Source organism: Phragmites australis, chromosome 16 (genome assembly GCF_958298935.1).
Source record: "Phragmites australis chromosome 16, lpPhrAust1.1, whole genome shotgun sequence".
Lineage (NCBI taxonomy): Eukaryota > Viridiplantae > Streptophyta > Magnoliopsida > Poales > Poaceae > Phragmites > Phragmites australis.
In genome coordinates this window covers 25903451-25973629 of record NC_084936.1, presented here as the reverse complement: position 1 = coordinate 25973629, position 70179 = coordinate 25903451, and the positions used below count along the sequence as shown (strand labels likewise).

Below are 70179 nucleotides of genomic sequence, written 5' to 3'. Positions count from 1 at the left end.
ATACACCAATTCAATACAGTAAATAAATGCACATTATGTAACTAGGTACTCGCAAACAGCGCAACAATATAGCATCATGAATGATACAGCCAGAATAGAGCAAACAAGGGATGAAACGAGGTGAGAAGGAGAGGTCACCTCGTTGATGGCAAATGTCAAGGATCTGGCGGTTGCTCTTCTTCACCTTCTTTAGCTTGCGGAGGAAGTACCTGCACATAACGAAACAAGCTAAACCAGTCCATGTAATGAGGTAAGCGACGCCTTGACAATTAAGGCATCATCTGAGTCGACACCACCAAATGCAAACGGAGCCGTACCTAATCCAATGGAGGGTTGGGAATGGCGGCCCGCCACCAGCAGAGCCGTAGATCTAGCACTGCGCCACCGACCGAGTCGAGTCCACTATGGAATTAGAAGCGTTGGCCGCCTTCCCATCTAGAGGACCGCCTCACCCCTCCAGCCCCAGGAATGACGGTGATGGTTGGATTCAGCAGATGGATTCTGGTGCACTGGTGCGGATTGCTCAGATGAGGGGATTTATTTAGGGTTTGGGATTTGGGGAGGAAGCGGCTGGCGCCTGCTACGCCCCGGAGAGGAGAGAGGCGAGGAGCGGAGGAGGCACAGCCGTGTAGGGACGAGAGGAATGGGAGGCGCAGCCACACAGGAGAGGCAGGAGCGGAGGCAGCTTCTGTGCCCGGAGGCCAAAGCGGAGGAGGTGCAGGGACTGAAAGGAATGCCATGGTGCGATTGCTACGCCTGGGCCTTGGGGGAGTCGGGGGGTTGGCCTGTTGGATTTGGAGATCCGGATAGTTATCGGATACTCATCGGATATATCTGATAAAAATATCGGATATCCGGTATCAAACGGATACCGGCCTTCCTATATTTAGATCCGATATTCGATACTGCTATTTGAATCAGTATCCGATATCCAAATTCTTTATCGGATATCCGAGTTCTTCGGATCGAATACTGTCTGAGCCCCTTCAGATGATGGTTGATTGGGAAATATCCGTCATATTTGTACCCCTACACAGAACTACAGAAACCAAACCGCATGCCCGTACCCAAAGCTCTGTCTGTACCCGCAGAACGATCACCGACACCGGAATCTGTCACAGCGCATCGTCCGCCCATCTCCCTTTGCGAACGGCGTGACGCAGCCGGCAGGCCACTCCAAGCGTTAACTGTGGCGGAACCCGACAAGGCATCTCGCCTTGCGGATGCACGAGCCGCAAGGGAAGAAGGGAAAGGAAGCGGTGCGCCCGCCCGGCGTACGTGAGCGCGACCCGGGTAGTGATGCTCACGCCGTGCACGAGAAGCGCTACCTGATACTGCTACTTGCCTGTAGTGCACTCCTCTCCTCTCCTTTAAGGCAGCACCGGGCGGTTCGTCGGAGCAGCACGGCGATGACTTCCAACAGCGAGGTGAAGGACATCCACAGCAAAGACAGAGCCAAGACCCTCCTCAAGAACGAAGCCGTCTACGAGGTACGCGCGCGCAGCTCCCTGTCAAGATCTTCTCTTGCTTGTACGATGTTGTTTGTGAATTGTGATCGATTTCAGTACATGCTGAACACGATGGTGTACCCGCGGGAGCACGAGTGCATGCGCGAGCTCCGGCTCATCACCCAGCAGCACACCTAGTACGCACGCTCGCTTGCATGATTAGCTTCTCTCTCTCTTTCTTTTGATCTCACGTGATTAGTTTGTGCATGGATTTGGGGTTGTTCTGAATTAGTGGGTTCATGGCATCGCCGCCGGACGAGGCGCTGCTGCTGTCGATGCTGCTCAAGGTGATGGGCGCCAGGAACACAATCGAGGTCGGCGTCTTCACCGGCTGCTCTGTCCTCGCCACCGCGCTCGCCCTCCCAGACGACGGCAGGGTCGTGGCGATCGACGTCAGCCGGGAGTACTTCGACCTCGGCCTGCCCGTCATCCAGAAAGCCGGCGTCGCGCACAAGGTCGACTTCCGCGAAGGCCCCGCGATGCCCATCCTCGGCAAGCTGCTCGCCGACGTACGCAACAACCTCCGAATCTTTTGATTCTTGATCCAATTAATGGCGCCGGCCGTTGGCCTTACTCGCTCATCGATCTTCGTGCAGGAGGGGAACGAGGGGAAGTTCGACTTCGCGTTCGTGGACGCGGACAAGGGGAGCTACGGCATCTACCACGAGCAGCTGCTGCGGCTGGTACGCGTCGGCGGCGTGCTCGCCTACGACAACACGCTTTTTGGAGGCTCCGTGGCGATGCCGGACGACACGCCGCTCACGGAGGGCGACCGGGAGGTCAGGGGCTTCATGAGGGCGTTCAACGCCAAGATCGCCGCCGACCCGCGCATCGAGGGAGTGCAGCTCCCCGTCGCCGACGGCATCACGCTGTGCCGCCGCGTCGTCTGAGCTGCCGTCTGTCGCCTTGGCGCGCGGGGCGGGATCGAGTGTATGTTTCGTTGAATGAAGTGTGAAGGAATAAACGGTAAACAACTGTACATGACTGTGTGTATTGCTCAGTCTAGATTTGACTCTTCGAGTCCCGTAAAATAAATCAACTCGCCAGAAAATACTTCCAGTACTATCTTGGGAGATCAGATCCGTTGGAATACCACGTTGCCAGCGGTCAGAACATTTCTCTCTCCGTTTCTCACGATTTAACACAGTAGATATAAACACAAGAATACATGTAAACACAGATGTAAGGAGAGGCCATCTTTCTTATTATTTTTGTATATTAGATCTGTACAAAATTCTCTCATCTTCTTTCGTATATGTAGTCCTGCATGGAAGGAGTCTACTAAGAGTCATGTTTCAGTATGAGCTCACCTAACTGGACTTGCAAGTCGAGCCGAACCTTTTTCGGAAATTGGCTTTATAACCTCCCTTTGGACGAATACCATAAGATGCATATGTTTCATTAAAAACCTATAAGAAAACCTAGTGAAAAAAACTATTTTTGGAAAAAAGAGTACATATCATACGCAAGTTGAATTGCACATGTTGCCTCGTTAAAAATCTCATATGAGAAATCTTTAGGTAAACTCGCTATGGGAAAAGAATACAACACATAGCTTTCTTGTTCGTATAGTATTTGAGGTATTCTATTCTTCATGGATAGTTATCAATCTTTAAGATTGTGCAATAATGATCTACTTGATCATAATACTTAAGTGGTATATCATCAAGGTTGATTCAATTATCGACCATCAAGTTGATTCCTTCTAGGTAAACAATATAAATATTTTAAATCTAAAATATGAAGATCAAAATTCAACATGTATGCTCCCCCCTCACAACATCCTTTGAATTTCATTGTTCGAAATGTTTTAATCACATTTTTTTCATAAATGTGCATAACCAATGACAATAGCCGAGATAACCCGATTAGGGTCAGTTAGACTAGCAATGGAGGATGGTCAAGTACTCAATAACTCTGAGAATATTGATCGGATCTGTAAGTTCTATGTGTAAGTTTGGTCAGTTTGTAAGGCTGATCAGTTTCATTTTATAATTTTTCTAGATTAATTCAGCTGACATGGTTGTCTGGAATCTTTGCGTCATTGAATATTTCTTTTTTCTTGATAACCATTTTGTGAAACTCAAAGTCAAGATAATTTCTAACTTGCTAGATCTTCACCGAGTAAAGGAAAAATACCAAGCATATACTGCTCGATGTTCTTTAAATCTTATTCTTAGTGAACACGAGTACGAGTTGGGTGAAGTTGTTCTTTAAGCAATGATTGTGAGTAAGATAATCATATCTAATTTCTCAGTATACCAGTTTAAAAAAAGAAAGAAACTTTTTTGTTACCTGAATAGTGGAATAAACACTTCCTTGACTTTGACTGCCCACTTAGAATTATTTCTTCCTGATCGAACAGTTAGGGGCTACCGAAGGAAGGACATTCTTGAGTAATACTTAAGACATTTTAATCTTCTCGTTTATAATTGTCTTTGGTCTATCAAGGAGGGATTTGGCAAGGAGTCTGTAAGCGTTTGACAATGGGTTAGGTTCTAATATACTCGAGTACACACGAACCAACATGTCCATTTCTTGGTTAGATGAGTCGAGGATTTTCTTCCTACAAGTAGTAACTCAAGGACTAGCAGTTAAGTATGTTATCCTTTCACTCTAACTTAATTGTTCCAGCTTAAGCATTTTTCAAGAAGGAGTCTAATCAAGACAGGATCCAAGAGCACTCAACTCAGGATAATAAGAGACAATAAAAGTACATACCAAAGATAAGTTATTTAATTGTCATCAGATACATCATCATACTGGGATCTATCTACAATGGATTTATCTATCAGAGCACACTTGGCAATTATGTGTTGCAACTCTGGTTCATCACAGTTGAAGCCCTCATTAATCATCATCAAGTCGAGAGTGGGGTAGTAGCTCTTGAGGCAAGCTAATATAGTGGACCCGCACTCATGAGCTATGAAGGGTACGCTCACCACCTCATGCAGCTAGGATCTCTGTGTGCTCCTCCTCGATACGTGCAGTTTTTGTTTTCTCTTCCACCAGCTCGAGTTGGAGTTGTTGTACTTCACTGGTAAAGGAAAGAGAGACCGTAACCTCAAGCTCAGCATACCGGTTGTACAACATTTTGAAATATGCCACACAGTCAAGAGCGGTCTGCCTAGTAAAGAAGATGATTAGGATAAAAGAAAAACTTTTGAAAAAAAAATATAAGTAAAAGAAACTTACTTGAATGATGGTCGAAGCACTATCATCTTGAAGAGCTTGTAGGCGAGTCGAGCTAGAACTTCCAAAGATCTTCAATCATCTCAGCAACAACTGGCCTCCTAGTGGGCCAACGTTGAGTTCGCCATCGGGAGGGATTTCAGCCGTAGTCATGGCCACACCCTTCTCAAAGATGACTATCATGACCTCTTCTGTCGTTCTCAGGAGGACTTCATTTGGCTCAAACACTACAATGGTTAGAATAGTGGCAATCATTGTTGCAAATGTAGTGACGAGCTCTGGTGCCTTCAAGGAACTTTGGAGGACATCCCTCGAGCTCAGAGCCACGTGGTTATGAAGAAAACATCGATAAGGTGTATTGAAAAGGAAAAAGACTCGAGTTAGTAATGAAGAATGCATATTACCTCAGGGGCCTGATCTTTAGTTTCAAGGAAGGATCCACCTTCACCCCGAGGGAAGGAAACCCTAAACTAGCATGTCATACGCCAGACTCGGGAGCTATGATCGCCAGGATGGCACTCTCCTCCTCAGATCTCTCTTCTGGCAACTCCTATGTTGGAGGTGTTGATGTTAGGGTTGGAGCATCCTCTGCCTCACTTGGTGCTTCCACCAGAGGCACACTCAAGTCTTTCTAAATTTGTTCCTTGAAATAGGACCACTAGAGTCACAAAAAGTTTCTTCACACGACGAGGATGAACTTCAAAAGCATGAGATTTAAGATTGAGGATTACCTCAGGCAGAATTCCCCTGTTAGGAGAGGGGAAGATAAGGACTGCGACATCCTCATGCTTTAACTCCCAGTCATCTGTCACAATTCGATATTTCTTTTTAGCTTGGTTCAGGGTCGGACTCCCTTGGTCTGGGAAAGACCTTATACTCTTTCTCCCCCAACCCACAGCTTCCCTGGTCAGAGGGCCTTATCAAATCAGCTTCTGAGAGTGAACCAGTCCAAGGAAGAATTTTTAAGGACTAATAAAAATTAAGACTTGAAAGATAATATGAGAGACATAAAAAGGTAAGAAATTACCTTGATTTCCACTGCCATTGCCTCGGGCGGCAGGTCACATAAGGCTTTCAGGTTGTCATTCCAATTTCTTGCTAGAACCTTGTCGAGGAGATACTTGACTCTTCCCTTTGCAGTCATTGAGGAAAGCTCTACAAGAAGATAAATACGCTTAGATCTTACAAGTGTATAGTTAGAGATAACAAGAATATGACAGGCTTACATGCAGCATTATCCCTTTTTGGGTCATGGAACCCCGTGTACATCAACGCTGGATGTACTCAATACATCAATGAACTAATGTGATGTTGGGTGAAATCCAACGCCACGTCCCTAGCCGTTAGACAGTGAGTATTGAGGCCATTGATGCGATCGACGAGTATATGAAGTTGTTCGCTCACCTCGAGAGGATCTTGCCAGCAAGAACTTGGCTTCACCCAAATGCATTTGTACACGAGTTCGCTCATAGTAGAACCACTATTTGTACCATCTCGACCACGATGACCTAGTGTTGATGTCGATGTATTCGTTGGCAAGGCCTTCGTGAATATGGAAGTCGGAAAATCCCTCCACTCATGTAGCTAAAAATTATTTTAGTTAGTAGAACTAGCAGAAGAGGAGCACGAGTGGCCCCACCCTCACGAAAGCTTCGCAGAGGTGAGAAAAAAATGCTCAGCATAGTGATGGAGCTGGGGTTGAGGTTGACGAGCTCCATGCCATAAAGGGAGATGATTTGTTTGAATAAATCCAAAGTGAGGAGGTGAAAACCGCAATGAAAGAAAGCCTCGAATATCATGATCTCTATGATGTTTAGACTCAAAATCTCCTCCTCCTCCTCCGCTTGAAGAGATCAAACTCATGGGGGTGATCATTTCCTCCTTCTCTAACTTTTGGATGCGAGCACCCACATCTTCGAGGTCATCAACTCGCCATTGGAAACTTGGGAGCTGGAGGTTGAAGAGAGGAGAAAACTTTTCACTCAAAGGTGGAGGATTTGAGAATGCGAGAGCAAGGATGAAGATAACGTAAAGATCCTTTCCTATTTGTAAGGGATAGAGGTTTGACAACTATTCCATAATAGATGCCAGCGTTACCGCTTTCATTAGCATCATCCTTAACATTTCGAATATCAAAACACAATTTCCAAATGTCATGATTATTTTAACTCCCCTCAGAAGTCGTGCATTTAATGCAATATTCCCCAGGACGTAAAAAAGGTGATCCTTGGGCTTCTACAATCAAAATTAATTCCATACTAGATAGTTCTCTACAAATAGAATGTCTCCCCGACCTAACTATATAAGGAGGGGAGATGGTACATTCAAGAGGGAGTAAGATAAGCTGGAAGCTGGACAAACAATACAGAGCAAATATAGTCGGATAGAAGCAGAAACAATCTATTAAAATCCACAACAGATTCGAGCCATGATTAAATCCATCCGATAAGGACTTCGTGACTTAGAACATGAGAGAACTTGTTGGTATCCTTGGAACTAGATCTAGATATACCCCATTATAATTACCTTCATGAGATTAATCAAGACAGAGCATGGTGTAAGTATATTATTCTAAAGGGGCATGAACCTATATAAAATCTCATGTTTTAGTCTTCTATATGTATAATTGATGATCATATATTTCTACTTTAAACTAGCAAGCATGCACGTGGAATCCACGTGTCTATAGCCAAAGAGAAATACTAAATAATTCAATATATTAAGCATACTAATGTGTTAAGTTGCAACTATTTCTATTATGCATTTAAGGAATACACATAATTAATGATAAGATATTCCTACTTCAAATAAATAGTTGTATAATTGACTTTACTTATCGTTGATATAGAGCATTAGGAGAAGAAAGTAAAGGGATGGGAAGGGGAAGCATGGCAGCGCCCCCTCGCTGGCCTCCAGTCGCCAGGCAGCGATGGCCTTCGTGGCAGGAAGGCGGATCCGGGCAGATCTGAGTGAGTGAGTGAGAGAGAGAAGGGGGGAGGGGAGGGGAAAACATGGGTCCCCTTGCCGGCCTTTGGTCGTTGGGGGAAAAAAATACAAATTTAAACAATATACCTGAGCATTGAAATAGATAATATATTGGTGTATTTATGAATCTAGCATTCGTATTCGGCACACGGTGTGCCAAAAATCTATTTTTGGTACACGGTGTACCGAAAAAGGCATTTTCGGCACACGGTGTGCCGAAATACCTATTTTCTGATTATTTTTTTTTTGTTGTTATTTTATGTAATTGCCAAATATGGTCGTGACCGATTGTGGTTCGCTTCTGTCATCTGATATCGGCATGTTGTTATTTCATGTAATTGGCAACTTTCAACTAAATTTGAAACAATTTGCTAATTTAACTGTCATTTTATGCCAGTAAGTTGGCACTTCATGTTATTGGCAAATTTCAACAAAATTTAAAATTATGTACCGGTGTGTTGTCATTTCATGTAATTACTAAATTTCAACAAAATTTGAAATTATTTGCTAATATAACTGTACATTTCAAATTGCATGAGAAAAAAAAGCATGTAGTCTCTAAGGCGGTGACAGTCTTAACACTTAGGTATGTTTGAACATGCACAATATTAACCCTTGTATCAAGATGGCGGTGGAAAGTGACGACGTAAATTAGTGAAAAATGCCAGTTGTGCCAATCAAGGCTATCAGGGTAAGATGGTTGTCGTCTCCGAGGTGGTGGTTGGAAGTTGTGAGGACGGGTACAAGGAAATCCAACATCATCTTCACGGTCATCACGGTCCTCCGAAGATGGAGGCCTCGGAGGGAGGGGTCGAGGTGGCATGAAATTGTCGTCGTCGTCATCTTGAGCTATCACGATAGGAGCATGTCCTATTTTGTTGTTGGTTGGACACCATGTCGATGTGGTGTGTGAATGTCCTCTTGTAGTGTTCGTTGAACCTTCTCCTGTATGGCTGGTAGAATGTCGAGGCATTGGTGGCATGAAATCATCGTCCGCATCGGCCTCGTCATTTTTAGGTAGAATAGTAGAGAGTGCTCTTGTACCCCTTAGGTTCACTGATCTTCGTCGTCTTGTACGCAAACCATGTATCACACCCCCCGCCGAAGAGCATATGCATCACCAAGAAGTGTGGGATTTCTTTGTTGATCAACTTTGCGTCTTCTGGGAATGCCTAACGTAGAAGAGGAGCATTCGAATCAATAACTATAAGATAAGTAGGGTGACCAAATAGAAAATGACGAACCTGTATGTGGGATGCATACTGATTGGGCAACATCGTCATCCTTCTTTGCCTCATACAGAAACCTAGCACAAAAGAATGGTCGGCTAGTTCGCACACCCTGAGGTATATTTGGCGGTGCTCGTGCAAGAGGGCCCTAAAGTCGTCGGTTGTTACATGTAGGAGCGGAACGGTCAACGCAGAATAGGGTGGTCTTGGATGCAATTTGGACACAACTTGAATTAGGTTGCTCTCATTGAAGGGATCATCCTTCCCTCCATACACAACCTGCAAGGAGGCATTTAATGCTATATCGATCGTTGTAGGTGTCCATGAATAGCCTATACTAGAATATCCTGCCATATATGTATTGGTCTTTGACTGCAACATTTTTGCTCTGCACCAAAGCACGAATCGTTGGTTATTTAATAAACATTAAATAGGTATGAAATATCGTAATTGATATATACAAATGCTTAATAAGTAACTCATAAATAAGTTATGTGTCCTAATTATTTGACAAAAATTATGTAAATTAAATGTAATTACTTTAACACTGCAGTGCATAAGGTATAGTACAGATGAGTACAGAATATAGTGAATAACACATATGTTAGTAACAAGTGCAAGTGCATGGAACTACTGCACTGGCTCTTTAACGACGATGACGCCGCACGCAATCCCCAGGAGTGTAAGCGTCGGGTGGGTGTGTGGCCCTCATCCCAGCGACTTGCGCTGGCCCCTTCCACGTGTTCCCTTGCTCGTCATCTTCATCGCCGTGTGGTGTTGCACCTCCACCGAACGTGTATCCAGAACCGCTAACTCGGCCCTGCATGTACCAGGGTATAGGATCCTCATGTGGGAGTGTGGATGCCAGTAGTACGTGCTCCGATGGAGTCTGGAATGCCAAAGTCTCATCATGTTGGTACCACTGTGAACTCCCAGGTGCATCGGGATATTAGAGGTACTGGCCGCTGAGTAGCTCGGTGAAGTTGTCTGCCTGCAATGCAGCAGCCCAGTCAAAATCTTGTGTGCCACTCCAGGTTGGCATCTGTTGCATGCAGTCAATGATGTCCTCATGATGAGTTGATACTACTGGTGGAGGTGTCTGTGTAGTCTGAGGAGGTTGTGTCCACTAAGAGGGTTGAGAACCCAGTGTACACTGCTTGGGAGCAGGAGCCTTCGTGAACTCCTCAGCTTCAGCACATGAATGTGTCACATGATGGGTCGCAGACAAAGGTGCCTCTCATGATTGTGCCTCACGAGCACTGGACGAGCGCCTGCTGTGGGAGGCATGAGACGGGTCCATGGTTGGTACGTCGTACCCCCTCGAACGCGGGGCACAACCACCTAGACCACGTAACGTGGACAACAAGTGAGACCCTCTCATCCTCATGTAGTCTTGGAGAGGGTTCCGATCCCTCCGCGTTGATGACCCACTTGCTTCCCTACATGCTTGCTCCGCCTGCGTATGCATTTCATACCCCGCTTCGGTCTGTATTTGTTGAGGGTCATGTCAGTAATACAGATGTATAACTAATGAAAATCGTTAGAAGTACATCATCACTTACCATCACATGAAGAAGACAGGCATAATCCTCGGGGAAGGGTCTGGGGGCTGGCGGTACATTTCCGCTGAGTAAGGTGGCATGCGTGCGGGAACGGTACCACAAAATGTACTCCCAGTACATGCCGTCGTCGTACTGTCCCGCAGGCATGACGACATCCACTGCGCCTGACTCCATCCACCTGTTTATGTGCTTCACATTAATCTCAGACCAGTCGTGCTTGCATGTGTTCCCTTGTGCACTCCTCTTGTACGTGACATAAATAGTTATAATTTCATAACATGGATCACCTAACGTAATAATGGTACGTACAATAACACACTTACTTGTACACCCGACCAGCGTCTCGTGGGGGAGGTACTGGCACCAATTATCGGTGACTGAACTGCCTCTGTACACACTCAGGAGAATACACTTCCACATTGTTCATGTACAGCAAGAAGCATCTGGTCATCCATAAGTCCGAGTCACGAAAACATCACGAAAACAAGAGGATGCGATGAGGCCTCCGGACGCAATTTCGGCCACTCGTTCCATACGCCATGGATTTCAATCCACGAGATCGGCGCTGAGGACATCCAGGTCACTTATCACCTGGGAGTAGTTACCATGGTCTTGCTGGTGAGTCCATCTCAGCTTGGCATGAATCCACCGATACCCCATCGTAGGTCTCATGTCTTCGGCAACGCCATCGGAGATGGGGACTGGATAATAGGTCTTGCTCACCCACGGTCGATAAACTAGGAGGTACTCCCAGCTCCAGAGCTGTAGAAGGTGTAGGCAGCTAGAATTGAGCCCATCTTCTTTGATCGCTGGGTTGCGGCACACAATCCTTTGTATGTAGTAGCCAACACAGCATATCCCCAACTGTAAGATGTCGGCTCGTAGGGACGTAACGCGAGCTGACCCGGTAACCATACAATATGAGGAAGTACATAATCATCTGTCGTGTTGCAGAACATGATGCCTCCCAGCAAAATGTACAAGTACACCTCGTAATACTGTATAATTGTAGCCCCGTCCGCATTTGGTGAGCAAGAACCAAACTGTGGTAGCCCATGAATCCATGACATGGAGAGCCCAACATCCTTCATGTCATATTGCACAGCAAACCTACAAGATCTAGAGACTCAATGAAGTACGAACAACACTAGAACATATGAAGTGCTTTACGTAACCAATAATTACCTATCCTGAGTATAATTCTTCCACTACTCCTTTGCTGGTCATGAAAGTACTAACGGGGTGCCCCTGATTGGCAGCACAGTCAGCATGACCATGTCCCGTAAAGTTACGGTCATCTCTCTACGAGGAAAATGAAACATGTGCATCTCAGGATGCCAGCGGTTGATGGGGCCTGTGAGCAGTGACACCTCAAGTAGAGGGAGGGAGTCCTGCCACCGCCCTCCATGGAAGCTCCGGCCATCATGAGAGCGAACAGTAGTAGTCCTGCCTGTGCGAGTGGCTTATGGAATTGAGGGTCTAACTCCTTAAGCTTGCGCACACTCCTAGAACGCAACGGGACCAACTGCAAAGGTATGCAATACATTTATTGAGTAAGTACCAAGTTATCAGGGCAATTGAAAATCATGTATTATCGTTGTACCTGTTGCCCTGCGAAAATTATCCTTCCCCTGTGGTTCTCGTTGTACCATAACTGAAGAAGCTCGGGAAGGTGAACGTGAGCCATGCCAATAATTTCAAGCCTCACCGTTCAATAAAAAAACAACGTAAGACAACAGCTATTACAAAATAGGTACAACAACTAATAGGTGCATAACAAATTACAATACAAACCATGTCTGCAATTAACTTTATAAAACAAACTTTTGCAACAAATCAAATACATTCCAGTTCTATCATAGCCTGATAGTTTACCGTCGAGTCGGACAAGTCCTCCTGTCACGGTCAGATTGTTTGCATATTTTGCATCTACGTAGTCCATCAACATCATCTGCTGCATCCATGTCACCTTGCAGCCTCGTGGCTCTAGGTCTTCCAGGATCTATGCGTCGTGCTCTGGGATAAGGTACCCACTTAGACCCCTCGATTGCTTTGTAGCTACTTCCGATGTTGAAGGAACACATCTTTGGAAGCCATGTGCTCCTCAATGCATCGATCGTGAAGTAGGGTGATACGTATTGTGATCCGTCGTTGCCGCCCATGTTCCTGCAAGCGGCGAAGACATGGGAGCACGGGATATGATGCAATTTTGGCTTATTGCATGTGCACTTCACCTCGTGAGGACCGATTTGACATTGTTGCACGGTGTCCCCCGTGCTGTACCCTAAAGTGTACCGGCAGTGACACATTACCTCGAATTCATTGTTGGCCCGGTCGTAGATCCTAGTCCGATGAAAGTGTGTCTTATTCCTCCTTCTGGATATGATTTCCTCCACCTTAGGTGCAAACCGCATGCTGCACTCCATTGCAGCTATACCACGGTCTCAAAAGTAGTCAGTCGTTCTATATAATATGAGCTCAATGATAACACACAACGGGAGGCCGCGTACACCTTTTAGGACATTGTTGAACGCCTCTGTTATGTTCATTGTCATGATCGTATACCAAATATGAGAGACAACAATTTTAGATGGGATATTTGCATAGCCAAAAGTAAAATACGATCATTGAAACACTATATTCTAACCTGGCACCGTGAGTGTCATGGATTAGGGCCCAAAGCTCCGCTGACTTTTCCGCTATCCACTGTCTAAACGTAGCACGTGAACGGCTAATGATGGTTTGGCCCCCCACCATTTACGTCCGCAGATGATCCTCCTGTGCTTCCTGCTCTGCCATCATCTTGCAAATGGTCTTATTTAACTCTCGTCATATCTCATTGAACTTCACCTGCTGGTTCTGAAGACACGACCCTTTGAACGTCTTTACAAGACCCTTGTTGTGGTACCTTGAGTACAAGTTCGCACCCAAGTATCACATAGACCACCTTCTCTCCACATCAGACCATGAAATGGAGTAGTTTGTGCTGTCATGCAGCACGTCCAACGCATGCAAGAGGTCCTTGTTGCGGCCTGAGATGATGCAAACTCGTTCTCTATTGCCAACGACACATGTCCTCACCAAGGTGAGGAATCACAGCCAACTATCATTGTTCTCACTCTCAACCATTGTATACGCGAGAGGAATGATCTGATTATTTGCATCCGCCGTCATCGCGTTATAAGGTTACCATGGTACTTGCTGCTAAGAAATGTGGCATCCACACATACAACCGGTTTGCAATGTCTGAAAGCTTCGATGCATTGGACAAAGACCAAGAAAAACCTAATGAGGTATCGGTCAGTGCTGCTGTATGACACATCCTCCAGCTTAATCGGCTCATCCGCCATGGCCCACCGGGTCCCTAGATTCGTCATGGCAATCTTTTGCAGCAGCATCGGGGCATAGTTGTAAGACACTTCAAAACTTCCAAACAACATCTTCAACGCCTTCTGCTTTGCTCGCCACGCGGTGTGGTAATTGATCAGCATACTCGTCTTAGTCTGCACCTCCTCCATAATGGATTTTGGCGACAAACATATGTTCGTGGATCACATTCCTAACACCCTCTTCGCTGCATGTATGTGGGGTGTGTCTACTCAGCACAAAATAGTTCTCGTATTTTGGCTTATGTACTCGTATAAAGTAAGGACAATTCGGGTGCTTGATACACCTGACCTCATACTCAGTAGGGTTAGACGAGCGCACTTGTGGTCCCTTCTTGTGATTACAGCATAGTTGCTGATAAAGTGGATGACCACCTCCCTGTTCTGAAACTGTTGTCCCACCTGGATGTCGCTATCCTAATATCCCTAGTTAGATAGGGTGTTATACTCAATGATAATACAATTTAGCAGCCCAGCACCATGAAAGTACTGGATCGTCGGCACCGGGTCATCGGTTGTCAGCACCTTCTTCATCCCCGTTACCACCGGCTTCATCATCCATGCATCCTGCATCTACCTCACCATGGTCCACTTCAGGTCCCTATGTACCGGAAGTGCCCTCTCCGACATGCCCTCCCTCCTTATCATGCATCACATAATGGTCTGATCCTTCCACGCTAGGCACCGCTTCACCTTGCACCAGTCGTGATACTATGTTTATGTATACCCCTATTTCAAAGTTCTCCTCTAATACCTTGTGTGAGTACAAAGCTCATGCATTGTTCCTTCTCAAATCGAACAACGTATGGACAATGACCGAGCTGTTTGGGATAAGCCGTGGCCGCACACCCTCTAGGACAACATTGTAGGACTGCTGGTTCACACGCAAAATGCTCATAACATGTGATTTTAAGTCTTCTAGATCAATAAGTAGCTCAACCATACTCTCTACGTGCTAACAATTCTGAATTGATACAAGTCTCCTATGCAAAACAGCGAGACATTCTTCATAATAAATATGTATAGTCATAGTGTCTCTACTAAACAAACGTAAATGGTCAAATAATTACTTAGATGTATGTACTATAAACAGCTAATTACGCCCCATACATTATCATAACTCCGGTTATCATGCTTATCGCGGGATCAAAATTATGGTTACACTATGGTAGATTCTGTTACGAGATCATGATTATTATTACGAGATCATAAATTATGCAAATATTATACCTACTGTAATTTATCAACTTAATACCATTTAACCAATGTATTCGAACGGAATAAATACTCTACTTACTCGAATTATATTTTCTAATCTGAATATTAAGTACATACATAATCTACGTACTTACTATTACGGAAGGCAGTCCTCTCCTCGCGCTGCTGCTCTACTCCTGCTCACGCTCGACTGCTGCTGCACTACACCTGCTCGCGCTCGACTGCTGCTCTGCTCACGCTCGAGTGCTGCTCTGCTCGCGCTCGAATGCATCTGCCTGTATGCGCTACGAACCAATTTATAGCTTCCCTCACCGAATCTTGCATGCAGAAGTGCAGCCGACCGAACGAATAAAGGGCAAAGCGAAAGCGAAAAAGTAAAGCGTGACATGACGTGATGTAACGGCACACGGTGTACGAAAAAGTGTATTTCGGCACACCGTGTGCCAAATACACACTACTACCTGTATTCGGCACACGGTGTGCCAAATACAGGTGATTTTCAGCACACCGTGTGCTGAATACAGCCAACAGTGCCGTATTCGGCACACGGTATGCCGTGTACCGAAAATGAATTTTTAGCACACCGTGTGTCGAATACGGATGTTAGATTCATAAATACACTAATATATTATCTATTTAAATAAATACGCTCAGATATATTATTTAAATTTGTATTTTTACCGTCGTTGTGCGGCGATGGCCTCTCCGGCAGGCAGGCAGATTTGGATTTTGGACAGATTTGATAGGGAGGTAGGGGGAGAGACCGAGAGAGCGAGAGCGACAAGGAACTAGGGAACAAACTTTTCTCTTTTTTATAATCGGAGGAGGAATCAAACAGGTATCGTTTAGTGGTGATGGGGCCAGAAAGGGACATGTGAGAGGCAACCGTGGTGTGCGAGCGAGCGCGCCAGCGTGCATTCGCGAACGAGAAGTTTGGCCTTCAATCTCACCTTGTGTGCTAACGTGGACTAGTGGGAGGTTTAGATAGTGGCTCACGTACGAACGTTGGAATTTTTCTTGTGAAAACGTTATTAAAATTTTCGTTTATGTGGATTTCCTTTTTCCTCGGAAATTAATTGGGAAACAAAATAGACATTGGCTGTACGTCACGTGGAGAGGGAAGGGGATCGTGGAATTGATCCTCTCCACGATCGAGCTAGAGACGCGGTCGCCGTCCGGCTTCCACGCCCGTGACGCTCGAGAAGGGGAGCTCCTCATGCTGATCGAGAAAAGAACGGTTCCCATCGTAGAAGCTCCATCTCGCAGTTGAGCGCTGCTCCAGCGTCTCGTGGCGGTACAGGTTGGGCCTGACTGGTGCTTCTACTTGAGGCGTGTGCGCTTGCCGGCGCGCATGTTTTCCCTTGGTGTTGTTGTGCTGCAGCTCCCAGGCCTCAAGCTCGTCGGGCGGCTTGCCACCGACGGCGACAACGGTAGGGGCATAAGACCATCTTTAAGAATTCTTATTAGGGATTGAATTTTTTTTTTCGAAAGTATTTTCGTTTCTTTCGACGCTCTGACAATTTTACTTCACGATTTACGTTACGTAGTAATTTTTAAAATTATTTTTTAAAATAAAATTCTCTTCTTTCTTTTTACGAATCCTTTAAAAAAATTATTAAAGATAAAAAAAAATAAAAAAATAAAAATAAATAGAAAAATCAATAAGTGAACGAAATCAAGAAAATATAGTTGAAAATAATATAATTTGTTCGGGATAGCGACTCCGTCCTTCGCCACCACCCGGCGACGTCCAGTGTCGTCGCACCGTGAGACTAATCTCCTTTATTTCCTATTTACAGCTGGCGTTCTGTTTTACCGAGAATACTAGTTTGCAGCAGTACTCGGTGGCTGTTTTCTGATCCTGCTAGTTTCGGAGCTTGTTAATCTAGATAAGTTGTCGTTTACTCTCTGAAATCAGTCAGCTGCTATTTTGTGTCTATCTAGATTATAGCACTCGGAGTTGTAGAACCTGTTTTTATGCTTGGTTAGTGGTAACTTAGTAATTCGTGTAATATTTTCTATTGGTAATTATCTTATTTGTTTCAATTACTAGCACCTGAGGAATATATTTTGTTTTAGAACAGTCTATTCAAATGGCTGTGACTATCGATTGCGAGTGTTTCATTTATATGCATGTCTTTATCCTTGCTGCCTTATATATGAATTTGTGAATTAATCTCGTATTTAAATCAAACCAACTATTTTAGATAATGAAAAAAGTTTCTAGCATCTGTACCATAGTTCGGTACACACAGTCTAATATATTATTACATGTTACAACGTTAAGCTGGAATATCGAATAGATAAATGAATTAACAAACTACTTAATCATAATGTTGAAATATCATCCTCTGCATAGTTTGTTACGAAATCTATCAATTCTTGGTGAAGACTTTCATAGCCACAAATTATAATGTTTGCCATGCCTTGTGCGCTGCTTCCCATGTTACTAAGTAAGCCAACTAGTACGTTGCTTACAAGAATGAATCAGGTGGATGAGAAAAATATGCACGGGAAGACGTCAATGGTGAAATATACCACATAACGTATTTTGTAAGACTCAAAACTGTTCATCAAAGTAATGGAAATGGGTTTCCCGTTGTTGAAAAAAAACATATTTTGTAATACATACGTGTTTATGCGCGACAAAGTAGGTTGCAGCAGGTGATGTTGTGCGAATATATGAACACCCAAACACCTCCGTTTATCCTGTTATTCGTTTTCTGTAAACGCCACATTTAGTCGGTCTAAAATCGAAGGAAGTGTAGTCTTCTCGAAAAAAAGAATAACTAAAGTGCAAGCACCATTAACATTTTTTAGGGATAAATCATTGTTATTATCTATGTACAGGCGGATGGGTTTGTAGCCCAGTGACAATACTCCATGGGTGGAGGTAGCCGGTGGGAATTTGATTCTCATTCCATAAAAAAAAAGTCTATAAAATAGACCGCACAGTGAAAAGATGTTTGTAAAGTAGTAGAGAGAGCCGACGGGAGTATATATACAGTGGAGAGAGCCGACGGTAGTCGACTCTCATTCCGTGCTCTAAAGATCTTCAAAGTAGACTGCACAGTAGAAAGACACATGTAATATATATATATATATATATATATATATATATATATATAGTATTAGTAGTAGCTTTATCTAATAGGCCGAATAGCATGGGTGGATGGGCTTTGGTGGGTTGCTAATCACGTTTCTTTCACATGGATCCCAATCTCGATCCCGATTGGCTTTGTGCCTCACACGATCGATCGCCGCCGCTTGCTAATCGTTAATTTGTCACCTGATGGCCGCACGGGCAGCGCACGGGGCAAGTTGCCAAGGCCACACGCGGCACGCCGGTCGTTCCGTCGCTGCACCGCACGCGACGACGAGCAAGCGAACGAACCAAGCCATCGCCGAGCAAGTCAAGTCCGTGCCTTCGACCTCCGTGAAGATACGATCGTCACCCCCTCCTTTCCCTATCTTTTATTCCTTCTCTTGTTGTTTATTATGGACTGGATTTGTATTCTAGTTAATTTTGTTCTTTTGTGTACATATTCATTTGTGTTCTAAGTCATGTCTTCTAGAAATCGGATTAGAAAATACAATTCTGGTCATGAAAAACGTAGAAGGAAAAAACGACCAGAGGATCAAACTCATCTCAGAATCGAAAGGAGCTATGTACAGGTTTATTATAAAAAAATTATAAGTTCCTTCCGATCAGACTCTTCATGCTAATGATGGCGAGACACAAACATTGTTGAGGAAGTTCATGTTGATAGCACAAATGTTCATATGGCTAACCATGGTGCTAACATTGACGACACTAGTGTTGATGTTAACTCGGACAATTCACCTGTTGAAAGTAATAGTGACGTGGATATAGCTGCAGATGTTGATACTTCTTTTTAGCATGATATATTTGATCCAAGATATTGGGATGCTCCTGATCCTAAACATATTGATATTTTAGCATAAATGGTCCTAAAAGAGACTTATCAATTCAGAAATGTCCTAAAGATAAATTTTCTAGAAGGTTTTACGTAGTATTATACACTAGAGTTCTATCAAATAGAGAAAAGTGCAATAGTGTATTCCAAAGAACTCAATAGAGTAATTTGCTTTTGTTGCAAATTATTTGCAAAAGGGTATAAAAAAAATTGATGATGAAAGTATCATTGAAGATTTCATTTCAAAGACCGATATAAGAACAATGTTTTTCAATTGAATATTATGCAGTGGTTAAGAGTTTAAAAGACATATGTTCGAGCAACAGGTATAATCATTAGTCTATCTCAAGTGTTATGTAATACATCGTAGTATAAATTATTATTATTTTATTTTAACACTTAAGTTTAGAGGCTAATTTAGAATTTAGCACGGGGCTGGAATTTTCCGGGACGGCCCTCTCTATCTATAGAGGACTAGCGTGCCAGCTCATAAATTAGACATCAGTGGGTGAGCTGCGAGCACTACCAGCACCTGCTAGAGCGCGCAAATAGAGTAAGCAGGGAGAGGCGACGATCGAGCCATGGCGACCGGCGGCGACAGCGTGCCCAACGTCCACAGCAACACCGACAGCAGCAACAAGACGCTGCTCAAGAGCCAAGCCCTGTACAAGGTAACACGACAAAACCCGTTGAAGCTCGCTGATTTTTCTTTGCCGATCAATGATCATGGTAACACGACGGTCGTCGGCACCGGTCGATCGCCGTGCAGTATGTCCTGGACACGACGGTGCTGCCAAACGAGCCGGAGTGCATGCGCGAGCTGCGCCTCGTCACCGACAAGCACGAGCGGTACGCATGGACTTACGCCGCGCGCATATATCTCGCGATTGCAGTAGCTGTTTTTTCGAGGTTTGCTTAGTAGCCGTGCGCGTGCAGGTGGTACATGGCGTCGCCCCCGGACGAGGCACAGCTGCTGCGGATGCTGATCAAGCTGACTGGCGCCAAGAACACCATAGAGGTGGGAGTGTTCACCGGCTACTCGCTTCTCGCCACGGCCCTCGCCCTGCCCGACGACGGCAAGGTGGTGGCGATCGACACGAGCAGGGGGTTCTACGAGGTTGGCCGGCCGTTCATCGAGAAGGCCGGCGTGGAGCACAAGGTGGACTTCCGCGAGGGCCCAGGGCTGGAGCGGGTCGACGAGCTGCTCGCCGACGAGCGCAACCTGGGGCGGTTCGATTTCGCGTTCGTGGACGCGGACAAGCCCAACTACGTGCGGTACCTCGAGCAGCTGCTGCGGTTGGTGCGCGTGGGCGGCATCATCGTGTACGACAACACGCTGTGGCAGGGCACGGTGGCGCTGCCGCCGGACGCGCCCCTGTCGGACCACGACCGGCGGATCTCGGCCGCTATCCGGGACCTCAACATCAGGATCGCCGCCGACGAGCGCGTCGAGGTGTGCCAGCTCACCATCGCCGACGGCGTCACCATCTGCCGCCGCCTCGTGTGACCGGCTCAGCGACGACGCGCGGTCGCTTTATTCGTTGCGTCTTACTGTTCCAGCGTCTCTACTGTTTGAATAAGGTTTCGGTCATGCGAATTGAGAGCGTCAGAAGTGGTCGTTGTAGTTGTGCTGCCCGAATTGGAATAACTGCGGCGCCTTGATCATGATTTCCAGTCCATCTAAAGAGCTAGCCGACTGTCATGCGAGTGATAATTGCTCAGTTGCAACTCTAAAGAAGTGACAATTACTGCTGAGGATAGCATACGAGCTGCACTCAGTCTATACATGTGAGATAAGATGACAAATGAACCATTGTCACTTTCTCATAGTGATAAAAAAGAAGAAGAATATCCTATCATGCTATGACAAGCTTGCGCATGATTGCAGGGGCTTCTGTATGGCGAGTGACTGTTACTACCGGTAGCAACGTGCGACCACCGGACGAGGAGGCAAGCACGATCCCGGACTGTGCCCCTCCTTCCCTTTTCTCCTCAACCAAAATCATAGTCCATGCTACCAAACTCATCAAAATTCCAAGTTGATTTGAAAATTATTCCAAATTAGAAACTTTAAACTAATTCGATCAAAACTTTCAAGTTCATTCCAGATAACTTGTAAAAAACTTTCGAACTGAATAAGAAAAACTTCCAAAATGACTTATAAGAACTTTCAAATCGATTGGAAACAATTTCAATTCAGAACTTCCAAATCGATGTAGCAGATATTTAAAATTAATTTGCAGAAACTTTTAAATTGATTCCAAAAACTTTTTAGGGTTAGGAGTACCCACCTGGCGCGCGGTGGAAAGGCGCGATGGTGCAGTGGTCTCCTCCGGCGGCGAAGTCCTCCAGTGGCGCGGCTGCGGCCTACAACAGTTTCGTCCGTGATCTCCTTCAGCACCGATGATGTCCTCAAGCGGCGTGGCCATGGCCTTCGAGTACAAACTTTTCAAATATAAACGTTCACGGTGCAAACTTTGCCAAATCACACCCCGCGCTACCATTCATAGATCAGTTGATTTTGTCGGGTTCACAAGGAACAGCAACCAAAAATAAGACGTGGCACATAGTTTCAGTGATTTGAATTAAAATTTTACCCAAAAAGATGTACAGATAGTGAACCAGAATAGTTTATTGTTTCACCCTGACTGTTTCACGGTAAGGTTGTTAAATTGCACCGGTTTTTATAAACCAGAAGAAGTTTCAAAGCAACAATGGTAAGGCCAGGGAGTGGCGACCATCCGTTCGTACCGGTTCTCGTTTTGGATATCACCAATCGTGACAGAAATAAACACACGCATGGTTGCAGCGCCCTACAATAGTACACGCGAGAGATCTCCAGATGGATATGGTCCTCGCGCCACCTGCCCGTTCCGGTCAGGCGGCGGCGACTTTCCACATTCCCTCTCACCCAGCCTCAGCCACAGCCCGAGAAATGGTTCTACTTCCGTGTCCAGCACCTTAACCCAACCTCAGTCACGCCCATTTGAGGATCGATGGGCCTGTTTGGTGACGTCGACGTCCTCAGATAGGATTGGTGACGTCGGTCATCTCTTATCACGGTAGCGGTCATATGAGTCATAAAGAAAAATTTATAAAATCTTGTTTAGAAAGATTTTTTAAAATTTTATTTATACTATCTATCACGTGATTTAACAGTTAGATTAAAGAAGAAGAAAAATAAATAAAGCTATATCATCGTAATAGAAAGAAATTTTTATAAGAAAGTTATATAAAATTTACTTGCATCAGTGACCAATGCTAAATGGACCACATCCGCAATCCGTTCGGCGTGTGCGTACAAATGGAGGCGTCAACCTGATAGTTCCGTGTAATGCAGCACATGCTTGCAGAGACTTCACACCAACCGGTCGAGGAGATGAAAAAAAAAGTATTCAGACAGTCATCACCCACCTCGCCGTGGTAGCGAAATCGTGCCCGTTGAAGCTTTCCGGTCGTTCGTGAAAGGGTCGCATCCAACACACAACAAGGGCGCGGCACTTGGCCATTTGTTTATCTTATCCGCGACAAGAGTTGATAGGTTTCGGTGCGGCAAGTGGCGGTGGTAGGAATTTTCAATTCGATCGTGCATGCGTAGACCGCCGGAAAAAGAGAAAACGGATGACTTTGGGGATGGCTGATTAATTAAAGATCGATGTTATATTTTAGACACTTTTTTAATGAAGATATTTCGGACACCTACTTTTTTTTTCCAGCCGATGTCCTCTTAACGGTTCGATAACACCGTATTCTTCCTCCCACATCTCTGCTCATCGTATCCGATAACACCGTATTCTTCTTTAACCTATGCTCCCTGGCTCGTCTCCTCTCAATGTGTCGGTCTCCCTTCCCCCTCTTTATGTGCTCGCCCCTACCTCCCGTTCTCCACCCGTCTTCAGCGATGGAAGAGTTGGATTTACCAACGTTGCCTGCCGTCGTATTAATCCGGTTCCGCTTACCCCTACCTTGTCACCGTCTATTCGGTTATTCTCCGCCGTCCGTAGATGGCAGCGCTTATCTCTTCCACCAAATCAGCCTAACTTTTCTCTAAACCTAGTAACAGACAAATCTCTACTAAGAAGCTGTCTCTGCCAACCCCAAAGTCCTTATCACGACGACCGTATCAAGTTGTTCAATTTTTAAAAATGTTTCTCGCTAGGTTTGATGGGTCAAAGATTAGAGGGACTGAGATCGCTTCTGAGAAGAGGGTGAGTGTCAAGTAAATCAGTTGCTTTATAAAGGGAGAGGCTGGTCGCGGATACAGCTATCAAGCAACACCATTACACCAACCCTCGTGGCGTTTTAAGCTGATAAAATATCGTTGGGAGGACGTGTAGGGGGTGAGCTGTGAGGAGCTAGCACTACCCTGCACCGGCTAGCTAGAGCGCGCGAGGAAAGCAGAGGAGATAGGCAGCGAGAGCAAGGGAGCCATGGCGGCCGGCGGCGACACGGTGCCCAACGTCCACAGCGACATCGATAGCAACAACAAGACGCTGCTCAAGAGCGAAGCCCTGTACCAGGTAATCAACGCGCCGGCCACGTTTGTGCCAAGAATTGAAGCATCGAGCGTTCATTGATCTTCTTGTCTTTTTATATCTTGTTGACGATAAATTGCTAATTTTGTTGTCGTTGCGGATACGTGCAGTATGTCCTGGACACGACGGTGCTGCCACACGAGCCGGACTGCATGCGCGACCTGCGACTCGTCACGGACAAGCACGAGTGGTACGTGCCGCGCGCCCATCTCGCAGTCGTAGTCAAGCTGTAGAAGTTTGCTTAATTACTCGCCGTGATGCATGCAGGGGGTTCATGCAGTCGTCCCCGGACGAGGCGCCGCTGCTGCGGATGCTGATCAAGCTGACCGGCGCCAAGAACACCCTCGAGGTGGGCGTGTTCACCGGCTACTCGCTCCTCGCCACCGCGCTGGCCCTCCCCGACGACGGCAAGGTCATCGCCATCGACGTCGACCGCGACTGCTACGAGGTGGGCCGGCCGTTCATCGAGAAGGCCGGCGTGGCGCACAAGGTGGACTTCCGCGAGGGCCCCGGGCTGGAGCGCCTCGACGAGCTGCTCGCCGACGAGCGCAACCTGGGGCGGTTCGACTTCGCGTTCGTGGACGCGGACAAGCCCAACTACGTGCGGTACCACGAGCAGTTGCTGCGCCTGGTGCGCGTGGGCGGCACCATCGTGTACGACAACACGCTGTGGGGCGGCACTGTGGCGCTGCCCCCCGACACGCCGCTGTCGGACCTGGACCGCCGGTTCTCCGTCGCCATACGGGACCTCAACGCCAGGCTCTCCGCCGACGAGCGCGTCGAGGTGTGCCAGCTCACCATCGCCGATGGCGTCACCATCTGCCGCCGCGTCGTGTGAGCGCGAGGCAACCGTCACGTGTGGTGTGGCGGCTTGATTCCTTCCTTTTCGCTGTTCCAGAGTCTACGATGGTTTCCATGATAATTTCTTTTCCCCTTTTTTTTGCATGTTGAAAGCCTCAGATTGTGTGGTTATTGTACTTGTGCTTCCTGAACTGGAATAACTACAGCGCATTAAATTGTCAGTCCCCAAGATTACGATCGATTTCCTTTAAATAAGCTACCACACTCAGCTTGTTAACATGTGCAAGCTACATATGGATACGTAACGTACGTTTCGACAATGCAGGAAGCGACTCGGGTACAGGTCGCAACCGCAGACGGTCAGGAAGAGCAAAATAGCAAATCCGGTACACATGCGCTACTCGAGCTGGTGCGTACGCCAGCACGGCCGTTGGCCGTTTGGGGTTGCGATGGCCATAAGGCCAACGCGACGCCACGACGAGCACGTACCGTGTTGGGAATCCCAACCTGGGATGGGACGGCGGCATGGGGGGCCTTCGTCGAGATAAGCCTTGGGAAGGGGCAACTGAGAGAGTATGCGAAAATCCTTATTCACGGCGTCCGATCAGCGCATCAAAGCATGGCTCATCTAAGAGTAGCTCAAGTCATGGTCTATAAAAAAAAATTCAAGATAATTTTTTTATTAAACCTTTTCTGACAACTTTTCTCAAATTTACTTTGGTAACTTTTAAGCTAGAAAAGTTTTTCAAGAAAACTTTCCAAAAGAAGGAAAGTTATAGAGGAAAATACTTTTCAACAAAGGTAAGTTTCTGGGGTATCAGAGGAGGGCAGCGCATGGATTAGCACAGTCCAAACGCGAAAATCATGTTTCACGCGTGACCGCACGCGATAAGTCACGGATGACTGTAGCGTGGGCCCACACAATTTTTTCTGAATTTTTTTTAAAAACTTTTAAGCAAAAGTTTTCTTTTTCATAAAACTTTTTAGCAAAACTTTTCTTGTGCAAACTTTTTACTTAAAACTTTTTAAATCAAATTTTTCTCGTGCAAACTTTTTCAAAAACACAAAGATGCTGGAGGAATTTTTTTTTTCAAAAATGGAAAGAGTGAAGGCTGTCAGGGTGGTGTGCTCGTACGCTTGCGCACAGGTGCCTGCGAATTAGCCACATACAAGAGCATGGGCATCGCGCCAATGCTAGGCATGGTTCTGTCAATTATCCCTATTGCCCCACATGCGCTCGCAACGTCGCGTGCGTCGTGCGATTGATGATATGACCGTGTGTCGGCACTCTAGGTAGGGGTGGCAGTGGACCGGGTCGGGTAGGGTCTCGTGGGTTTCAGACCCGACAGGGTCGGGTTCAGGTGTAGAATCCATCCCGCGAGGCTATCAGGTTCGGATCCAAATCTAATATTACACTCGTGAGCTCCGAAAACCTAAGACCTTCACCTTTAAGTTCGTCATCTCGGCGTCTCCTATCTCCAGTCTGTCACAACCCACATGCCACGATTGGATTTAGATGCACCGACCACCGGATGATATGATCGCCCGCTACATCGCCCCAAGCCGCGTTTGGCCGCTCCGAGTCGACCCTCCCTTTGCCGATTTGCCCGCACATCGCCAAATCCTCGCCACCCTCGCCTCCATCTTGGGATTCACGCAAAGGCGATGAGCGAGGCTAAGGCGAGTGGGCTACGCCAGAGGTCGAGGTGGAGCCAGTGTTGCCGTGAAAGATCTGGGTTGTGAAAAAGTTGGGTTTTGAGTTTCTCCATCGGGTCTTAGTTCCCAGCGGGTCGGGGGCAAGGTTGATTTTACACCTGATTATAATTTTAGAGCTAGATTAAGTTTAAAAATTCAGGTTTCAGATCGGATTGCGTTATGGCTGCATCAACCCGTTGCCGCCCCTGACTCTAGGGAGCGAGGCCGCCGGCTCCGCTTGGGTGGAGTGGAGTCCGGTCGTGGTCTCGTGGCGACTCCCCGGCCTACTGGACTGGGAGGCAACTCTCGCGGGCCAGGCCGACGTGGTGGGCTAGGCCGCTTGCCACCGCCGTCCTCTCTTCTTGTTGTAGCCCAGCCCCCACGCCATCCGTGGAAATTAACACCCAGCCAGTGAAGCGGTCCGCCGCGCCCGCGAAGCACGGACGAGCACATGAAAGCTCCACCTCCTGTAGGCTCTGGCAGCCATGCACAGCAGCAACGGTCACGTTCGAGGGCACCTGAGCCCACCTGTCCGCCCACACCCCCATCCGGTTGCTACGTGTCGGTGTCCCCGACAGCATGTGCCCACTGCGGCGTGGGCCTGGGACACTATTCTATTGCATCTGACAGTACAGTACTGCCGGAAGGGACACCCCGGACTGGGGATGGGTGTTGGCAGGGCCCTTCTAAAACGCACGCCCGCAGGAGCTCAATTGATAACTTTTTCGTTTTTTGTTTTTGAAAATTTTCCTCCCGATCTTTTTATCTTTGGAAAAATTCGAATAAATTATCCAAACAAGTTTTCTGAACAAAGTTAGCGAAAAAAATTTGCTCAGAAAAATTTTGAGAAAAAAAATTCAAAAAAAAAATCTAAAAATGAAAAGTGGGCCTGAGAGGCGGTGTGAGTAAGGCAGCGCATGTGAAAAAGAATTTCTGCTGTTCCCAGCAGTATGTTTATGTGTTCCTATCATCCTGTCCATGTGATCGACTGCAAGGCTGCAATGACATGATTTAAAGTTTTCCAAAAAACCAAATAAATTTTTGATGGGAACATGCTTCAGCCTGCGCAAGTGTTCTTCTTAATCAAGGAAGAAATATAGCTCTACGAAGATTGGTGCATGGCACGCCAGAGGTCGCGTAGTTTCCTTTTTGTTATAGAGGCGTCTCAGTTTTTATGTAATACGCCCTATGTAATTGTTTTGAACTTGCTTCCTCTTATTTAAAATTACTAACTTTTGAATGAAAATTTCACTCCTAGAATAACAGACTAGCTTTCACAATCAGTGGAGCCGCTCTCAACGCCCTCAACCAAATGAGAATTTATTATTTAATAAGCATAAAATGAGTACCTGACAGAAGTGAGAAATTTAATCTTTTTACCGCAAATAAAATACCTTCTCGATCGTAGTCCCTAGAAGCAAACTCCCCGGCATAAAAAGAGTACAATTGATAAGCGTCTATTTTTTTTAAAAAAAACATACATTTCTACTATTTTTAAAAATAAAACAAAGAGTCTATTCTGCGTCTGGATGTGTGGTAATTTACTATTATGCCACCCGTATTTATAACTAAAAAACTATCAGTTATAATCCGCTAGATAGATCAGTTACAATCGTGCATCTAGAAATATATAATTGTAATATAAAAAAACTAACAAATTACATTTTAGATTGTATTATGATTATAATCGTGTTACTTAGATAGCACATCATTAAATAAAAAATTCGTTAGTAGTTATATTCATCCATAATGTAATTGTAACTTAATTTTTTTTATATCTGATTGGAACTCCTATTTTATAGATTGTAATTTTACTATTTTTTAATTATAATTAAGGATAGCGTAATAGTAACTAAAATTGGGCATATATAGGTTCGCCAAAATATGTCCTATAATACCAGGAAGAAAGATCTTATATATAACTGTATTATGATGTGACCGTTGACATAGTAACCAGCTCTAAGTGGATTGACGTGTGAATGGAACGTCACTCCGATAATGTAACCTAGGCATCCCGTCACCGCTCTGTCCAACACCGTGTGCAATTCTGTTGGAAAATTGGAAAAAGGCGGAAAAAAATCCTCCTCTTTTTCCTTTTCCCTTTTCCTTTTCCTCTGTTTCTCCTCGTCCTGCTCTTGCAGTTCCGCTCCTCGGATCTTCCACCCACGACCACGAGTTGGGAGAAATTCCGAGCCCACGAGGCAAGAACCACCCCTGACCTAGCCATGACCTCCGGTCCAAAGAGCTCGTGCCACCCGCCCCGCGTCGCTGTTAGTTTGCTCCTCTGATGCCGAGCATGGACAGCATGGCCAACGGCGGCGTCGAGTCGTCCGCCGAGTCTCCGGCGCCGGCGCCGGAGGAGGAGGATGAGGTTGTTATGAAGAGCTCTCCTGCGGCGGCGACCAAGGGCCGCGGGCTCCGTCGGTGGCGCCGTATCCGGCGGGACCAGCTCGGGGAAGGTTACGCCGCCGGTGGTTCCGCCCACGGAGATGAGGACTCGGAGCAGCTCCACAAGCGTCGTCTCCCCCTTGCCGCCGACGCATTGAAGGGAAAGCACGAACCGGCGCTCGTCGAGGAGGAGAGCTCCACCGCCTCCGTCAAGTCTCGCTTCGTCCTGCCGGCGCCGCCAGCGAAGCTGGACCCGGCCCTTGGCCTCCTGATCGCGTCCGCTGGGTTCTCGGTCGGCGCCGACTCCGACAACAGCGAAGACCGGAGCAGCAGGTCCTCCACCGTGGCGAGCGCCCCGCGCGTGTTCCCACGCCACGGCCACGACGCCTTGCTCTTCCCAAGGGACCGAGACAGGCCACGCTCCCGCGCCGCTGGCGCCTCCCTGCATGGTAAAAACCCCCGCGGCGCACGCTCCCGCGCTGATAAGGCGAGGGTTTACACCGCCGCCGCTTCCACCGAAGCCGAGAACTCGCGTTCCAGTGTGGAGTCTGACCTCCGCAGCTCCAACGCCTTGAAAGCCCGGCAACTGGGTGTCGGTGTTACCGACAATGGCGTTCACAAGGTCCTTTCTCATTACTGTGACCATAGTGATGCGGGGCAGCCAAGCGAGGAGGCGCGATCGGCGGCCGGAGGTTACTACAAAGTGAATGGCAGTAGTGTGGTGGGGAGATTGGTCCGGAGAAGTGCTGATTCTGGTGATGATGTGGAGGACACATTTGATGAGGGGAGTGTTGGGAAGGGACATAATGGAGGGATGCATTCGGGTGCTGATCCTTACGCCGAATCGATTTTGTTACTTCAGAGAACACAGGAAGCACTTGAGAATGGTATAGTTGAATTATCTTCTCTTGAGTTATTTCCATGCACTAACCAATTGCTCAAATTAGACATATATTATTTCAAAACATTATGTTTTTTACCCACACCTAGTTATTCAAGCTCAACTTCTTGTGAACTCTATCGACACCAAAGGTTATTTGAAAGATACAGTTTATCTGGATGCCTTCTGTAAGAACTTTAAGGCCAAATTACCATCTATCTCTTTGTGCTTCAGAAATGACAATTCAGGATCTGGCTGCTAGTTAGCTACCTAATGTTATTTGCTCAGTTTTCTGGAAAGAAATAAAGTATGGCTGCATTATACTGGTCAATTGGTTATTATCAATCCTATGGCTGAAGTAGTCTACTATGTTCAGCATGAACATTTTTTTGTGTAAGGACATGCTGTTGGAAAATGAACTGTGGCATTGAACAATTTAAGTTTCATCTGATAGATCATCGCTGGGGATATTGTTCTTTGTTCTAAGTAGAATTTTGCCGCCTTCTATCAGCATGTCCTAACAGACTTTCAGATATTTGTCCTGATATATTTTAGTTCTTCCACTAGAACAAATTCTTTGTTGTTTCATTGCCAACGCCAGCAGCGTGGTGACATTTCATTTATAGGTTTTTATGTCTCGGTTTGAAATTGTATTATCCTCCACCTAGTGCAAAATTTGAAAATACCATCGCAAAGATCACCTAAGTTGGAAAATACCATCGGTGTCTCTATGACATGTGATCTTAGGGCCTACATGTTATCCTCACAACCAGTAGTATTTTACAATATAGGCATCTTTGCAATGGTATCCACCCAATTTTTCCTATATTCATTGCTTCTATGCATTTTGCAGAAATAGAAAAAATTGTGGTGATCGGGAAAGAGAAAAGTGATGATTTTGATGTCCATGACGATGAATGGAGCGGCTCGGTCCATCTCGAGGAACCTATTGAAGAAGTAAGTGAACGGATAAAGCATCTTGAGTCTAGGGTGGAAGAGGCGTCAGCATTGATCAAGGAGAAGGATCCAATTATACTTGAACTCAAAGCTCTCGGTCAGATGCAATCAGGGAAAACTGCAATAGATAGTACCAACCTGCTGTTGTCGCAGTCTGATCTTGTTCGATTGTACCAGGAGAAGATGGAAGCAGAAATCCAGTGCATCATCCTGACAAGAGCTTATCAAACCTGGGCAACTCTGGCTGAGGATCAAATGGCCCTATACGAAGCGCAGAAGTCTCTATCTCAAGACTACAAGCAGCTCGGACTTAAACTACGACACGCTGAGAACAGAGCAGTGATGTTAGAAGAGATGGCAGAGAAGCTACGGGTGCAGTGCAAAGAACTGTCCAGGAGTTCAGAAGTCCTGCAGCTGCAATCTAAAGCAAGTAGGGTTTCGCTCTTTTGTTTCGTTCAGTTTATACTGTTGTGTATTGCTATAGGAACCTACCTTGTGCGCCGCTTGCCCTCTTCTACTGATGTTGTACCTACTTGAGCTTATAGGTGAAACCCTTATGTAAACGTGTTTCCGAAAGTTCTCTTGTAATTTATCGTGTTTGGGCATGGCTTGCCCCATAAAGTTTTCTTTTTGTAACAAGTCATCTTTCAGATGACGCCTTAAATATTCTTGGTTCCTCGTATGCGTTTTGTCAATTATCATGGTCAATGTTTTCTGCACAACTGAAATACATTTCCAATGTGCTCGCGCCTGGTATCATCACCCAACCTGTGAACTTAGCTGCTGGTTTTGACTTCTGGTCATGAGATTACAAGCACGATCTGACGCCAAAACCAGTTTGAACCGATTAAACTACTGCTGTTTTCAAATTTTCAAATATGCAGTCACTTCCGTTTTGCTTGAACTACTTTTCTCGCAGGAGACAAGATGTTTCAAGAGTTCAGAGACATCAATGCGTGTGGAACTCTAGATCAACTAACCTTTTATATACAGCAACGTTACAGCAGAAGCAGCAGCAGCACAAATCTTCGAAAAGATGGTTCGCTGAACATCTACAGCTTGTTCAGAAAAAAGCATACGCTCCGTTGCGGATGCTCTTCAGTTTCTTCAGAGCAACACCTACAGATTTATACACCCCTTTATCGTATCTACAACCTGTGACCTCGATCTCAGAGATCTCTACGAGAAGCTAATTCACAGGGCTGAATCAAGGTACGAGTAGAACCGTCGCTGATTGAACTGGAGGAGGCTGCTGTATGTGCGGTCGTGCACGCCAACAAAGAGAGCCTCGGTGTCGGGACTGAATGAAATGCCTGCAATCTCACCAAAGAAATCCAGTTCCTGCTTCCTGCTGTACCCACTCGCGACATCAAAGATGTGGATGAAATCCGCAGGTTCTGCCATCGCCATGAACCTTCCATCAGACGTGTAGCGAATTGACCTTATGGCTCCAATGTTGCCACCCAATACAACAACTGATTTTGAGAGATTGCGGATGTCCCAAACCCTGCATGTCTTGTCTTGGTTTCCAGTGACGAATGTTCGGCCATCTGGGTTCCATGCTGATGCAAAGGAATAATCCAAATGGCCACGGAGATCATGAACCGTCTGCAAGAAACAAGCAGACGTAAGCTTATATGAACTATGAATTTGATATTTGAAGTCAGTGACTGAACATTGCATTCTGCTTACTTTTCCTGAATTAGCGTCAATCAGAAGTCCATCAGGGTTGTCCCCAACAATGACAGCAAGTTTACCATCGAAGTGCAGTGATGTATGCTGCAAAAAATAAAACAAGGGGCAAAACAAGATCAGCAAAACCATAGTGTTTCCTCCCCCATGGAAGACACTCTTTGACAAAACATATGTACTGACTTCAACAGCGAGATTTGACTGGGAGAATGAAAATCCAATAAACAACGAAACAAATTCAGCGTTAAACAGAGACAGCTAAAGAATTAACTAAACTAAGGCTTACGTTCACAGCCCATGGAAAATGGAAGTGGTTGGAGATATGAAATTTTTCCATGTCGAAGTCTCTAACTCCACAATCATTGTTTGAGGCCAGGAAGTGCACAGAACCACTGAAAAAATAAGGAAAGAAACATCGTTAGCTCTCAATTTCTCGGAAACAAAATAATGACTTGTCAGCAGAAACTAAAGTACCTAGGTTTCTCAAATATCTCCAAAGAATTAGTAATACCATTGTCATCATGTGTTGAATTACAACAATAGCTTATTCCTTCACGATCCAAAAACTGCATTCCCCAGGCAAACAAATAAGGATCAGACCCTGATTACAATTGCTTGTGTAAGTCAGAAACGGGAAAAGAGGTTGAGGCTGAAAAAGAATTACCTTGCATATTATTTCTCCATGAAATCCACCAATAACAAGCAAGTTATTTTTTACCGCCATTGTACTGACTTGAGTCTGATAAAATCCCTCAGAGAAATTCCCCTGGTGCTTCTGATTCAACGCACAAAGAAAATAAGGCTGTATTTTACCATACATCAAACAGACAAGGATCTGCAAGAAAAATGCCAAGTTCAGATAAATATTTGGAAGAGAAACACTGTACCTCACACGGAGCAACACGTCCATGAAGATCAATGACTTCTTGCTTCTCACAACTCAGTGCTGACCAATGAAGCACAGAATAGTATGACATTAGATACACATCATGCCTTGTCGTTGCCCATACTAAATTTCTCAACTGCAAGAGAGCAATGGAGCGAGTTTAATAATTTTGTAGGAGTTGAGCAGGCAATTAATACCATGAGAGCATTATACTGTTCAGTATAACCATCCATACAGAAATACAAGGCTTTTGAATTTGCCAACAAAAAAGGACAGCCGATGCCCAATAGGAAAGAGAACATTGCATCCATTCTTGAAAATACTAAAGTGAAAATGCTTGTTCCTGTAATAGGATACCATGATTACAGTTTAACTGTTTTGCCACACTTTGGGGAAGTAAATATCGAGGGAAATCAGAGAAGGCTAAAACTCTTGGTGCTAACACTACAGAATGTTTGCACCTACTAGTTACACTATTCATCAAGCTAAGTAACCGCCTTGTTCTCAGTTGGACATGAGAAACATGTCCTGCTCCTTCAATTGACTAACTTCTACAGTAACCCGACACAGAGACAACCCTTCAAGAAAAAAAAAGAGAGAAGATATACTCTCTCAATTACCATGTCTGACAACCCTTTTGTGCTTAGCATGAGCCAAGCAAGTAAAGTAACACTTGGAATGATAAACACCCAAAAGTCAAAATCATGACTCACCTGGAAATGAAGAATGGTCGATTTCACGGATCTTGTGTTGTGCTGAAACTCGTAGTAGAGTTCGTCTTTCTCCACAGGTGTACATACCTGCACCAATATCACCACATCAAAACCTCATAAAGTAAGTTTACCTACTCAACCAGCTTATCTGAATGTGTAACTCTTCCATGCCTTCTCCGAAGTCCTTCCGGAATTAGGTATATTCTCAAAGTTCGCATACTGCTTCAACCTTGTCCGCCTGTACCTGTCTCTTGTAGTGCTCATCCTTTCCCAGGGGATTCCCTGTATGTCCTTCCCTTTCTTCACATCCATAGCCGAGGTCCCTTCCGTAACCTTACTAGTCTACAAACAACAAAATTGCCACTGTATTAGACCGAAACAAATGTTTCTAACTGCATTCCCAAAATCTAGAAATACAGCTAATGTGGGCACTAAATTAAACATTTTTTCCCAACACAAAGTAAAACTCTGCATTGAACTAGATAAGCATTTATCTGTGAAACTAACTTCACATATAATTTTTAACGTAGCATCAAGGTATGGGCACGGGACACGCAAATTGAGCTCAAAAAATGGCATAAAAAAAACAACGCAGGGGCATTTAATTCAGAGCAAAATCTCATGTCTCAAGAACTGAGCAGAGGGCGGCTACACCTACAGATTGGTCGAACTCGTCATCGTCGTAGTCGGAGTCACCCATCCGGTCGGCGTGGCGGTCTTCTTCCCGGTCCGGATACACTCCGGCGAGCTCGTCGTCGTACTGCGACATGGCCCGCAAGAAACACCAAACTTGCGCCAAACTGGACCAAATTTAGCGGGAGAACCTCGAGATTTTTGTCGCAAGAACGCTCGCCCTCGATGATTCAGCGTGCGAAGGTTGGAATGGGATTGGAGACGGGCGTGTGTGCTTTTTAACCAGCACTTGGGCAGCACAAAAAAGAGAGGTCTTTTTGCACTTTGATCCCCCAGAATGCGTATTGTGTGCGATGCAAACATTACCCTTGTTCCCATAGGTAAAGGCTGCTCGAAACTTCACAATTTTTGCGAAACGACTCCAAATTTGTATGAGATTCGAATGGTGGAACACAGCAGGGGCACAACCTGAGCTCATGGTTTCGATGCCGGCCACGATGTCAGAAAAAAAAAAGCTGAACACACATATGTGTAGATCATATATTACTATTTCAAACAACCAGACGGTAATAAACCTTTTATATAAATTGAAAACAAAATTATGATTACCACCTTTAGGCTACAGTCTCAACATACAAACACGGGTTAGTTGTGGGAAAATAATCTTATGAGGCTTGCTATATAATGTATATGAGGCATGAACTCAATTTATAGTGTGACATACGGTAAAAATAAAATAAAAAATTATGGTGAAACCTCTCATGTGTGAGGAAACAAGGAAATAAAATATCATATGTTACGCTATTGATTTGAGTTTAGGTCATAAATATATTAGATTAGAGATCTGTTTGGTAGAACTCTACTTGATTTAAATTATCTGCGGAGAGTGATTTTTTAGGAAGTGATTCTGTGACTGAAATTGATTCTCTAAAATAAACTATATGAAATAAATGATTCTGTACGAGAACTGAATTAGGAGAAAATATTTTTTTACTCCCTAGTTTTTAGTTAATTTCAGATAATCGCTCCCACAGATTTCACTTAAGGAGCTAATGCTGAAAGCTGCTATTTGACAGAGTTCTCCCTGATTTCAGAATCTAGATCTCATATGATTTATTTTCCATTAGTTGGGATGCTTACTAGCCCAAATAACGAAATTCCATCTTCCTTTAGTGGTTAACTTCTCCATAAACCTAGAGAAAGGTGCTTTAGTGAAACATAAATGCTTTGCTTTTCCATGCGAAAGCTTTGTAAAAAAAAAAAAGATGCCGGCCAGGGACCTCTTTGCGAATGCTCCATGAGATAGAAGCATCCATCCACCGCAACGGACAAATTGCGCTACAAGTTGCATATGCGCTGCAGCCCCTAGGATTTGCGCCAAATGGATACCAGCCCCCGGATTCGCCGTACGCTGTTTTTCGTTTTCCTTTTTTTTAGGGCCTGCTTTTTTCCCTCTAATAATGATCGTTTCTTTACCGGATTATGTGCTGATGTTATACCATGTATAACAACTGATGTTGTAAAAAGATATACGGCGCAAGGGATTATTTCGCGTTCTGTAATATTTGGTTTTTACGTTCTCTGATCAGAGAAGTGACACTGGCACATGGAAAATCTGGAGACCTTCATGCCCAACTTCTTCTGTATATATACTGGTGCCCTGAACTATCACGAGCTCGATTTTCGATGCAGAGAAGAAAACATGCGACGCCTTCAGAACCATGAAGTTTTCATATCTAAATAACCTGTTTTTTTATATAGAATAATATTTTTATGCTGTCCTCAGCATAAAACATGCATCAAATCATTCATAGCCATTACAAAAAATAAAATGATTGAAATGCAGTATGCACATAGCAATACGGAATTTAAAAGATGTTCCGCTCCTGACAGCCAAAAACTAAGACTATAAGATTTTTACTTCCTACTATTGTCACACCGGTCTAATCCATCAAAATGAGATCTCGAATGACCTCACGCCAGGGCCTTCGGATCCTAAAAACACCACAGCCACGACGTGCAACGTTCGAGCAGGAATGACTTTTGAGAATCCTTTAAAGGAATTATAAGTAAGTTATTTTTCACTTCATAATTTAGGTGGAAGATAATTTTATAAATTATTACATCACAATAGAGAAATATTAGTAATTTTTTCTAGATTCTTTGAAATTTTTGTGAGGACTTAAAAATTGTTAAAAGTTGCAAAAATAACATATTTTTAAGAATTTTAGTTTAAATTATATACAAGATTTTTAGATAAATTTAATTAAAATAGGTTGCTTATGAATTATAGAGCACGTATAAAATCGACATATTTTTTTGCCTTTTTTTGACTCATAGTTACTGTTTACAATCAAAAGTTGCTGTACGCAATGTAAACCGCAGTGTTTGGTGGTAAATGAGCGAAATTTTTTGGTAAAGTAGCATTTGAGCGAGCGCCATGGAAAAAAGCTGTTGCCCCCAGATCTGAGGGGCCGCACTCCGCATCGGCGTGCGCGCAAGCATGCAGCTCTTCTCCACCATTGGACTCGTCGTTGCAGCTTCAGACTTCCGTTGGTGCGCGATCCAGCTGCCATGCTCATGAACGTGTCACGCTCTAACGCACGACGCCGCTCCACTCGCCGCCGCGCCGATCCACGACGAACCCTGGCCTGGAGCAGGCCGCAGAGCAGTGCGCCACTCAGATGGAGGATAGGACGGCTAGCCCCTCTGAGGACGCACGCCGGTGTCGACCATGGAGTCGAAAAAGCACAATAACCCGAACTTTGGATCTAACTAGGAAGAAAAACGAATGAAATGGGAAAGGGGAGAGGGAGGCCGAGGACGATCGCCGCGGATGGCCACGTTGATCGCGTGGGCGGCGGGGGTGGTTGTTCCCACCCACCCGGCTCCCTCCAAGGTGATGAATGCTGGAAGTCTAAATTACGGAAATTAGGATTAGACTATTTCAAACCATATTTTTTATTTTATTTTCTGATTTTCCTCTATTTTTATTCTCTTTATTTTTTATCTTCAACAGTTTTTTTAAATAAAAATTTGTGAAGTAAAAGTAGAGAGAATTCTGTCTTAAAGATAATGATTTGGAGAATTCATTCGTAATAGAAACTGTGAAGAGAAATCGTTGAAAAAACAAAAAATATCTACACGAAAAAATTTACAAGTGCTCAATATAACGGTCGAAGCTTCTTTTAATTATTTGGATGCATTAACATCAAATAAAAGAAGTCTTAACATCAAAATTATAGATTTTATTGAGTGATATAATATTTATAGAAGAATAATATCCATTGACTTCGTATGAAAAAGAAATCAATTTTGAAAAACGACTCAGATAGTTTTAAAATATATTCGATTTTATTCTTATATATATATATATATAATATAGTTATCTTTCTAGTTTTAAATCTAATATCCGATACAACCATTCGACTCCAACTCTAGTATTAAGAAAATTCTTAAATATCCAAATTTTCACCTGAAATGCTACCTAAACCATAGTTTTGAGAGGTACAGGCGTGTCATTGCTCGTGAACGCACGTTCTAGCTTTTTCCGAAAGGAATAGTCACATCAACGTTTTTTCGAAAGGTGTAGTCACATCAACTTCTTTCCGAAAGGAATAGTCACATCAATCCAAGCAAGCACGAAGAAATAACAGGCCAAATGTTGATTGCAGCATGCTTAATTATGATCTTAACACACATATAATATATACTACTGGAGTGCTCACGCCGTTACACGGATTCTAAAATATTCTTCTCACTTTAAGCGAATCAACCGACACAAAAATATTAATACACACATCGACAGACAAGTATTTTTAAATACATTTTTCAGAGATAGTATCCTTAAATAAACATATTACTCAATCTAGAAAAGAGTTAACATCTTAAGCTACCTGCGTTTACGAGATAATCATCAAATTAAAAAAATATCCGTACACAAAGATATAATATGTACGAGTGTTGTTTGACCTGTACACATAAATTTTATCAGCACAATAATCATAAAAATCTCGTTTTGTATCTAAAAACTTACATAAAAGAAATACTCTAAACTGCAGACATGAACAACATGAATGAGACAAAAATAAATATCTGATCTGCACAAACAAGATTCAGACATCAGAGGGTATATGTGTATTAATCACAAGTCAGGTACAGAGGGTAACTAATTACTCTTAGTCCTGTTTGCTGGTGTTGAATCCATTAATGCCTCCTTTCTCCGCATTGTTTTCTGCCAGCTTCTTCAGCTGTTCCATGACACAAAGTTGAACAGAAAATTTAAATGAGGCATACAATAAAACAACAGCCATGTGCCATGGCTAAAGACATGACAATTGAATTTGTTTTGCATCAAACCCCAACTTCAGCTGTAGCTTTGGACACTGCTATTCGACATAGTCAACAAAAAGGATTTGCGATACATCTCAAGTGGCTTACGATAAAGGAGTGAAAAGGAATTTTGAATTTTTCGGATTTCCCAGTGGCGATTCCGACGATTCTGGAGGTGATCTTCGTGGGCGTTCCACGGTCTGCTGCCTGTGTCGGTGCGGTCTCTCTGGCCGCTTGCTGCCGGATTTCCTGTCTGATGTTGCCGTGGCCTTCGACAATGGTGATACGGTTACTGATCTGGGCGTGATGGATGGGAAATCACCAGCTTCATCGGCTTCAGAGTTCATATAGGCTGCTCGGTTGGCAGGCTTATCGAATGACGAGATCATCTGAGCTGAAAAGGTCGATGATGGTGACGGTGTCTCGCTGGCCTCTCGTATCGTTGAGGCTGTGGCTGACCATATCATCGCCAAAAGAGAGATCTCTGAAGGGGAAGCTGCTACTTTGAAGGATGACACATCTCCCAATCAATCATCGATGGTTTCCGAGCCTCATGGTCGCTGTAGGAGAAGCTGTGGATGGCTTATGCGGCCATGGAAAGGCCGGCTATCAAAAGCGAGGCCTCATACGGTGGTTGTCTTTAGAGATTTCATGCTAGCAAATATGATGTCAGAGGAAAATTGCAATCAACCAAACAAGGAATGCCTTTGTGAAAAATCTGCTGGCAACCATTTTGAAAATATGGCTTCAGATCAGGGAGCCATTAGTGGATCGGCTGCTTCCTTTCTTGAGAGGGCGCACAAGGCAACTTATGGCAGAAATAGGAAGGAGTCCTTTTGCGGCATCTAGGAGCGACTGAGCATCAATCAAGGACATTCCCTTCCCTCGGAAGCCCTTGCGTCAACTCCATTCAATTGTCGTGAGCTAAGGAGAGCACAAGAATCTTACGCTCAAGTGCTCATGGCCGGACGTGGTGATGATCCTTTCCCTGATTCGAAGCGGGTGGTTCTAGAGGTGCTTGTCGTGCCTCTTCTATGGTGCAAAATAAGCCGGCTCAAAAGCTCTCAGGCCGGGGAATCACTCATCAATCTTCAGCGCAGATCATCAACTTTCTGTCATCTGCCAATGCGGTTGGCACTTTTGGAGGCTTTAGAGGAAATGCAGGTCCTGGTTCTAGTCAGACTGGTATTTTCTCTTTTGGAGCTTCTAGCGTGCAACAAGCGCCGGTCGTGGGGGGCCTTCATCGGTGCCGTGGTTTAGGGCGCGGGCGTGGAAGACCTCCGGCTGCACCTCCCCTCTTCAACGTCTGGTGCTCCATTTTGGACAAACAAAAATGTGACGCCATCTTCATCACTGTAGGCAAATGACGCTCTGGATGTTTCATCAAAGCTAAAGAAACCATATTGCTTCTGGTGTAAAACTAAGGGGCATACTGTGGAGCAATGCGACATGACTCTCTACTGTGAGATCTGCGACAAGAAGGATCATCTTCCAACCAAACGCCCGATGCTCCGATTGCCTAAGGCAAACGCGACAATCTTCAGGTTTGGAGGAACCAAACTTGGTTTCTTCCATATCTCTGAGATCGGACATAAAGGTATCACACCTCAATCTTCTTCGACTGCTATCGTCTCTGTCACAAGTGGCTGGGTAACATCGGATGTGATTCAGAACGAACTAAGAGATCTCATCCATTCGGATTAGAACTGGGAGGCAATCCCTAAGGGGGCGACCACTTTTCTTGTGGCTTTTTCGACATTGGAAGAGCTTCACAGGATGATCAAAGTTGAATTCCGTCTTAAAGCACACGAGTAACACTCTCTTTTGGAGAATGGATGCCGTCCGATGTGCCTTCCCCCTCCCCCCCACTATCAACTGAATTGTGTATGGGTTCATGTCTTGGGAGTCCCACATGCGTACCGACACTATTTGGCCATCTAGGCCATTGGCATAGTGCTTGGCTCTCCACAGGAGATCGACATGAAATGCTTATGACAGCGATGCATTATTCTCATGCAAGCTACCATGATGGATGCCAAACTGCTACTGATAAAAACAGATATTATCTTTGGTCTTGACGGGTATGAAGTCACTTTTACTCTTGAAGATCTGAACTTCGTTGTTGATGTTGGTACTGATCCACCTTTCAGTGGCGATTTCAATGAGGAGGATGACGATTTGCTTGATGATAGTGATGACCATACCAATGTCTCGGACGAACAATTCAAAAAAATCAAAAAAGAATTATTATAATGCCTCAAACAATATATGAAATAATTCAACTACTACGCGGCGCAACCTCGGGTGGTGGTATTGGCTCCGGAGTCTGTGCTGAATCTGGGGGCAACGCCACCAAAAGAATTTGTGTCGCCCATACTGGTGTCTGTGCAGGCTCATGGGAGTGGCTTGAGTTTAGCACTACCCACAAGTGCCCCGGCATCCATTCGTTATGGGCAGAAACCTTCATTGACTACACCATCGCAGGTGGCTGTGCCGGCCCAGAAGGGGTCACTACCTAGGATGATCGTGCCTTCTAATGAGGCACCATTGTCCATGGAGGTTGTGGCACCCTTGGAGGATGAGGTGCCACCGTCCATCGTCGTCCATGCACCAGTGTAGGAGTCTGAACTAGGGCTCTTTTCAACAAATACGCTTCTGTGCCCACACTCGTCAACAACCATGGGTAACGTTGAGCCTCAACGCACAGGGATGGCCAAATAGATGTCGACTTCGGGTCTTCGCTGAAGCGGCCACTCCAATGCAGTCTTCTCACCGGACGGTATCGCCATGGCGGATGAAGATATCACGGCCAAGGCCATGAGGTGGGCTGCTGCTTGTAACTTGGATCACCCTTTGAAGGATAGGTCGATGAATGAAATAAGCTACCACCTTATGTGACACTAATCCAGGTATGCCGCAATCGTCTACTATTTTTTCTATTGCTTCTTTACCTAATGATAAATTTACTTCCAATTTGGGTAAATTAGGCTTGTCTTTGGGTAGTAGTAGCAATGAAATAAGCTTATCTATCAATGCTTTTAAACATGTTGAAGTAGATAGATTGAAGATGGCTCCTTTTTGCAAAAAGACGAATAAACTGCCAAATAATAGTTTCACAAAAGTGGTAAATCCATTTGATGTAAGTGATGACGAGTGCACTAAACCTGACGGTGGCATGCTTGCTCATTTGATTAAATACATGTCAGAGGTTGATTGGGATGAGGCAAAGCTAGGCACAAAAATTTGTGACCTTATGGCTACTGCTAGAAAATCTAAATCATCTTCTAAGAAAAAAGGGCAAAAGAGCTTGAACAGTGCCAAGAAATCCAATGAAAATGTTTTCCAATGAAAAGCATCTTCTAGAATAGCAGAGGTCTCTCTGACTTGGCTAAATTTCGGTATGTTGCAGATCCTATTAGGGAGTATATTTTGGATTTGGTGGCTTTATTAGAAACTTGGAATAGAGATATGTCAAAAAAGAATCAGGCTTGTCTTTCTGGTGGTGCAGATTTTGTTTGGCATTATCTCCCTCCTCGCGGCAAGTCTGGGGGCATTCTCCTCAGGATTAATGTTTTCACTCTAGATTTATATCTGATTGCGGAAGGAGAATTTTTTTGTTAAATTCCATCTAAGCAACAAGATAGAAAAATTTAAATGAATTTTTATGGCGGTCTATGGACCAGCGTGGGACAATTTCAAATCTATCTTCCTAACAGAGTTAGTGCATACCTGCCAGCAGAACCACCTCCCTAACCTGATTGGTAGGGATTTTAATATTATGAGGAATAGCGGTGAAAATAATAACAACAGATATAATGACCATTGTCCTTTTCTGTTCAATGTTGTTATTGATAGCTTTGGTCTAAGAGAAATTGATTTAACATGGTCAACAATACACTTGGGAAAGTTCCCTTCCTAATCCAACTTATGAAAAGTTAGATAGAGTTCTCATGTCTACGAAATGGGCGTCTAAGTATCCGTTGGTCTCTATACACACTCTGGATAGAGGTGTTTTGGACCACATGCCACTGTTGCTGGACACTGGAACGACGGCTTTCCCTAGGAACCAGAGGCAGTTCAAATTAGAACTTAGCTAGTTTACTCAGGATGATTTACATGATCGTATGATGGAAATCTAGAATAAGCCGATAAAAGGTCGTAACCATGCCCAACTATAGAATAACAAGATGAGCGCCTTACACAGACATCTACGAGGTTGGGTGGACCATACTTGTGGGACTTACAAAAAAGAAATGTCCAACCTTCAGTCATTGTTAATGAATTGGATATTGCTGCCGAGGTAAGAGGCCTATCTGACATTGAGAGAAAGCAGTTAGCTCAATCTAGAGATCGGCTGGCCAGACTTCTTCATGAAGAAGAAATCATAATGTACCAGCATGCAAAGGTGATAGATGTTCTGCTAGGTGATAATAATACCAAGTACTTCCAGATAGTTGCTAATGGCAAACATAGGAAGAAACGAATCTTTTACCTAGAGCAAGATGAAGGCAAAATCAAAGGTGAGATGGCCCTAAAGGGTTATATTACCAATTATTATAAAACCTTGTTTGGGCTGTTTGAGAACAATTCCTTCTCGTTGGATGAGTCCAGGAGTGAGGACATCCCTCATGTCTCTCAGGCTGAGAATGAATTCCTTACGACACCTTTCTAAGAGAAGGAAGTTTGGGATGCAGTGTTCGACATGGAACACAATAAAGCTCCTGGACTGGATGAGTTTCCGATAGAATTTTACCAGAGATTCTAGGATGTCATCAAGTTTGACTTGATGAATTTATTCCATGAATTATATGTGGGTGAACTGCCGTTGTTTAGCCTCAATTTCAGGGTTATAACGCTGCTACCGAAAATCAAAGAGGCAAATCAGATCCAACAATACAGACCTATTTGTTTGCTGAATGTCAGCTTCAAGATTTTCACAAAGGTAGACATAAACCGGATTAATTCCATTACTAATCGAGTGGTCTGTCCAACTCAAACTGTGCTCATACAAGGACGAAATATTCTAGAGAGAGTCATCATCTTACATGACACAGTACATGAATTACAAAGAAAGAAAATGAGTGGGGTACTTTTTTAGGTTGATTTCGAGAAGGCCTATGACAAGGTCAAATGTCCCTTTCTTCTATAGATTTTACGGATGAAAGGCTTCTTATCCAAGTGGATTTTTTGAATTGAGACTTTCGTTTCAGGGGCAGTGTAGCAATTAAAGTAAATGATAACGCCGGGCCTTATTTTCAAACAAAAAAAGGCCTCTGATAAGGTGAGCCCCTTTCCCCAATGTTATTCAACATTATAGCTGATACGCTAGCTGTTCTTATCAAAAGGGCCAGAGCAGATGGCCAAATTTGTGGAGTGGTGCCTCAGCTCATAGATGATGGTATATCTATCCTACAGTATGCCGACGACATGATAATGTTTATGGATCATGATCTTGAAAAATCTTGCGATATGAAGCTATTGATTTGTGCTCTTGAGCAATTATCGGGTCTTAAGATCAATTTTCATACGAATGAATTGTTTTGCTTTGGCGAAGCCCATTCCATGTCCTAGCTGTACACCGAGTTTTTCGGTTGTGGTACTGGTGATTTTCCTTTGCGATATTTAGGCATTCTTACTCATTATAGAAAATTGAGGAATGCTGATTGGAAAGGGGTCGAAGAAAGTTTGGAGAAGAGACTCAGTAATTGGAAAAGAAAATATCTTTCAACTGGTGGGTGACTGACATTGATAAATTCAGTGCTCAGTAATCTACCCATGTATATGATGTCTTTCTTTTCTATACCGAGGGGGTGCTGAAAAAGCTTGATTATTTTCTCTCCAGGTTCTCCTGGCAAAGTGGTGGGCAGAAGAAAAATACCACCTTGCTAAGTGGAGCATTTTGTGCCGATCTAGAGATCAAGGTGGCCTAGGGATTTAGGATCTAGGTACTAAGAATATTGCCTTATATAGTAAATGGTTTTTTAAGTTGCTCACGTCTGATGGTATGTGGTAATAGCTGATTTGCAATAAATACATGGGTTCTAAACCCATATCGCAGGTTCAGTGGAAAGCCAGAGATTCTCATTTCTGGGCTTGCCTCATAAATGTTAAGCGAGATTTTCCACGCATCGGAACCTTCACCATCAAAGATGACACCCAGATCAGGTTTTGGGAAGATCAATGGTTGGGAAATCCACCTATGCGTGATCAATATCCTTGCCTTTATAATATTGTAAGGAACAAATAGGATACTGTAGCAGAAACACTCCAAACTATCCCTCCAAAAGTTTATTTTAGAAGAGATCTTATAGGGCCAAAATTAGTAGCATGGAATGCTTTACTTCCTCGAATCGCTAAATTGTGCTTACTCATGAGCAAGATGAGTTCCGCTGGAACTTAACCCCAAGCGAGCAGTTCTTGATGAAATCTCACTATCTTGCCTTAGTGTATAGTGATGTTCCCAATCTTAATAAACGCCTTTAGAAACTGAGGGTGCTCTCAAAGTTAGAATCTTCTTTTGGTACTTACGGCAAGGTGCTGTCCTGACAAAAGACAATCTGGCTAAGCACAATTAGCAAGGGAGTACGAGCTGTTGTTTTTGTCACCAAGAAGAGACAATTAAACATCTTTTTTTTTACTGCTGTCTTGCCCGCGCCATATGATCTATCATACAAGCGACTACAGTTCTCTTCTAGCCTTGTTGTGTATCACGTATGTTTAGTACTTGGTTACGTGGCATTAGGAATGATTTGAAACCGAAAGTCCTGTTGGGGGCAGCGGCTACTTGTTGGTCGTTTTGGTTATGTAGGAATAATATAATATTTAATAAAAGAAATATTTCATCTCCTTTGCAGGTTATCTACCTTTGTACTCACTGGCTCTGTATCTACGCTATATTACAGAAGCCGGACTCTCGGGATACGGTTACGGTGGCATATCAATATTTGAAGAGGGTGGTCGTGGAGTGTTTTACTCATGTGTATGGGTGACGACCTAGTTGGAGGATTGGAGCGTCTTAACATCTCCTATCTTTACCTATGTTATTTTTATAGTGTTTTTTGTCTTTTCTTTTCAGTTATGTGCATCTTCTATGCAGAGGTCTGGAGTATTCTCATAGCAATTGTATCACCTTAATATAATTGTCTAAGTTCAATAAAATCTTCTTTTATTGGAAAAAAGGAGACTCGTGTGGAGGACATCATGCTAAAAAAAAATTCTAGAAGACCTAACAGGGCCATCACTTGGTGTAACTAACAAATCTAAATTATGCAAGGAGCTGAATACATGCTCAGGGAAAGAATGAACAAGAACCAAGATGACCTAGATGAGGAGCAAATGAATAAATTTTTGTTTCACTAAAAATATTAAATAAAAGCGCCGCTGAGAAAATTTGTCAAGCACCATACTCTACATCTTGCTAAAAGAAGTAACTAGTAAGGGGCATCAATAAGCAAATCAGAGATGATGGACGAGAAAACTGCAAATAACTGGGAATTGTTGAGTATACATACATAGAAGTCGAACCATGCACTTCCCTTCCACCTGTATTTTTTGGACTTGATATCTACATCAGCCACCAAACCTGAGAATTTTAAAAATATATATTTCTAAAAATATGTATTTTTAAAGTTAATTGGATGATATCTGAGAAGTTCCGTTAAAATTTGATGGAATGATTTCCAATTTTTTTGCTTGCATACCCCAAGTCATTAACAAGACCCTGAAAATTTTCTTCTCCCTTTGCAAAATGGTACAGACATCCAAGGACTACTTGTGACCTGCACAACGAGAAAGGTTGGTGTTTCTATAAGATTCAACCTCCATCGAAAATCACCATGGAACATTTTTTAATTTTCTAAGCGATGAAAAGAGAGATGACCTCTAATAATGGCAAATTCAGCATCTGAAACCGAGTAGGTCTCGCTGGCAGCGTGAAGAAGTGATTTAGCCATGCCATTTCATGTACCTGCACAGACGACAAGACCGGTCCTGTTTGATCGCTTTCAGAATTTTTTTTGCTATCGTGCCACCTGAGATGATTGTTGATACCTGCTGGAACTAAGCCAATCGACATCTTTATCCCCTCCTAGTCTGTTTGGTGCAGAATTTCGTTCACTACCTACGTCAGACATACATCATGAGAAAGAAATTAGCACCTGCTTTATAATGAAAGTTAAACAGGTTTAAGGTTTTTATGCGGATCTTAAGGGCCCCTTTTGTACCGATTCATCTGGCCGATTCACTCCTGAAATCAAAGGAATCGGTACCAAACGACTGATTTTCCACCTGCTCCAGCAGCGTAGGAAGGCGAATCGATTCCCTCGTCCACGTTGGATGGGGAATCGACAAAAACCATGCTCCACCTGTTACTTCAACCAACCAATTTTATCGGTGTAAAAAATAAAAAGTGCCGTATCAATAGATCTATATCGGCAAATGCCAGCTGATAGTTGATATTATCAAGACCAGGGGTCCACTACATGATCAGCCCCTTGATCGCAGAAGGAAATCGCACGACCAGCTCTTGTACTCACCTAACTAGTCTAATCTCATTTAATATCATCCACTCAAGTATTTTCATTCTCCAGTCACCTCCTCTCGATGAGCAAAGTCGTGGACGGCACAAAGATGTAGTGCCCCGTCCCGTAGCATTAAATGCTACGGGATGACCTTACAGGCAGGAGTTGCGCCATTCGGCGGATGGGACAAGCATGCAGGATGGCCAGGCAAGTGGGATGGTCTCACAGGCGAGAGTGCGACGGGCAGTGACGGGACAACCTCACAGGCGAGCGTGCGGCGTGCGGTGATGGGACAAGGCGTATCAGTCGATCAGAGTAGGGCAAACCTGCCTACCCTTCGTTATCATAGGCTAGGAGTAGTTGTCTCCGTCAGTGTTAGGCCAGTCTCAGGGTTTGGCATGGTCTATCTGTATGCACCTCTCTCCTCCTACTATATAAAGGCAGGAGGATCAGGCTTGTAAGACACGGAACTCATTCGGTAGCAAGTTCATCCATGCCATAAGAAAATACATAGGACACAAGGATATTATCTCAGAGGAGGCTTGAACCTAGATAATTCATTTTGTTCTTGAGTTTTCTTCGACACACGTATCCATCAGAAACGTTGATCACGCATCCGTTGTCCGGTACACCCAGGAAACATTGTCAGAGATTAACCCTTGACAGTTGGCGCACCAGGTAAGGAGTGCGTTTTAACGTTTCGGTAAGTATTGATAACTTGATTGGGCTACCCATGACCGGATCCATGGTAACCGCTGAGTCCTGTTCCGAGGACCCCAGTCGTCATGAGGTGTTCGTCTTAGGGTACGACCCAAATGAGCCCGGTGTGCTACTCAAGGATACTACTTTAACAAGTAATTCTAATCATGATCATGATATGTTTTCTTTAAAGGTTATGTGCCTCCAGAAAGAAATGCAAAATAACCTATTTGCTACATTATATGTTGTCAATATGTACTACTCTGCTTATCTTGACAAGAATCCACTAAGGACATCAGCTCATGGGTTTTGCTTGGCTGAGGGAAACTTTGAATATTCCTGAAGAAAGTCACATAATGCTAAGGATGAATTCAAGACTTTTTTACATGTTGTATGATTTGTTGATGAGTTCTTATGGTTTAAAGTCATCCAGCCATATGAAGTCTTGCATTGCCTAATACAATCACTTGCTATCTTCCTATCTATCTATGGTCAAAATAGATCAATCTCTTCTATTCAGAATACATTCAAGCATTCAGGTAAAATAATTAGTAGAAAATTTTATGAATGGCTAAGGATTATATACGACCTAAAGATATGAACTTCTCTACTATGCACACCGGGATTAGTGGTGATAAAAGGATGTGGCTACATTTTAAATATTGTATTAGAGATATTGATGGTACTCATATCATAGCAACACCTCCTGCTAGAGATTATGTTAGATACATTGGAAGATCTAGAGGTCCAACCCAAAATGTGATGACAGTAGTTGATTATGACATGCTTTTTACCTATGCATCTATTGATCAGTCAGTGTCCATGCATGACACTACTGTGCTCTACCATGCTTTGGAGGCAAATATAAGAACCTTTCCACATCCACCACTAGTTAACCATTTGTTCTTATTTTCTGTTTTCCTTTCTTGTTATTTGGCAAAGGTTCTAAATTGACTTTGAACTTGTATGTTGTAGGAAAATATTATCTTGTAGATGCTGGTTACCGAAATAGACCAGATTACTTAGTACCATACAAGGACCAAAGATATCATGTTCCTGATTGGAGGAGTGTCGCTCATAATGGTGAGAAAGAGTTGCTCAATTATATGCACCCAAGTGTTCATAATGTCATTGAGCACACCTTTGGTGTTTGGAAGATGAAGTGGCGAATTCTTAAAAAGATGCTAAGCTATCCAATGGATAAGCAAAAGATGATTGTGGCGATAACTATGTGTCTCCATAACTTCATCTGTGAAAATCGAGCACTTGATAGGCATTTTTGTAGGTGTGAGAAGATGCAGATTATGTGCCCACGATACCTCGAAGATACAATAAATATGCACCATCTCTGAATGCGTCCGATGTGTCTATGTCACATGCAAATGATATCGATATGAATAGGTTCTGTGATGATTTAGCGGCGGCCATATCACAATTCAGAGGATAGCTCAATGATCATGCTTTTGTAAATTTGGATATCTTTTGTTAGGACTTGTGCATGACTTGAACTAAGGTTATGTGGATGACTAAACATGGCCAAATGGGCCGTTCGTGCCAGTCCGGCACGGGCCCGACTCGGCACGGCCCGGCTACGGCACGGCCCAAACGGCCCATCTACAGTAACGGGTCGTGCCGTGCCGGCCCGCGTGCCTTCCCCTCGGCCCGCGGCACGGCCCGTCGGTGACCGTGCCGTGCCGGGTCGGCCCGGGCACAATTTCGGCCCGACGGCCCGGTCGGCCCGACGGGCTGAAATAGATAAAAAAAATATATAAAAAAATATATAAATACATAAAAATATATAGAAAATAGATAAAAATATAAAAAATAGATAAAAAAATATTTAAAAATAAATAAAAAAAATATTTAAAAATAGCTAAAAATTAAAAATAAAAATAAAAAATAGAAAAATAGTGCCGGGCCGGACCGTGCTGGGCCGTGCCGGCCCGGCCCGTCGGTAATCGGGCCGTGCCGTTCCTACAGTGCCGTGCCTCGGCCCGACCCAGTAAGCATGGCCCATTTGGACATCTTTATGGATGACTATATTTTGTTAACACTCATATTTGAGATATACGAACGCTAGTATGCTGACATAATGGTGGTCATTACTAGATGTTTATTATTGCAATATGATCTAAGATTTGATTATGAAAAGAAATTGAAAACAAAATAACAAACAATGTATAAGCCAGCACATGTACAAGCCATCACAAATAGACAGGGGGTACGATGATCAATTCATAGCACCATCCTCTCTTTCAGTAATTAGAATTCGGTCAGCTAGCCAAACGATTTCATAGCTGAATCTGATTCATCAGAAAAATATTTTCTGGGAATCAGGATCTGAATCAGGAGAATTTGAATCCAGAGCCCTACCAAATAGACCCTAACACTCATTGTTTGAATGATTTAGCAAGAAAGCGCATCATGTCAAGTGCAGAAAAAGTTGACCTAGGAACAAGTAGCAACCAATCACCAACGTTTAAACTTTAAAGTCATACTAATTTTGAATTTGCTTAAACAAAGCATTGCATCTGAGATATGAAACATTTAGGAGATTTATCATATTGAAGTCAACTTTGCATTATCCAGTGGGGATGACCAAAATGCAAGTTGCTAACTATTCAAGCCCTATCATCCGAACCATGCAAACATGTTCCACACATAAACAATTCAACGCTCATGCTTCAAAAATGGTAGAGTATTAATACTAACCTCAACAAGGACACCATCACACTAACATAGACGACGTTGTCGTACTTCGCAAGGTGAAGCGAAATGACACCTCACAAGCATGTCCTGGTACTCGGTCTCTAGAACAAATCACGAACCAAACAGATCGATCATCCATATAAACCTCTAAAGCTCAAGAAAAAAATCACTAAGAAATCATGGAGAACAATGATGAATTGAGCCACTTGAAGTTGTCTATGTTCTCCACTTGGACGTTAGCCAGTTGAGGAGGATGACTAATAAACCACATCTTCGTACCTACAAAATTAAGTATATCGGTGACAATATGGAACACATGCTTTTTCGGTTTGTTGGCATTTGTCATAGTTGATCTGACAACTACTAAGGCTGCAAGCACATTATCAGAAAATATAGCATAGTGATAAGAGTGACCAGTCCTCAAGCTTTGCTTTATGTTCTTCTTCCTTCAATGCAGCATCATGAAAATGCTCCTTGATCACACCATCACGAAAATAATAGTCAAATGCCCGTATGTTGAATACATTTAAAATAAATAACATCTTATAAAGCATACATGGCTAGTGCGCTCAAAACATTCATCTGAGTTATCAAGTAGTTGAATGCCCGTGCATTGCAACGGATTCTAAATCTAGTATCCCAATACTTGCTTTAAGAAATCATCTAGAAAAAAATGTGTCCAATTTTTCTCTCTTGCATGTTAGTATCAATATGTGATCTGTCTTATTTTGACCATCGTTCAGTTAGGAAAAGAAAAATTACAATATTAATAAATGTTTCTAATACATATCAGCACGGTCTTAATTTCCAAATGATACAAATTGGTTCTAAGAAGAAAAGGCATAAAAGAAAATAAACAATAAGCAATCAAAGTAGTGCAATGTCTCAAGTCAATCGCCCCCAAACTCTGATGGCATTGTGCCCATGCATGTCTCAAGTGAATTATTTGAACATATAAGCTCAAATTTTCTTATAACACTTTCATAAATTTCTACTATATTATGCGCTATAACTCTAAAACAGCAATTAGTCAAAAATTACCATATAAGGCTAAGATGCATGCGTTGTGCCGACAGGAATTATGGATAGGTCTCCACTCTCTAGAGTGTGGTGTCAGCAATTAGTATGCCCTCGGTCATCATAAATGAATCTGTGACAAAGAGATGAAATGAATTGTGAGGTCCCAAAATTATGTGAGATAGGGCAATGAGAGACGCAATGAATTGTGGTAGCATAGAGCAGAAGTTTAATTTCAAATATTGAATAATGGTAAGTGAAGAAAACTGGTGTCATGCAACTAAGGTAAGCAAAAGAAGTATTCGTAAAACCAAATAAACCACACAACTTGGTGTTATGTGTATGAGGTCTAGATTCTAGAATCAAACCACAACTTGACGCGAAAAAACTGGTCTAACACATAGTAATGCTGCCTTTGTCTAAACTCTCATTTGATGCTTTATCGGAAAAACTATTTTAACAAATCAAGGCCAAGGCCTCCCCTCTTTAATTTCTTCAAAAGAATGTAAAGAAAATATACATATATAATAATTCAAGGATAAGATTTAATATTTAGATAGAGGATGGAAAAACTTTGTGCAATGTGACCACATAGCTTGAAATAACATTTTGTGTGTGTAGCAAGCAAGATATAGTCACCTTATATGATTTACGTGTTAAGATGTGTTTCAAGTGATACATGAGTTCTACTGATAAAATGGCAAGAAGCTTAGGTTAGACATCTAATAGATTGGCCAAATTACCAAGTTTAGAAGACAAGTATAAGGACCTATTACATCGCAATTGCTATCCAGTATCACAAAACCTCATAGAACCTACAAACATGTTTAGTGCACATAATATATACATGGTGCATAACTTGGTTCGGTTTTAAAATCAAAACCAAAAGCTTAGCATCAAATCCAAGGATGGCAATGGATCGGGTCAGAGCTAGGTGGAACAAAAATGCACCCAACCCGAAATGTGAAACCTAACCTGGCGCCAAAAATCAATTCGGGTGTAATTCTACTGCTGCCCCCGGACCCAGTGGGGACCCGAGACTCGGCCCTAAAAATCAAATCATGTGTAAATCCGCCGCCGCCCTGGACCCGCTAGGGACCCGAGACCCGACGGGAGACTTGAAACCCGAGCTATCTCTTACCCAATCCCCATCCCGAACTCTCGGCTGGGCGGCCACCCATTCGACTGAGGCCCACATGTGACATCCCTATCGATGGCGACCGCGGACGCAAGCTGCGCCTAGACGTGGATGTGGAGGCGAGCTACGCCTGGACGCAAACGCCTGGGCCACTTCTCATTCGTGCTCTGCGTGCTGCTCACCGTCCCTCCTGCTTTGCTCAGGAAGACACGACCGCTTCTCCTTCGCACTCGCCATGCCATTCGTCATCCCTCCTACTCCGCTCGGATGGAAATGGACGCATAGGGTTGTGGGCCGCTTCTCCTTTATGCTCGTCACGCCATTCGTCGTCCCTCCTACTCCGCTCAAGGGGACACGGAGGCGGAGCTCGAGGTGCACCTTGGTGGTGGGAGCGGCGGTGCCCGACCCCACACCGATGCCAGCGCGGGTGCCGCAATGCTTGAGGAGGAGCGAGGCGAGGCAGAGCCACGTGTGGGCCTCGACTAGTGGGAGGAGTGTGGCAGTGGGGGGGGGCATAGCGTAGCGGCGTGGGGAGGTGGCGGCCACGAAGTCACACCAAAGAAGAGGGCCGGAGAGGGTGCAGGGTCATGCAGAGGGCATCGCAGACGAGCAGTTCAGCCACGTGAGTAGATAAGTCTGAGTTTCTGAGACAAATGGATCGAGCCGCGCGAGGAGATGTCTTGAGTGGGCTGATTTGGGCTTTTCTCGGGGCTCTAAGACACCCATGGGTGAAGAATAGGATACGAACCCAAACCCGACTCGGATCTGTGCCCCGACCAGATAGTCCCGCAAGTCTATTTCTCCACCCGAACCTATCCCTGCAAGGTCTGAAACCCGCATGGGCCATGACCCGACTTGACCCACTGTCACCCTTAATCAAATCTCATACTTCTTGCGGCGAATGTTGGGAATTCAACATATTTGAACTGAAGTTACTAAAGAACGAAATGGGTCTTTTTTGCAGTGAAAATGAAATGGGTCCCCAAAGCTACATGGATCCATGAGATAGGTGGAGGGTGTGCTCATCGATCTACGGCCCTCCTGCTGTCGTTGGGCAGCGGTGCGTAGAGGTCTTCGATGGCATCTTCGAGCATTGCAGGCCTCCTTCGCCCTGGCTTCCATGGTCATGAGCTTCCGCTCCAGTCTCCGTAGCTCGACGTCTGTAGGGGGCGCCGCCGTCATTTGTAAGGAGCGCTGACACTGAGCTGGAGGCGGCCAACAGCGCCACAGTCGCGATCATGACGACGATGATGACAGCGTCTCAGAACCGGAGCACTTGAGGAAACTAGATGAGAAAGCTTGGCGCCCGTGACGGTGAAGCCAACACGAGACAGCTTGAGGAGAGAAGGTCTGTGAGCCGAAGTCGAGGATGAGGACCAAGTCCTCATCGGCGCTGGCGGAGGGTGGGAGCACAGAGACGGAGGCGGCAGCATTGGAGCCCATGGTGACGGGGAGGAGGGGATTAGGGTTTTGCAGGTGTGTTGGGGTTTCAGAGGGGGTGATTGGTGTGGTTTTTTCTAGTTTTTATTAAGTGGGAGGGGGACATCGATTTCCCGATTATTTATTAGACATATGGAGAATGTAAGCAAGGAGGGAATGATGCACATCTAACTCCTGCTTTATATATATATATATATATATATATATATGACACCCATTCTATACTCCTAGGAGTATATACTCCCATATACAATATACCACCTAAACAAACACTTTATACTCTTTTATCATTTTTAGTATACTCTAATACTAATTCTAAGATACTCCAATATGAGTTGTATGAAAAAAAAAATTCAATGTTAGCCTTTTATTTTTGCTATATACTCTTTTTTATACATAAAAGAAGTATATACGTAATTTATGATAAAAAATCATGGAATTTCATAAAAAAATTTGTGGGATTTGTATTGTAGTATCTTATAATTACTAATGAAGTATATTTAAAGTGATAAAGAAGTATAACACACGTGTAAAAGTGGTATATGAAAGGTGAGAGTATATACACCCAGGAGTACATATTAGTTTTCCTATGTGAGAGGGGATTAGCCCGTACTTCTATGAGTACAACTCCCGGTTTGATCCATGGTTGATCACATTATAGCTAAAATACATATTACTTAATGATATATATTTATATTTATATATATATATATATATATACTTTTTATATGTCTATACTACTTTCTGAATATCCATTAGAGGGTGGCAGTTCCGCACGGAATTTTTTTAAAATATTAGTTTTTTTACGGAAATTACAAAAAATAATATAGAAAATGAAAAAAAATCCAAAAATATTACCTAGTCGTCAAACGGTTTAACGAAAATAGGGTTTTCGCCTGACGAAAAAAGGTGACCGGACATTTTTAATATTTTTTGCTATAGTAACAGGAGATTTCGACAAACCGTTCTGAGACTACTCCTCGGGTTAATAGTAACGCCTCTGTTTTCTGAATTTTTCTGGTTCACACTTTCTCTATTTAAACAGTGCGTTGCCGTGTTTCAAAATTTATGAAACTTTTTTAGTAGGTCCTATAATTCATGATGAATCCTTTCAAAATTTATGAAACTTTTTTAGTAGGTCCTATAATTCATGATGAGTCCATTTTAAAAGGATTCAGCATAATACCCTGTGTATATTTCAAAATAAAAAACTCTAAATATGGCTACTTTTAGAACTTCTAGTAAGTTTTAAAGCAACAAAAAAAATTCCAATTTTTTTGAAAAAATCACTAATATTCTTATCATGTGGCGTAATAATTTCTAAAATTATTTCCAGCACTATGTTACTTGGTGAAAAAGTGAGTTCCTTTGCAATGCTCCATTTATATGTATTTTTATCATTTCATGTGAAATGCTCTTTTTAATTCAATTTGAATTCAAAGAAATTCAAACATGATTAATTTCTTAAATTATTTCCAAAAAAATTGAATTCAAACAAATTAATAATGTTTGAATTCAAATTGAATTAAAAAGAGAATATCACATGAAATGATAAAAATGCATATAAATAGAGCATTGCAAAGGAAGTCACTTTTCACCAAGTAACCTAGGGTTGAAATAATTTTAGAAATTATTACGTCACATGAGAGGAATATTAATGAATTTTTCCAAATTTTTGGAAATTATTTTGAGGCTTTAAAAATTACTAGAAATTCTAAAAGTAGCCATCTTTAGAGTTTTTTTTATTTTGAAACCTACCCAGAGTATAATGTTGAATCCTTTTAAAATGGATTCATCATGAATTATAGGATCTACTGAAAAAGTTTCATTAGTTTTGGATCACCGCAACATACTGTTCAAATAGAGAAAGTGTGAACTAGAAAAATTCGAAAAACATGTGAGTTACTGTTCATCCGAGGAGTAGTCGCGAGCCGGTTTGTCTAAGTCAGCAAAAATATTAAAAATGTTCGTCACTTTTTTCGCCTGACGAAAATATGTTTTCGTCTTATCGTAATAAGAAAATACTATTTTCGCTAAACTGTTTGATGACTAGTTAACATTTTTAGAAATTTTTTATTTTCTGTATTATTTTTGTAGTTTCGGTAAAAAAAACTAATATCTAAAAAAACTCTCCCGCACGTTTCGCAGACAAAAACAGGTCGATGTCATTCCGTACGGCAAGGGCGAAAACAGTGGCTTCGTCATTTTCGACTGATGGTTGTGAAGTCATGGCAAACACGAGTGAAGCAAGGGTGTAAAAGCTCCTTGGCTTAGCGTTTACGCATCGTCAGGAATCATGACGCGGCGCGGCCAACAAACACGAATCACAGGCAACCTGGGTCGGGAATTCAGGATCGGCGAGTACTGGTACAAGGCAGCTCGTCCTCGTGTAAACTGGCGAGGAATTCGCAGATGATTTCGCGGTCCATTTCCAGTGAATTTCACGACCCTAGCGCTTGTGAACCGCGAAATCCTCGAGTTCAAAGCACCAGTCGACATCCGGCCCGGAAAGCAACGGCTGCCGGGCCATCGCCGATGCAGGGGTGTAGCGGGGGCAAAAACGTCGGCCCACACAAGATTTTCAACCCTTTCCGCCCGCCTCATTGTGGACCGACACCACGGCCGGACCGAAACGCGCGCGGGCATCTCATATGTTTCCTAGGAAGCCTTTTTTATTTCTATATTTTTAGAAAATAGATTTTACAAATATATGTGATCCCGTTTTCAAAAATTACATAAATATACTCATATCGCTCGCCTGAAGGACGATAGAAATCTGTCACCCATTAAACAAGCGATGGAAGGTGTCCGTGGCCTTAGATTGGACGACTGCGCCTGTCGGAGGATGAACTCCACAAGCAGGGATCCGGAGGGACCTTTTGAGATTCGGTCGGAGGGATAGTTCTGAGTCTGCCTCATAGGTGAAATAAATGGGAGTAAATGAGATGCAGGTGGAAGTAAATGCTCCGGGGATTTTAGACAGATTCAAGCCGCACGGAGCGTAATACCCTACTCCTGTGTGGATGCTATAAATATTTTGAGAATGTCTCTCTGTGAATCTGCTGTGTTACAAGAGTGTTTGTCTAAATCTAGAGCTTCGTGAGCTTGTCTTAGACTTAGAGACTTGCTGTTCGTCTCGAGTTCGTTCGATGTGCTTCGGTTGCTTCTCTATCTTGTTTTCTGATCCATCCCCGATCCCTCATTCAGGCTTGGTTTCTCCGGGGAGCTCGCCCCTCTTTTATACCCGTCGGGGCGGTAACATGCCTAGAAAGGATGACGTGAGTTCCAAGACATCATAAATGGAAAGCAAACATTATGGGCTGCAGCTTGAGGTGACGGGGAGGGTTGAAAACGTGCCCCCGTCCGGTCTAGTTCGTCATCATTCTGCTTTTCGGCGAGTGCAGCAGGGAGGGTTCGCCGGGCAGCCACCGAGCAGCCCCGCGTGCCCGCCCGATCAGAGCGAGCCTGACACAGTAGGGTGGCAGGCGATGTGCCTCGAGTTCTGCGACGTTATCCCGAGGCGCGTCGGATGACGCGCGATGGGACTCGTGCATTAAATGTCCCCACGCCTCTCCGCCAAACCGTGATAGGGACTGACAGCAGGTGTGAAGGGAGTTGTTGGAAGTGACAGGCCACGCGTCCTCTTAAATGCAGCATCGAACCTCTCACCAATTGACACCTCATCGCCAAACCCTTATGGGGACCACCGGCGAAGGACTTCTCAGGCCCTCGGGGAACTGTGAGTGCTCGGGAACTACTGTTCATAGCCCCGAGCACTCTTTCCCGTATATGCCCTCTCTTGGTCCTCGGGGAACTCGGATGCTCGGGGACAACTGTTCACGGCCCCGAGCACCCTCTCCTTGAACTTGACTGCTCGGGTTCTCGAGGAACTCAGGTGCTCGGGGACCACTGTTCATGGTCCCGAGCACTCTTTCCCGGAACTTACTTCTCTTGTCATTGGGGAACTCGGGTGCTCGGGGACCGCTGTTCATAGCCCCGAGCACCCTCTCCGGAACTTGGCCTCCTTTTATCATCGGAGAACTTGGGTGCCCAGGGACCACTGTTCATGGCTCCGAGCACCCTCTCCCGGAACTTGGCCTCCTTTTATCATCGGGGAACTTGGGTGCTCAGGGACCACTGTTCATGGCCCCGAACACCCTCTCCCGAAACTTAGTATTCTCGGACCTCGGGAAGATAATTCCCGAGGGAGGGCGCCACGGGACACATTACTGTCCTGGCCTCAGGACTCGGGGACCTCTGGTTCCCATGTCACCGACAGCGCCATGGTGCCACCAAGATGTCGCCCATCCAATGACAACAGCCGTACTGACACACTGTGCCTATAGAAAACTTATCTCCCTTCCAACCGGCGACAACTTTTCCTATAAATACCGCGCCTAGCCTCCCCACATAGTACTGTGCTCATTCGCTTCATTTCCCACCAATGCAGAGAGAGGGGAAGAGAGGGAGGAGGTGAGGAGAGGGGAGGCGAGGGATACGAGAGTAGCGAAGTCGTACTCGAATATATTCATGTTAGAGGTAAATACCATAATCTTAGTATTTTTTTTAATAAACCAGTTAGGTTAACTATCATATCCAGTTTTGGATATAGGTTAGACATCAAATCTGGGATTTAGTGATATTAGAGCAGTGTTAATATATCTAATTTAGGGATAATTATGCATAAAATCCTCATCCGATTAATCCACTTTTTAAAAGATCTAAAAAAATAAATTGAATGATTTGATTGGTCAATATTCAATTGGAATCGATTCACAATAATTCTTAAAAAAAATCAGAACTTTCTATATCACAACTATTCCTAATTTCATTCTAATAAATAAATAAATGCAGCTACATGTCCCTTATTTGATGGACGACATGTACATGTCCTTTTATTGGGCAACAAGTATTGAGTATGTCCATGCTGGCGTGCCGTGTAGACCTGTCACCCTTGGATAGGAAACAGGAGTATAGTTATACAACTTTTCAAAACAGGATCATATATATGTAAATCTATTTTTAAAAATTTAGAAACTAAGAAAAACTTTCTTCTGTTTCCCCCAACCTCATTGCTCACTCTGGGCCTCTGCATCGCACGCAGCCTGGACTAAGACGCATCCTATAATTCGGCCGCCGCTGCGGGCAGTGCCGTTATTTGATTCCGCGCATTGTCTAAAAAAGATGTAATAGTTGAATATTATCATAAGGAAAGCAATTTTGTTACTTGTAACTTAGCTTCTCAAGTGGAGGTTCCCAATTTTATGTTTGGATTGAGTAACCTCAATCGTTTATTTTATTAGATTTAGTGAAAAATGTAATGTTTATTTGATATCAATGAAGACGCCATAATAGCTTTCAAAAAAGGTTTCGCGCGTGCTCGCTCCGTAACGGCAACCTCTACGTACATCACGCCGACCGACCGACAGACCGACGGCAACGCCACGGCACGCAGGCGGCAACTCGTGAGTGGGCACCGCGGCGTCGGCGGCAGCTCGGGGTCGGACGTTGCCCTGGCATGGCCGATGAAGTACACGCACAGCGCGCCCACCAAAGACACCGTGCCAGGCTCAGATACCAACCACGTCGGGTTCCCTAGATCTTTTGCAAAACAGAAACCCCACACAAACACAGGAAAATGAAAGACTGCAATGTCACAATCTATATTCAGATCACCAGAGGTTGCATGTACACCGACATTAACATGAAAGGTTGCCAATGTGTGCTTCCAGCTCCAGCCACGGGATCAGTACAGCTTCAGCAGTTCAAACGGCAATTCACCCGTATCTGCCCTGAATGCGAGGCCGCGAGATAACTTTGGCCTAGAAAAAAGAACAGCATTCACCAGGCACCAGAAGGGGCACGGGAGTACAAATAGCAGCTGCAAAAAGAGGGTGAGGTGATGAAAGGAAGCGACTAGCAACAGATGATATATATCTTCCCTTTCATTTTTAATGGTTTTCTTTTCTTTCTTGGGCGAGGCTGAAGTCGGGGAGGTCAAAAATGGCACCGGTAGCTTCATGCGTCAGCTTCACTGGTTAATGTCTGACATTGTCCGGATTTGGTGTTACTCCATATCCCTATGAACAAAACATCCTCTTCTGCACAAGGAAAGTTATGATGTTAGTTCAGTCTAGCAATCTAATCAAAATAGTATGTAATTCAGTTTAGATTTCAGAACATTGGCAAACGATATTGTAACGAAATGTTCCAGCCTGCATCCACTGTAACGCATTCAGTCTAGTGAGTGTAGGTACATACCCTAACTCTAGACGACTCCTGTACAGATTCCAGAGTCTCCACCAATGCCTTCTGCTTCACCACTGTGGCATGCAATACCTGACACGAAATAAGGTTGCAATAAAAAATATCAAGATGGCTAAAAGCTAGATGGTGAAATAGCTCTAACAGAGCAAAGGAAAGTTGTGAAATAGCTGAAACGAAACAGACAGAGATCAAGTATTTGAATGATCAATCGCTATACTATGTTATTAGAGACATGCACAACCTAGATTTGCATAACAAATTAAATAGAGTCATTATAAGAACTTACTCTTTTGGTCCTCTCGAGGTCAGCCTCAACAGATTTGATCCGCTCAAAGGAGTTCAACAGTATGAGTTCTTTATCCTCTGGGATCTGGGGTGGTTTGGTGGTAAGATGATTGCACAACGACTCGAGATTGTCAAGACGCCGTAAACAAGCACACATTTCTCCATCACTGACAGATCGAGGCTGTGGCTTCTCTGGTTCTTGTGCTGGTACTGGTGGAGTAGAATGATGGACGTTCTCAAGCCGCCTCTCAGCTCTAGAGATGAAAAGACGGATGAAAGAAAATAGCTTTATCAAGGCTGTGACTGCAAGTTTAACCAGACTTTCCCAACCCCTTTGAGCAATTGTACCATCCAAATTAAGAGCATTGTTCCCTGTCAATAATAGAAAAAACAATTAGCAATGGCTGCTGCAGTGGCAGTATATAGTTCCTACTGCAATGTACAGCATAACACAATAAACATCCCAGACAAAGCAAGTCAAGGAAAGAAATCAGATTAAGCATATTACTAGAACCAGAAGCGCAGATAAAACAAACATACTAGAAGAAAGAAAATGTTTACTCCACTCAGCAATGAATCAAATTTTATATTCTTTATGGTAAATCAAGCTTTACAACACATGACAGTGATATTTCTATCAGGGAAAATCAACCGCACCTTAAAATCAAATCAACTAAATTTAGTACGCATCACATTAATTGAATCAGTCCCTCCATGAGGACATCATACAGCACATCTATAGTTGTCAGATGTGCTACAGGTACCTATCAAAACAAAAAAGGATGTGCCACAGGTCCACACCTCAGTCTTCTATACTAATGCCAATGCCACCAATCTAAGCGCCAGCAATTCTACTATCATTTATTAGTGTTTTGGTTACAAGAAATGTATGGCTGGCATTCAAATAAAAAAATGAAATTTAACTTTTCAGCCAAAAAGAAAATTCATGGTTGCAAAGTTACACAATCTTCAATGTCCCAAAGATGTATCAATTTTAGGAAGCAATTATAGATTTCATGGCATACAGCTCATTAAACCAAAACAAGAGGAACAGAAGATACCTCCGTTGGTGGAAGATTGCCTGAAATCAGCGATTGGTTTCTGCACCATTTCAGTAGTTTGTCGCACTCCACGGCAAGATTCAGGAGCCATATTTGGGTGACTCCGATCTTCACAGCTGAAGTATGTTGCAGAATATGTGCCTTTTACCTATGGCAGAAATAAACAAAAGATCAACATGCTGAAGGTATCATGCAAACAAGTCAAGGACACAGCACAAATAATGCAGCTTGTAAGACTATGACAAACAGAACAGAAAAAAAAATCCAATCCAAATGTAAGGAAAAAAAGGTGAATCGATAAACCTACTTCCTCGTGGACTGGAGTCAAGCAACCATAGTCAGCAACTTTCTGAACAAATGACGGACAAAAATCGTCAACATCAGATCCTGATTCAGCATTTGATGTATCACTAAACATGCCCTGCCACTAGAAGAGGCAAATATATTAAGTTTAGAACAATCCAGGGAAGCAATCCGTTTGTTGTAATACTTGAATGAAGAATGAAATTTCAGAATCTTACCTTGAACTGTTCCAACCGAAGAGAGGAGCTGCTTCTTTCTCCCCCCTCAGAAACTGGCTTGATATCCCTCACACAACCAGCTTCCAAATTGTGTATCAGCTACAAATAATATATTTATCAGTACTTGCAAAAACAAGAACATCTAGATGAAATACTTTCAGGTAAATACAATGCAAGAAAAAGGTACCTTCAAGATAAAAGGATCATTCCACGGCCCTTTGTTCGAGCCAAGACAACCACCCTTGTCACTACACGTGCATGAACCACCAAGGAAATCTGGCAACTCACTGAAAATACAATATTGTAAAATGTTTTAGCCTGAAGCGTGTAAATAGGTAAAGAGAACGAGTTCAGATAAAAGCTCCTCCCCATGAGTACACGCCTACCTCGAGTCTATTACTTCAAGAAGTCTACTCTGGTAGTTCGAACCGAGAACCTACATACAAGAGGGGAAAAACTAATGGCTGTTATAACAAACAAGTTATCTCTAAGCATGGTGAATAATTTCTGGAACTTACATGAATCTTGGATGAGGTTTTTGGGTCAAGGAAGCCCTTCACACTGTTCCAGATCAACTTGAATCCACTGCCCGCATTCACGACAAACATTTGGTGTAGTGTCTGCATGTTCACAATTAACTTGGTTGGTTCACCAGGCCAAAATGCTAACAACAGGGTATCCATTCAACTAAAATTACCTCAGGATAACAGTCGCTGTCAATCTTCTGCATGCGGTGTACAAGGTCCCTAGCAGTCTTGGAGAAATTCTTAAACCCCTGCAAGAAACAAGCAGATTGAAGAAACAACAAACAACAAAACAAGATCTGCATTCTGCAAGCACAGTGCGGGAAGAATCATTCACATACCACACCCTGGACGTCCAAGATGGTGGTGGTGGAGTCAATGTGCCTCTTGGCAGCCAATGTGCAGGCAGGGAACCTCTCCCTTAAGGCCCTCTCAAACTCCTGGACGTGGTACTTGATGTACCTATCCACAGAGGTGATCTGCATGAGCTTGTTCGGATCAACCTTCCCGAGCCTCTCAATGTACACCGGCCGGCCCTCACGGTCAACGCCATGGTAGCCCTGAGGGTAGTAGCACAACACTTCATCCAGCTCTTCAAACTCAAAATCCTGAACACATGAACTCGCAACATATTAGTCATCGGCTTTAGCACCAAACAAATATGTATCAAACAAAAACTACTAGTTCCCAACTATTGCTTGCAGGTCAGCGTGATCACCTCAAGGATTGAGTCGGCTCCAAACTCTTTCCTCCATCTCAGCATCTCTGCCCACATCTGCATTGCCTTCTCGGCATCGAACTTCCTGGCCTTCAAAAACCTGTAACAAAATATTCCTGTGGTGAGTTTCAGATCCTGGCAATTCACAAACGCTATCCAAATAGTGGGGATGAAGGGAAGGGAAGGAGTTTTTTTCTCAACGAGACCTTAGCATCACGTGGTAGTCGTCGTGCTTGTCAGGGAGGAGCACGTGCGCGACGAGGCGGTCGCGGAAGGCGGCGACGGCGCGCTCCTCCTCGGCGTCGCGGACGTCCTCGATGGAGATGGCCGTCGGCGGGAAGCGGAAGTCGACGCGCCTCCGGCCGCGCTTCTTGAGCGCGTGAATGGCCTTCCGCCGTAGCGACCCGATCTTGCGCCGCCGCCGCTCGTCCTCCGAGTTACCGTCGCACAGCGATATCTCGATGTCGTCCGCATGGCCCACTGCACGGAATGGCGCCGCGTCAATCACAAAAGAAAAGGACGAAATATTCAGAAACCGAGAACAAGAATCGCTTCTCCCCTACCTGACATTTTCTTCGCCAAATTCGGGTTCTTGGAAAGCTCAGCTCAGACCTCGCGTCCGAATGGTCAATCTTTAATCACCTCTGCGGGAGAAATTCTCGGAATGATCAGTTAGCTGCAGTAACCATAAAAAAGAACATGCATTTGGTAGCGCAGGCAGGAGAGAACCCTGCGCCACGGATCTGAGCAGGAACAAACGGAGCAGATGACCAAATCTCGGGGCCAAAAAAAGATTGCAGTTTCCAGGACCAGAAGAAGAACCTGCATTGGTTACTGCTAAAAGCAGCGTCGCCATAAATTCCACCCAGATAAACAGCATGTAGCAGTAGCATCTCATTTAATTCATACCAGGAACTAGGAACTCGTAGAGGAAAACAATGAAAGATCAAATCTGACATGACAGCTCGAATCCTTCCCCAGAACCGGAAACAAACACGAGAACAACAAAACTACCACGACTCCTAACCCGGAAACATCTTTGTTAATAAATCATTTGTCGATACAGATCCAAGAGACAAAAAAAACAGACGGAAACAAAAGGCAGTAAATTTCTCACGAAAGAGCAGGACGCTCACATTTTTCGTTCCGGCAATCAAGAATCTCGGCAGCTAGGGGGGACGAAAGATTGGAGCTTTCTCTCTTTTCCCTCCCTCCTCTGCTGCTAACTCTCTCCTCCCGTGCCGCTCTGTCTCTTTGTTTGCTCCTTCTGGGGCTGGTAACTGGAAGGGGGGTGGGCAGTATGGCTCCTATATGACCGTATTTTCACCCGGAGACATACGGTACACGGATACGCATACGCGTAGACTTAACAGGCGTTGTTGCTTTTGTTGAAGAAAGATAGTGAGACAGATGGGCTAAGCTACTCTCAATATTAATTTCTTAGATATTAATTAGATGCTTATTTAAAAAAAGATGATGTAGTAAAATTTGAGAACGAGACAATAAGCTTGTTTTAAATGGAAAAAACTAGTTTTTTAGTAATATTAGATGAATGTGAGATAATAAAATGTATTAGGAGTTCTTAAAAATCAACAACACATGTATACATCAGAAGTTTATTTTTTGACAAAAAATTTTATTATCTTTTTTCTTACATATCACCTAAGAAACCAGACATTGAGAATGACTTAAACAAATGGTGTTATTATAAGTGTGGCGCGTTGCTTTCCGGTGGATAAGGTGAACCTGGATTTTCTTCTGATATCTCGGCGGCCTTTTAGCTCACTCCATTATTAAGGCTTTGAATGGTTCCTGAATTCCTGCGGGTCATTTATTCGCAAACCGTAACCCTCTCCAGGGTTTAATTCGGTTGTTAATCACTTTTTTCAAGGGCATTACTAGAGTGGTTTTATGGATGGTGAGCGCAGGTGAAAGTCCAGGGTTCAGCTATGCCAAATGCATAAGGCTGCAAATGTTAAGATTACCGGGAGGGCTGGATAGAGAATGAACTGTTTTTAAGGGCATGTTTGTTATAGTTCGGGCTCTGAAATTTTTTGAAGTTGGTTATCTCTGGTTAAAAAAAACTAGAGCTAAAGCTATGAATAGATTAAAGATTTTTTATTGAGGAATATTGTCCTTACTTTAAATTAAAAATAGATATTTAAATTATTTATTGTATTATATAAATTATAAAAATTAATTATAGATCTTAAAGTTAGAGCTCTTACAAATATGCTCTAAAAGTAATGCCCAAAGCTATTGTTATTTTCAATTACAAAGTTGACGGTCACGCAAGTTCACCCTTTGACACACGTCTAAAACAATACACTAAAAACATTTATGTGTATATAAATTGTGGGCAACATAATTTAAAACTCCATAGTCAAAGTCATACTCTCACGCATTTACTACCACGCTAAAAGGTGGTTGCCACGTAGCTACACATTTCACTTAAGCACGAGATGAGCATCCGGGTTTAAGCGATGGTTTGCTCAGTTCAAAAAAGAATGTACTATAAAGATCGTCGATAATTGTTAAGTCAATTATAAAAATACTTATTTAAAATATAATATATAATCATCAACGGTATATATCATAGAAGAGTATATTGAATTTTTATATAGGTTCGGGTATTCTTTAAAATAACAGCTTTATATCATATTATATCTTAATTAATCCAGTGAAAAAATAATTACAATAAAAATGTGTATGCAAATAATTATAAGGTTCTCATCAAATTCTCTCGTATTCTAATTCATGAATCTAATCGTGATTCGAATTTGTTGTGTATCTTAATAGGTTATTTCGGATTCTATTTGATCAAGCTTGCTTTGTATTATTTTGTTCGTTTTCTAGTTTATCTTCATTGCACCCTTTTTTTTTTCCGTACCCTCATCCCTCCTTATATACTTAGGTTAGTGAGATGTGCCTATTCAAAGTCTCTTAGTGTAAATTTTCTGGATTGCGTTACTTCCAAATATACAAAGGAGTCCTTCCGAATATGAGGGTGCATTTGGAAGCCAGAAATGTTTTAGATTCTAGCAAGAATCAGTAGAATTCCTACCAAACAATGTAATTGGCAAGTGATTCGAATCCGAAATAAAAGAAATATTTCTCTTTTTTACACAGTGAGGAAGAAGCATGCAAAATATGGTCCCTCTAGTTTTTAAATCACTTCCTTATTATTTACAATTAGCATCCTCTCTTGAGAATCATAATACATCCAACTAGCAAAATGATTACACAAAGTAATTCTGATTCATCAAAGAAACATTTCTAAGGAGAAATTTGCCGTCTCCAGCTGAAGCCGCAAACACGCCTGTATCCCTATTCACACGCCTTTTGCGGCTCGACCTCACCCGCAAATCGCTCCAGCAGCAGTCACACGGCACAGTGATACGAGAAGGAGATCGACTATGACAAATTTACAGCTAGTGAGAGGAGGTCGTATTACTATACAACGAAGTGACTATAGATGACTATGGATTAAAGAGAGATAGAAAGTAATGAAAATATAAAATAAAGTAGCTGCAAGAGATGAAAAAATAGAGATTACTGTAATAGTGTTATAGAGGACGAATTTTAAAGTATCTCTTCGAGATGGCCTTACAAGCTGTAGTACTCATCTGTTAAAAAATAGCAGTTGTATTTCTTTTAGATTTGATCATCGAAGTTAAATTTTAACTAAATTTTTCTCACAAAATATATCATTTACAGCTATAAATCCTATACGGTATAAAATCATTTTGAATTATTAACCTAGTTATATAATTTGTTATACTAGATATTCTTATAATTTAATTAAATGTTAATCAAAATACATAAAGTTTGAACTTTTAAAAAATACGTCTACTATTTATAAACGGATGGAGTAAATGTTAAAGTTTGTAATACTACTACAAGAAGGTGTAAATCTCTCATTTAACCTGCAGTGATGTGTAAATTCGAAAAACAATCAATAGTCCACGTGTCATTCTCGCATTGAATTTCAGTTTCTGCATGCCCTCGTTATTACCGAGTAGATTTTCTCTTATAGAAGTCTGACAGAGAAAATCATAGTCTGTATAATTTTTTAATGCTTTGACTTATGAGTACTGTGGATGTAAAGGTTTTGCATGGTCCATCGGTATGTCAATTTTGTTCAGAGTCTAATATTGAAGCCATTGTGACATGAAGTGGATCCGAATCTCCTCCTTAACTTTTTTTTTTTTGCGAGGCTCCTCCTTAACTTTTTTTTTTCCTTATGTTTTCTTGTCTGTTCTTATTAATATAATCCGATAACTCTAATTCGTTAAAAGACAAATCTCTTCCTTAAGTGCGAAGGCTGAAAAAAGAAGAAGAAGAAAAAGAACGACTTTAGAGCTTTGTTGGACTAACTAAAATTTGTCGCGAGAAGGTTCGTCTCCCACATGCCGAATTGCCGATTCAGGTGACGATTAGATTAGCCATTAATTGGGCTATGCCTATCACCATTATGACGTGCAGTGCAGCAAAGCTGAGGTGGCCACACTATCATTACGGTACGGGTCAGGAAACTGTGATTGAGTATTTGATGTCACTTCGGTACTTCACCATGGCCACCTTGCGTCTTGTCTGCATGCCTACACGTCTTATCTATAGTACATTGTACGTAGCTCTGGTTGTTACTACCACTACGTACTGTACCGTTCGTTTTCCAGGAGAAGACAAAATGATAAGCCCTTTTGGCTTTTGATTTCTAAGAAAATAAACCAAGTTATCACCAGCCAAATCAGAACAAAGAGCTTGTTTGGTTTGAGCCCTAACTAGTCTTATCAAAATTTTGGTATCATCAAAATATAGGCTATGCTAAAATACGGGCTAAAATTTATTGTTTGAATTGTAGCCATCCAATTCACGGGCAATGCCAAAACGCGGAAGAAAAAATGTTGCTTATATTTTAGCCTTGCTAATTCTTACTAATATTTTATGAGCATGGTATGTAGAACCCACATGTTATTATTTTTTCTAACGAAGTATATCCAAATGAGATCTTATTTCGTAGATTTAATTATAAGAAATATAACTATGCAAACGAATACAATTTAGATATACTATTTAGTAGATATAGCAATTTGAAATTTATTAATATATAAGTTTTTAAACAAATTTAAATAACAGCCAGTTACCTGAGACGCGCTAAAAAAATTGGTGGGGCTGCCTGAGAAAAAAATTGGTGGGGCTGCATGAGTCTAACAACCAAACGAGCCCAAAAACACACAAAGGGAACGATAAGTTGTGCGTCGCTGAAGTTGGTAGGTGAGAGAGAGCTCCCTCCGAGCTGTCTCCGCTGCCTTTGTTAGGTCGCGCAACAGCGACCACCTTCCGTTTTCTCTGCCCGGCACGACAGAGCTCACACACCAGCTCCGTGTGCACAACTACAACAGCAGAGTAGGATAGTGTAGAAACAACGAGACAAAAAAAAAGTACCGCCAGTCGATTCTGCCATCTTTTTTCTCTTTAGGAACTCTGCCATCTTTATCAGAAAAGTTTGCATTTTGTTTCGTTTCGTTTCCTCTCTTTTTGCTGAAATTAGAGGAGGCAAGCAGACGCAGGGTAGCGACGGAAGTGGACGAGCTCCAACGAAATGCCGTCAGTGGATCGAGCGACAAACAAAGAGAGCACAAGGGGCAGCATCATTTGGTCGTCAAAGAGAGCGTACGTCGTAGCTGCGAGGTAGGAGCGTGCGTGACTGTGTGCGCGTCAGTTGGACCGGCACTAGGAGGACTCCGAGGCGAGGCGAGGCGAGGTGGTCTCCGAGGCGGACGAGGCCACCACCACACCGGCAAGACCGGCCGGCAACCGCGGGTGGGTGCGTGCCGCCGCGACCTGCACCCGGCTGGGGCCAGGTGGAGCGAAAGTCGCAAGGCGCACGGGGAAGATTCACAGATCTCACGTAAAATGGTGTCTTAGTCTCCGGTGTTCCCCAACCCTTGCTGTCACGAGTGGTGAAGCTCGAGTCGAAATCATAAATTCATTTCATTATACATCTAAAAATAATATAAATTCATATGGTTAAACCAAGTTTTTTAAGACAAAGCACGGGTTGCCCCTCCAATTTCTATTAAAAAAACCAAGTGAAGCAACATAAAAAAAAAGTCTTAAACATAAAGAAAACGCTTACAAACATAGATGTAAAATTAGTAATCTACAGCCATCTACAAGCTATCCAACAGTTACTCGCACACGAACCGCTCCATCACCGGGGATGGCTCGAACGTGGAGGAAACCTTCATCGTCAGAGACTCCATACGAACCACGCGGTGGCAATGTGGTCACTGGCGGGATGGCAGCAGTGGTGACGGCTCCGCGAGACCGAAGGCGTCGGAACCCACGCCGCATCGCGCCATATCGCCCCACTCATGTGGAGGCCGCTGACGCAAGCAATATGCAGAACCGGCTGCCGACGCTCGGATCCCGCCGGTGTGCCGATGTCTCAGCGGACTACATCACGCCACTCAATGGCCGACGATGGTGTGACCCTGCAAAGAAATGTGGCGACACGAAGACCGTCGCAACAGCACATACACACGGCACGAAGCCGCCGTAGCAGTCGCTGGAAGCCCATAATATCGTCGCCAAGGTCGACACCGTCTTGAAGTTGTGCGTCGCCTTCACCATACCGATGACAAAGAAGTCCGCAGGAACCACACCTATGAGCCACTAGATTGGCTCGCCAGTGATCCCTGCGTCCACCTCAAGCACGTCGACGAGAAAAAACCTCGGACCCGGC

At 43.6% G+C, this 70179-nt stretch overlaps 6 protein-coding genes, 1 long non-coding RNA gene and 1 pseudogene across 9 annotated transcripts in view; 4 read left to right on the top strand and 4 right to left on the bottom strand.

Moving 5' to 3' along the window:
- The window catches only part of LOC133896271 (uncharacterized), a 4149-nt gene extending 3386 nt beyond the window's left edge, over positions 1-763 (bottom strand). Inside the window, exons 1-2 of the long non-coding RNA XR_009905733.1 lie at positions 318-763; positions 139-209 (exon numbers count right to left, since the gene is read on the bottom strand). This is a non-coding gene — a long non-coding RNA (uncharacterized LOC133896271). The remainder of the gene's footprint in view (positions 1-138; positions 210-317) is intronic.
- Positions 764-1105: 342 nt separating this feature from the next.
- LOC133896270 (tricin synthase 2-like) lies at positions 1106-2511 on the top strand. Its single transcript, XM_062336846.1, has 4 exons — positions 1106-1490; positions 1566-1645; positions 1741-2017; positions 2105-2511. Exons 1-4 carry the CDS (start codon positions 1224-1226, stop codon positions 2396-2398), a joined length of 918 nt encoding a protein of 305 aa, XP_062192830.1. The 5' UTR covers positions 1106-1223; the 3' UTR covers positions 2399-2511.
- A 16987-nt stretch (positions 2512-19498) lies between these two features.
- LOC133894757 (tricin synthase 1-like) lies at positions 19499-20697 on the top strand. The gene is made up of 3 exons (XM_062334920.1): positions 19499-19689; positions 19788-19867; positions 19955-20697. The coding sequence occupies exons 1-3, from the start codon at positions 19600-19602 to the stop codon at positions 20523-20525; spliced, it is 741 nt and encodes a 246-aa protein (XP_062190904.1). The 5' UTR covers positions 19499-19599; the 3' UTR covers positions 20526-20697.
- A 2424-nt stretch (positions 20698-23121) lies between these two features.
- LOC133894730 (tricin synthase 1-like) lies at positions 23122-24575 on the top strand. The gene is made up of 3 exons (XM_062334892.1): positions 23122-23538; positions 23664-23743; positions 23821-24575. Exons 1-3 carry the CDS (start codon positions 23449-23451, stop codon positions 24389-24391), a joined length of 741 nt encoding a protein of 246 aa, XP_062190876.1. The 5' UTR covers positions 23122-23448; the 3' UTR covers positions 24392-24575.
- Positions 24576-28072: 3497 nt separating this feature from the next.
- On the top strand, positions 28073-30956 carry LOC133896067 (WPP domain-interacting protein 1-like). The gene is made up of 2 exons (XM_062336579.1): positions 28073-29324; positions 30171-30956. The coding sequence occupies exons 1-2, from the start codon at positions 28337-28339 to the stop codon at positions 30809-30811; spliced, it is 1629 nt and encodes a 542-aa protein (XP_062192563.1). The 5' UTR covers positions 28073-28336; the 3' UTR covers positions 30812-30956.
- A 155-nt stretch (positions 30957-31111) lies between these two features.
- On the bottom strand, positions 31112-34460 carry LOC133896357 (uncharacterized WD repeat-containing protein C2A9.03-like). Of its 3 annotated transcripts, none has more exons than XM_062336944.1 (9): positions 34224-34460; positions 33737-33907; positions 33566-33652; positions 32854-32988; positions 32631-32768; positions 32441-32532; positions 32253-32358; positions 31967-32053; positions 31112-31882 (listed from the first exon to the last, which is right to left on the bottom strand). In XM_062336944.1, exons 1-9 carry the CDS (start codon positions 34332-34334, stop codon positions 31469-31471), a joined length of 1341 nt encoding a protein of 446 aa, XP_062192928.1. In that variant the 5' UTR covers positions 34335-34460; the 3' UTR covers positions 31112-31468. The 3 variants fall into 3 exon arrangements, with proteins under 3 accessions (XP_062192928.1, XP_062192929.1, XP_062192930.1); XM_062336945.1 differs by having other exon boundaries at positions 32631-32741; XM_062336946.1 differs by having other exon boundaries at positions 34220-34360.
- Positions 34461-45960: 11500 nt separating this feature from the next.
- Positions 45961-53128, bottom strand: LOC133895177 (uncharacterized; annotated as a pseudogene).
- Positions 53129-59712: 6584 nt separating this feature from the next.
- Positions 59713-64777, bottom strand: LOC133896193 (phosphatidylinositol/phosphatidylcholine transfer protein SFH6-like). Its single transcript, XM_062336742.1, has 15 exons — positions 64565-64777; positions 63992-64072; positions 63635-63908; positions 63429-63528; positions 63052-63318; positions 62884-62961; positions 62705-62806; positions 62573-62622; positions 62374-62473; positions 62187-62285; positions 61973-62092; positions 61666-61813; positions 60606-60976; positions 60314-60391; positions 59713-60153 (listed from the first exon to the last, which is right to left on the bottom strand). The coding sequence occupies exons 2-15, from the start codon at positions 63996-63998 to the stop codon at positions 60133-60135; spliced, it is 1815 nt and encodes a 604-aa protein (XP_062192726.1). The 5' UTR covers positions 63999-64072; positions 64565-64777; the 3' UTR covers positions 59713-60132.
- Between the last annotated feature and the right edge of the window lie 5402 nt (positions 64778-70179).

Bases quoted from the DNA above. Each gene is read 5' to 3' on its own strand.
- LOC133896270 (XM_062336846.1), top strand. From the start codon at position 1,224: ATGCACGAGCCGCAAGGGAAGAAGGGAAAGGAAGCGGTGCGCCCGCCC. The intron at 1,491-1,565 runs GTACGCGCGCGC...GATCGATTTCAG, and splicing joins AGAACGAAGCCGTCTACGAG to TACATGCTGAACACGATGGT. The intron at 1,646-1,740 runs GTACGCACGCTC...GTTCTGAATTAG, and splicing joins ATCACCCAGCAGCACACCTA to TGGGTTCATGGCATCGCCGC.
- LOC133894757 (XM_062334920.1), top strand. From the start codon at position 19,600: ATGGCGACCGGCGGCGACAGCGTGCCCAACGTCCACAGCAACACCGAC. The intron at 19,690-19,787 runs GTAACACGACAA...ATCGCCGTGCAG, and splicing joins AGAGCCAAGCCCTGTACAAG to TATGTCCTGGACACGACGGT. The intron at 19,868-19,954 runs GTACGCATGGAC...GTGCGCGTGCAG, and splicing joins GTCACCGACAAGCACGAGCG to GTGGTACATGGCGTCGCCCC.
- LOC133894730 (XM_062334892.1), top strand. From the start codon at position 23,449: ATGGCGGCCGGCGGCGACACGGTGCCCAACGTCCACAGCGACATCGAT. The intron at 23,539-23,663 runs GTAATCAACGCG...GGATACGTGCAG, and splicing joins AGAGCGAAGCCCTGTACCAG to TATGTCCTGGACACGACGGT. The intron at 23,744-23,820 runs GTACGTGCCGCG...TGATGCATGCAG, and splicing joins GTCACGGACAAGCACGAGTG to GGGGTTCATGCAGTCGTCCC.
- LOC133896067 (XM_062336579.1), top strand. From the start codon at position 28,337: ATGCCGAGCATGGACAGCATGGCCAACGGCGGCGTCGAGTCGTCCGCC. The intron at 29,325-30,170 runs GTATAGTTGAAT...TGCATTTTGCAG, and splicing joins ACAGGAAGCACTTGAGAATG to AAATAGAAAAAATTGTGGTG.
- LOC133896357 (XM_062336944.1), bottom strand. From the start codon at position 34,334: ATGTCGCAGTACGACGACGAGCTCGCCGGAGTGTATCCGGACCGGGAA. The intron at 32,359-32,440 runs GTACTTTAGTTT...TTATTTTTTCAG, and splicing joins GAGATATTTGAGAAACCTAG to TGGTTCTGTGCACTTCCTGG. The intron at 31,883-31,966 runs GTAAGCAGAATG...TGTTTCTTGCAG, and splicing joins TTGACGCTAATTCAGGAAAA to ACGGTTCATGATCTCCGTGG.
- LOC133896193 (XM_062336742.1), bottom strand. The intron at 62,623-62,704 runs GTAAGTTCCAGA...TCTTGTATGTAG, and splicing joins AAACCTCATCCAAGATTCAT to GTTCTCGGTTCGAACTACCA. The intron at 62,286-62,373 runs GTACCTTTTTCT...TATTATTTGTAG, and splicing joins ATGATCCTTTTATCTTGAAG to CTGATACACAATTTGGAAGC.